General features: G+C 41.0%; 2 protein-coding genes across 6 annotated transcripts in view; one reads left to right on the top strand and one right to left on the bottom strand.

The window, feature by feature from the left end:
• LOC139762009 (organic cation transporter protein-like) overlaps positions 1–25537 on the top strand; it is a 153480-nt gene extending 127943 nt beyond the window's left edge. Inside the window, exons 10-11 of the mRNA XM_071686791.1 lie at positions 21435–21619; positions 22578–25537. Coding sequence (XP_071542892.1) covers positions 21435–21619; positions 22578–22718 — 326 coding nt within the window. The 3' untranslated portion in view covers positions 22719–25537. The remainder of the gene's footprint in view (positions 1–21434; positions 21620–22577) is intronic.
• Positions 25538–34969: 9432 nt separating this feature from the next.
• Positions 34970–62789, bottom strand: LOC139761950 (ubiquinone biosynthesis O-methyltransferase-like). Of its 5 annotated transcripts, XR_011715650.1 has the most exons (7): positions 62683–62789; positions 41501–41629; positions 40934–41143; positions 40527–40653; positions 38623–38755; positions 37824–37947; positions 34970–37389 (listed from the first exon to the last, which is right to left on the bottom strand). XR_011715650.1 is itself a non-coding variant. In XM_071686659.1 (6 exons), the coding sequence occupies exons 3-5, from the start codon at positions 40945–40947 to the stop codon at positions 37870–37872; spliced, it is 261 nt and encodes an 86-aa protein (XP_071542760.1). In that variant the 5' UTR covers positions 40948–41143; positions 41501–41629; positions 62683–62789; the 3' UTR covers positions 34970–37389; positions 37824–37869. The 5 variants fall into 5 exon arrangements, 1 of the variants encoding a protein (XP_071542760.1); XR_011715647.1 differs by lacking the exon at positions 37824–37947; XR_011715649.1 differs by lacking the exon at positions 37824–37947 and having other exon boundaries at positions 62668–62732.
• Between the last annotated feature and the right edge of the window lie 9300 nt (positions 62790–72089).

Genomic DNA, 72089 nt, shown 5'->3' with positions numbered 1-72089 from the left:
GTAAGTGAGCTTGGGAAGGAGACCTGTGTGGGGAAGTACCAGGAGAGACTGTGTACAGAATGGAAAAAGGTGAGAACAATGGAAGTAAGGGGAGTGGGGGAGGAATGGGATGTATTTAGGGAATCAGTGATGGATTGCGCAAAAGATGCTTGTGGCATGAGAAGAGTGGGAGGTGGGCTGTTTAGAAAGGGTAGTGAGTGGTGGGATGAAGAAGTAAGAGTATTAGTGAAAGAGAAGAGAGAGGCATTTGGACGATTTTTGCAGGGAAAAAATGCAATTGAGTGGGAGAAGTATAAAAGAAAGAGACAGGAGGTCAAGAGAAAGGTGCAAGAGGTGAAAAAAAGGGCAAATGAGAGTTGGGGTGAGAGACTATCAGTAAATTTTAGGGAGAATAAAAAGATGTTCTGGAAGGAGGTAAATAGGGTGCGTAAGACAAGGGAGCAAATGGGAACTTCAGTGAAGGGCGTAAATGGGGAGGTGATAACAAGTAGTGGTGATGTGAGAAGGAGATGGAATGAGTATTTTGAAGGTTTGTTGAATGTGTCTGATGACAGAGTGGCAGATATAGGGTGTTTTGGTCGAGGTGGTGTGCAAAGTGAGAGGGTTAGGGAAAATGATTTGGTAAACAGAGAAGAGGTAGTAAAAGCTTTGCGGAAGATGAAAGCCGGCAAGGCAGCAGGATTGGATGGTATTGCAGTGGAATTTATTAAAAAAGGGGGTGACTGTATTGTTGACTGGTTGGTAAGGTTATTTAATGTATGTATGACTCATGGTGAGGTGCCTGAGGATTGGCGGAATGCGTGCATAGTGCCATTGTACAAAGGCAAAGGGGATAAGAGTGAGTGCTCAAATTACAGAGGTATAAGTTTGTTGAGTATTCCTGGTAAATTATATGGGAGGGTATTGATTGAGAGGGTGAAGGCATGTACAGAGCATCAGATTGGGGAAGAGCAGTGCGGTTTCAGAAGTGGTAGAGGATGTGTGGATCAGGTGTTTGCTTTGAAGAATGTATGTGAGAAATACTTAGAAAAGCAAATGGATTTGTATGTAGCATTTATGGATCTGGAGAAGGCATATGATAGAGTTGATAGAGATGCTCTGTGGAAGGTATTAAGAATATATGGTGTGGGAGGCAAGTTGTTAGAAGCAGTGAAAAGTTTTTATCGAGGATGTAAGGCATGTGTACGTGTAGGAAGAGAGGAAAGTGATTGGTTCTCAGTGAATGTAGGTTTGCGGCAGGGGTGTGTGATGTCTCCATGGTTGTTTAATTTGTTTATGGATGGGGTTGTTAGGGAGGTAAATGCAAGAGTCCTGGAAAGAGGGGCAAGTATGAAGTCTGTTGGGGATGAGAGAGCTTGGGAAGTGAGTCAGTTGTTGTTCGCTGATGATACAGCGCTGGTGGCTGATTCATGTGAGAAACTGCAGAAGCTGGTGACTGAGTTTGGTAAAGTGTGTGGAAGAAGAAAGTTAAGAGTAAATGTGAATAAGAGCAAGGTTATTAGGTACAGTAGGGTTGAGGGTCAAGTCAATTGGGAGGTGAGTTTGAATGGAGAAAAACTGGAGGAAGTGAAGTGTTTTAGATATCTGGGAGTGGATCTGTCAGCGGATGGAACCATGGAAGCGGAAGTGGATCATAGGGTGGGGGAGGGGGCGAAAATTTTGGGAGCCTTGAAAAATGTGTGGAAGTCGAGAACATTATCTCGGAAAGCAAAAATGGGTATGTTTGAAGGAATAGTGGTTCCAACAATGCTGTATGGTTGCGAGGCGTGGGCTATGGATAGAGTTGTGCGCAGGAGGATGGATGTGCTGGAAATGAGATGTTTGAGGACAATGTGTGGTGTGAGGTGGTTTGATCGAGTAAGTAACGTAAGGGTAAGAGAGATGTGTGGAAATAAAAAGAGCGTGGTTGAGAGAGCAGAAGAGGGTGTTTTGAAATGGTTTGGGCACATGGAGAGAATGAGTGAGGAAAGATTGACCAAGAGGATATATGTGTCGGAGGTGGAGGGAACGAGGAGAAGAGGGAGACCAAATTGGAGGTGGAAAGATGGAGTGAAAAAGATTTTGTGTGATCGGGGCCTGAACATGCAGGAGGGTGAAAGGAGGGCAAGGAATAGAGTGAATTGGAGCGATGTGGTATACAGGGGTTGACGTGCTGTCAGTGGATTGAATCAAGGCATGTGAAGCGTCTGGGGTAAACCATGGAAAGTTTTGTGGGGCCTAGATGTAAAAAGGGAGCTGTGGTTTTCGGTGCATTAACAAACAGTTAGAGATTGAGCGTGAACGAATGTGGACTTTGTTGTCTTTTCCTAGCGCTACCTCGAGCGCATGCGGGGGGAGGGGATTGTCATTTTATGTGTGGCTGGGGCGCGACGAGAGCGAATAAAGTCACAAGTATGAATTATGTACATGTGTATATATGTATATGTATATATATATATAATATATATATATATATAATATATATAATATATATAATATATATATAATATATATATATACATATATATATCATTTTGCTTTGTCGCTGTCTCCCGCGTTTGCGAGGTAGCGCAAGGAAACAGACGAAAGATTGGCCCAACCCACCCACATACACATGCATAAAACAACAACGTCCACACACGCAAATATACATACCTATACATCTCACCGTATACATATATATACATACACAGACATATACATATATACACATGTACATAATTCATACTGTCTGCCTTTATTCATTCCCATCGCCACCCCACCACACATGAAATAACAGCCCCCTCTCCCCACTCATTGTTTCTCGAGGTAGCCGCTAGGAAAAGACAAGGAAGGCCACATTCGTTCACACTCAGTCTCTAGCTGTCGTGTATAATGCAGTGAAACCACAGCTCCCTTTCCACATCCAGGCCCCACAGAACTTTCCATGGTTTACCCCAGACGCTTCACACGCCCTGGTTTCAATCCATACCAGCACTTCCAACCCGGTATACCACAATCGTTCCAATTCACTCTAACATCGCACAGCCTTTCACCGCATGTTCTGGCCCCGATCACTCAAAATCTTTTTCACTCCATCTTTCCACCTCCAATTTGGTCTCCCACTTCTCCTCGTTCCCTCCACCTATGACACATATATCCTCTAAGTCAATCGTTCCTACTCATTCTCTCCATGTGCCCAAACCATTTCAAAACACCCTCTTCTGCTCTCTCAACCACACTCTTTTTATTTCCACACATCTCTCTTACCCTTACGTTACTTACTCGATCAAACCACCTGACACCAAATACCGTTCTCAAACATCTCATTTCCAGCACATCCACCCTCTCCCACAACCCTATCTATAGCCCACACCTCCCCAACCATAAATATTGTATGGAACTACTATGCCTTCAAACATACCCATTGTTGCTTTCCGAGATAATGTTCTCGACTTCCTCACATTCTTCAACGCTCCTAGAACTTTCGCCCCCTCCCCCACCCTATGATTCACAGTTCCGCTTCCATGGTTCCATTCGCTGCCACGTCCACTCCCAGATATCTAAAACACTTCACTTCCTCCAGTTTTTCTCCATTCAAACTTACCTCCCAGTTGACTTGTCCCTCTACCCTACTGTACCTAATATCCTTGCTTTAATTCACATCTACTCTCAGCTTTCTTCTTTCACACACTTTACTACACTCAGTCACCTATTTTCTGCAGTTTCTTACACGAATCAGCCACCAGCGATGTATCATCAGTGAACAACAACTGACTCACTTCCCAAGCTCTCTCATCCACAACAGACTGCATACTTGCCCCTCTTTCCAAAACTCTTGCATTCACCTCCCTAACAACCCCATCCATAAACAAATTAAACAACCATGGAGACATCACACACCCCGGCCGCAAACCAAAATTCACTGAGAACCAATCACTTTCCTCTCAAGCATTACATCCTCGATAAAAACTTTTCACTGCTTCTAACAACTTGCCTCCCACAACCATTATTCTTAATACCTTCCACAAAGCATCTCTGTCAACTCTATCATATGCCTTCTCCAGATCCATAAATGCTACATACAAATCAATTTGCCCTCTATTTCTCCTCTTGCACCTTTCTCTTCACATCCTGCCTCTTTCTTTTTATAAATCCCCCAGTCATTTGCATTATTTCCCTTCACAACTCGTCCAAATGCCTCTCTCTTCTGCTTCACGAATAATCTTACTTCTTCATCCCACCACTCCACTACCCCTTCTAATCTGCCCACCTTCACACGCTTCTTCATCCACAAACATCTTTTGCGCAAGCCATCACTGCTTACCTATAATAAATCCATTCCTCCCCCATTCTCCTTACGTTATTCCTGTGGATAGGAGAGAAAGAATACTTCCCACGTTTTTCCCTGCGTGTCGTAGAAGGCGACTAAAAGGGAAGGGAGCGAGGGGCTGGAAATCCTCTCCTCTCGTTTTTAGTTTTCCAAAAGAAGGAACAGAGGAGGGGGCCAATAAGGATATTTCACTTAAAGGCTCAGTCCTCTGTTCTTAACGCTACCTCGCTAAAGCAGGAAATGGTGAATAGTATGTATATATATATATATATATATTATATATATATATATATATATATATATATATATATAATATATATATATATTTTTTTTTTTTATACTTTGTCGCTGTCTCCCGCGTTTGCGAGGTAGCGCAAGGAAACAGACGAAAGATTGGCCCAACCCACCCACATACACATGCATAATACTACACGTCCACACACGCAAATATGCATACCTAAACAGCTTTCCATGGTTTACCCCAGACGCTTCACATGCCTTGATACATCCACTGACACACGTCACCCCGTATACACATCGCTCCAATCACATCTATTCCATGCATCCTTTCACCCTCCTGCATGTTCAGGCCCCGATCACACAAAATCTTTTTCACTCCATCTTTCCACCTCCAATTTGGTCTCCCACTTCTCCTCGTTCCCTCCACCTATGACACATATATCCTCTTGGTCAATCTTTCTCACTCATCACTCTCCATGTGCCCAAACCACTGCAAAACACCCTCTTCTGCTCTCTCAACCACGCTCTTTTTATTTCCACACATCTCTCTTACCCTTACGTTACTCACTCGATCAAACCACCTCACACCACACATTGTCCTCAAACATCTCATTTCCAGCACATCCATCCTCCTGCGCACAACTCTATCCATAGCCCACGCCTCTCAATCCATACAACTTGTTTGGAACCACTATTCCTTCAAACATACCCATTTTTGCTTTCCGAGATAATGTTCTCGACTTCCACACATTCTTCAAGGCCCCCAGAATTTTCGCCCCCTCCCCCACCCTATATCCACTTCCGCTTCCATGGTTCCATCCGCTGCCAGATCCACTCCCAGATATCTAAAACACTTCACTTCCTCCATTTTTCTCCATTCAAACTCACCTCCCAATTGACTTGACCCACAACCCTACTGTACCTAATAACCTTGCTCTTATTCACATTTACTCTTAACTTTCTTCCTCCACACACTTTACCAAACTCAGTCACCAGCTTCTGCAGTTTCTACACATGAATCAGCCACCAGCGATGTATCATCAGTGAACAACAACTGACTCACTTCCCAAGCTCTCTCATCCCAACAGATTTCATACTTGCCCCTCTTTCCAAAACTCTTGCATTTACCTCCCTAACAACCCCATCCATAAACAAATTAAACAACCATGGAGACATCACACACCCCTGCCGCAAACCTACATTCACTGAGACCAATCACTTTCCTCTCTTCCTACACGTACACATGCCTTACATCCTCGATAAAAACTTTTCACTGCTTCTAACAACTTTCCTCCCACACCATATATTCTTAATACCTTCCACAAAGCATCTCTGTCAACTCTATCATATGCCTTCTCCAGATCCATAAATGCTACATACAAATCCATTTGCTTTTCTAAGTATTTCTCACATACATTCTTCAAACAAACGCCATGATCCACACAACCTCTACCACTTCTGAAACCACACTGCTCTTCCCCAATCTGATGCTCTGTACATGCCTTCACCCTCTCAATCAATCCCTCCCATATAATTTACCAGGAATACCAACATATATATATATATATAAAAATATTATCCCTGAGGATGGGAGAAAGAATACTTCCCACGTTTTTCCCTGCGTGTCGTAGAAGGCGACTAAAAGGGAAGGGAGCGAGGGGCTGGAAATCCTCCCCTCTCGTTTTCTTTTTTCTTTCTTTTTTAATTTTCCAAAAGAAGGAACAGAGAAGGGGGACAGGTAGGATATTCCTCAAAGGCCCCAGACCACTGTTTCTTAACGCTACCTCGCTATCGCGGGAAATGGCGAATAGTATCGAAAAATATATATATAATATATATATAATATATATATATATATATAATATATATAATATATATATATATATCTTTTGTGTGAATAAATTGTACATTTCCTTTTCCATAGCCATAGTTGAACAATTATGTGACATTCATTTTTTTCATTCATTTTCAAGCTAAAAAGTTAGTTTTTCTAAATTGTTTCTTACATTTTTCATATGTATATATATGTATGTGTGTGTGTTGTGTGCATGTGCGTATGTGTGTGTATGTGTGTGTGTGTGTATATGTATATATATATGTATATTATCCCTGGGGATAGTGGTGAAAGAATACTTCCCACGTATTCCTCGCGTGTCGTAGAAAGCGACTAGAGGGGACGGGAGCGGGGGGCCGGAAATCCTCCTCCTTGTATTAACTTTCTAAAATGGGAAACAGAAGAAGGAGTCACGCGGGGAGTGATCATCCTCCTCTGAAGGCACAGAGTGGGGTGCCTAAATGTTGTGGATAGTAACCAAGATGTGAAAAAAGGAGAGATAGGTAGTATGTTTGAGGAAAGGAACCTGGATGTTTTGGCTCTGAGTGAAACGAAGCTCAAGGGTAAAGGGGAGGAGTGGTTTGGGAATGTTTTGGAAGTAAAGTCAGGGGTTGGTGAGAGGACAAGAGCAAGGGAAGGAGTAGCACTATTCCTGAAACAGGAGTGGTAGGAGTATGTGATAGTGTAAGAAAGTAATCTCTAGACTGATATGGGTAAAACTGAAAGAGGATGGAGAGAGATGGGTGATTATTGATGCATATGCCCCTGGGCATGAGAAGAAAGATCATGAGAGGCAAGTGTTTTGGGAGCAGTTGAGTGAGAGTCTTAGTAGTTTTGATGCACGAGACCAGGTTATAGTGATGGGTGATTTGAATGCAAGGGTGAGTAATGTGGCAGTTGAGGGAATAATTGGTGTAAATGGAGTGTTCAGTGTTGTAAATGGAAATGGTGAAAAGCTTGTAGATTTGTGTGCTGAAAAAGGACTGGTGACTGGGAATACCTGGTTTAAAAAGAGAGATATACATAAGTATACGTATGTAGGTAGGAGAGATGGCCAGAGAGCGTTATTGGATTATGTGTTAATTGATAGGCGTGCGAAAGAGAGACTTTTGGAAGTTAATGTGCTGAAAGGTGCAACTGGAGGGATGTCTGATCATTATCTTGTGGAGGTGAAGGTGAAGATTTGTAGAGGTTTTCAGAAAAGAAGAGAGAATGTTGGGGTGAAGAGAGTGGTGAGAGTAAGTGAGCCTGGGAAGGAGACTTGTGTGGGGAAGTACCAGGAGAGACTGAGTGCAGAATGGAAAAAGGTGAGAGCAAAGGAAGTAAGGGGAGTAGGGGAGAAATGGAATGTATTTAGGGAAGCAGTGATGGCTTGCGCAAAAGATGCTTGTGGCATGAGAAGCGTAGAAGTTGGGCAGATTAGAAAGGGTAGTGAGTGGTGGGATGAAGAATTAAGATTATTAGTGAAAGAGAAGAGAGAGGCATTTGGACGAGTTTTCCAGAGAAATGGTGCAAATGACTGGGAGATGTATAAAAGAAAGAGGTAATAGGGCAAGGGAAAGGTGCAAGAGGTGAAAAAGAGGGCAAATTAGAGTTGGGGTGAGAGAGTATCATTAAATTATAAGGACAATAAAAAGATGTTTTGGAAGAAGGTAAATAAAGTGCATAAGACAAGAGAACAAATGGGAACATTGGTGAAGGGGGCTAATAGGGAGGAGATAACAAGTAGTAGTGATGTGAGAAGGAGATGGAGTGAGTATTTTGAAGGTTTGTTGAATGTGTTTGATGAAACAGTGGTAGATATACGGTGTTTTGGTCCAGGTTTTGTGCGGAGTGAGAGGGCTAGGGAGAATGATTTGGTAAACAGAGAAGAGGTAGTAAAAGCTTTGCGAAAGATGAAAGCTGGCAAGGCACCGGGTTTAAGTGGTATTGCAGTGTAATTCATTAAAAAAGGGGGTGACTGTGATGTTGACTGGTTGCTTAGGATATTTAATGTATGTATGACTCATGGTGAGGTGCTTGAGGATTGGCGGGATGCATGCATAGTGCCACTGTACAAAGGCAAAGGGGATAAAAGTGTGTTCTCAAATTACAGAGTATAAGTTTGTTGAGTATTCCTGGGAAATGATATGGGAGGGTACTGATTGAGAGGGTGAAGGCATATACAGAGCATCAGATTGGGGAAGAGCAGTGTGGTTTCAGAAGTGATAGAGTATGTGTGGATCAGTTGTTTGCTTTGAAGAATGTATGTGAGAAATACTTAGAAAAGCAAATGGATTTGTATGTAGCATATGTAGCCATACGATAGAGTTGATAGAGATGCTCCGTGGAAGGTATTATGAATATATGGTGCGGGAGGCAAGTTTTCAGAAGCAGTGAAAAGTCTTTATTGAGGATGTAAGACATGTGTACGAGTAGGAAGAGAGGAAAGTGATTGGTTCTCAGTGAATGTTGGTTTGCGGCAGGGGTGCGTGATGTCTCCATGGTTCTTTAATAAGTTTATGGATGGGGTTGTTAGGGAAGTGAATGTAAGAGTTTTGGAAAGAGGGGCAAGTATGCAGTCTGTTGTGGATGAGAGAGCTTGGGAAGTGAATCAGTTATTGTTCGCTGATGACACAGCGCTGGTGGCTGATTCGGGTGAGAAACTGCAGAAGCTGGTGACTGAGTTTGGTAAGGTGTGTGAAAGAAGAAAGCTGAGAGTAAATGTGAGTTATAGCAAGGACATTAGGTACAGAATAGGTTGAGGGACAAGTCAATTGGGAGGTAAGTTTGAATGGAGAAAAACTGGAGGAAGTGAAGTGTTTTAGATATCTGGGAGTGGATTTGGCAGCGGATGGAACCATGGAAGCGGAAGTGAGTCACAGGGTGGAGGAGGGGGCGAAAGTTCTAGGAGCGTTGAAGAAAGTGTGGAAGGCTAGAACATTATCTCTGAAAGCAAAAATGGGTATGTTTGAAGGAATAGTGGTTCCAACAATGTTATATGGTTGCGAGGCGTGGGGTATAGATAGAGTTGTGCGGAGGAGGGTGGATGTGTTGGAAATGAGATGTTTGAGGACAATATGTGGTGTGATGTGGTTTGATCGAGTAAGTAGTGAAAGGGTAAGAGAGATGTGTGGTAATAAAAAGAGTGTGGTTGAGAGAGCAGAAGAGGTGTTTTGAAATGGTTTCGTCACATGGAGAGAATGAGTGAGGAAAGATTGACAAAGAGGATATATATGTCACAGGTGAAGGGAACGAGAAGTGGGAGACAAAACTGGAAGTGGAAAGATGGAGTGAAAAAGATTATGAGCGATCGGGCCCTGAACATGCAGGAGGGTGAAAGGCGTGCAAGGAATAGAGTGAATTGGAAGAATGTGGTATACCGGGGTAGACGTGCTGTTAATGGATTGAACCAGGGCATGTGAAGCGTCTGGGGTAAAGCATGGAAAGTTTTGTGGGGCCTAGATGTAAAAAGGGAGCTGTGGTTTCGGTGCATTATACATGACAGTTAGAGATTGAGCGTGAACGAATGTGGACTTTGTTGTCTTTTCCTAGCGCTACCTCGAGCGCATGCGGGGGGAGGGGATTGTCATTTTATGTGTGGCGGGGCGGCGACGAGAGCGAATAAAGTCAGCAAGTATGAATTATGTACATGTGTATATATGTATATGTCTATATATATATATATATATATATATATATATATATATATATATATATATATATATATATATATATATATACATATATATATCATTTTGCTTTGTCGCTGTCTCCCGCGTTAGCGAAGTAGCGCAAGGAAACAGACGAAAGATTGGCCCAACCCACCCACATACACATGCATATACGTACACGTCCACACACGCAAATATACATACCTATACATCTCAACGTATACATATATATACATACACAGACATATACATATATACACATGTACATAATTCATACTGTCTGCCTTTATTCATTCCCATCGCCACCCCACCACACATGAAATAACAGCCCCCTCCCCACTCATGTGCGCGAGGTAGCGCTAGGAAAAGACAAGGAAGGCCACATTCGTTCACACTCAGTCTCTAGCTGTCGTGTATAATGCAGTGAAACCACAGCTCCCTTTCCACATCCAGGCCCCACAGAACTTTCCATGGTTTACCCCAGACGCTTCACACGCCCTGGTTCAATCCATTGACAGCACGTCCACCCCGGTATACCACATCGTTCCAATTCACTCTATTCTTCGCACGCCTTTCACCGCATGTTCTGGCCCCGATCACTCAAAATCTTTTTCACTCCATCTTTCCACCTCCAATTTGGTCTCCCACTTCTCCTCGTTCCCTCCACCTATGACACATATATCCTCTAAGTCAATCGTTCCTCACTCATTCTCTCCATGTGACCAAACCATTTCAAAACACCCTCTTCTGCTCTCTCAACCACACTCTTTTTATTTCCACACATCTCTCTTACCCTTACGTTACTTACTCGATCAAACCACCTGACACCAAATACTGTTCTCAAACATCTCATTTCCAGCACATCCACCCTCTTCCGCACAACCCTATCTATAGCCCACACCTCCCAACCATATAATATTGTTGGAACTACTATGCCTTCAAACATACCCATTGTTGCTTTCCGAGATAATGTTCTCGACTTCCTCACATTCTTCAACGCTCCTAGAACTTTCGCCCCCTCCCCCACCCTATGATTCACTTCCGCTTCCATGGTTCCATCCGCTGCCAAGTCCACTCCCAGATATCTAAAACACTTCACTTCCTCCAGTTTTTCTCCATTCAAACTTACCTCCCAGTTGACTTGTCCCTCTACCCTACTGTACCTAATATCCTTGCTTTAATTCACATCTACTCTCAGCTTTCTTCTTTCACACACTTTACTACACTCAGTCACCATTTTCTGCAGTTTCTTACACGAATCAGCCACCAGCGATGTATCATCAGTGAACAACAACTGACTCACTTCCCAAGCTCTCTCATCCACAACAGACTGCATACTTGCCCCTCTTTCCAAAACTCTTGCATTCACCTCCCTAACAACCCCATCCATAAACAAATTAAACAACCATAGAGACATCACACACCCCGGCCGCAAACCAAAATTCACTGAGAACCAATCACTTTCCTCTCAAGCATTACATCCTCGATAAAAACTTTTCACTGCTTCTAACAACTTGCCTCCCACACCATGTATTCTTAATACCTTCCACAAAGCATCTCTGTCAACTCTATCATATGCCTTCTCCAGATCCATAAATGCTACATACAAATCCATTTGCCCTCTATTTCTCCTCTTGCACCTTTCTCTTCACCTCCTGCCTCTTTCTTTTATACATCCCCCAGTCATTTGCATTATTTCCCTTCAAAACTCGTCCAAATGCCTCTCTCTTCTGCTTCACGAATAATCTTACTTCTTCATCCCACCACTCACTACCCTTTCTAATCTGCCCACCTCACACGCTTCTCATGCCACAAACATCTTTTGCGCAAGCCATCACTGCTTCCCTAAATAAATCCCATTCCTCCCCCATTCTCCTTACGTTATTCCTGTGGATAGGAGAGAAAGAATACTTCCCACGTGTTCCCTGCGTGTCGTAAAAGGCGACTAAAAGGGAAGGGAGCGAGGGGCTGGAAATCCTCTCCTCTCGTTTTTAGTTTTCCAAAAGAAGGAACAGAGGAGGGGGCCAAGTAAGGATATTTCCTTAAAGGCTCAGTCCTCTGTTCTTAACGCTACCTCGCTAAAGCAGGAAATGGTGAATAGTATGTATATATATATATATATATATATATATATATATATATATATATATATATATATATATATATATATATATATTTTTTTTTTTTATACTTTGTCGCTGTCTCCCGCGTTTGCGAGGTAGCGCAAGGAAACAGACAAAAGAAATGGCCCAACCCCCCCCCCCATACACATGAATATACATACGTCCACACACGCAAATATGCATACCTAAACAGCTTTCCATGGTTTACCCCAGACGCTTCACATGCCTTGATTCAATCCACTGACAGCACGTCAACCCCGGTATACCACATCGCTCCAATTCACTCTATTCCTTGCCATCCTTTCACCCTCCTGCATGTTCAGGCCCCGATCACACAAAATCTTTTTCACTCCATCTTTCCACCTCCAATTTGGTCTCCCTCTTCTCCTTGCTCCCTCCACCTCCGACACATATATCCTCTTGGTCAATCTTTCCTCACTCATCCTCTCCATGTGCCCAAACCACTGCAAAACACCCTCTTCTGCTCTCTCAACCACGCTCTTTTTATTTCCACACATCTCTCTTACCCTTACGTTACTCACTCGATCAAACCACCTCACACCACACATTGTCCTCAAACATCTCATTTCCAGCACATCCATCCTCCTGCGCACAACTCTATCCATAGCCCACGCCTCGCAACCATACAACATTGTTGGAACCACTATTCCTTCAAACATACCCATTTTTGCTTTCCGAGATAATGTTCTCGACTTCCACACATTCTTCAAGGCCCCCAGAATTTTCGCCCCCTCCCCCACCCTATGATCCACTTCCGCTTCCATGGTTCCATCCGCTGCCAGATCCACTCCCAGATATCTAAAACACTTCACTTCCTCCAGTTTTTCTCCATTCAAACTCACCTCCCAATTGACTTGACCCTCAACCCTACTGTACCTAATAACCTTGCTCTTATTCACATTTACTCTTAACTTTCTTCTTCCACACACTTTACCAAACTCAGTCACCAGCTTCTGCAGTTTCTCACATGAATCAGCCACCAGCGCTGTATCATCAGCGAACAACAACTGACTCACTTCCCAAGCTCTCTCATCCCCAACAGATTTCATACTTGCCCCTCTTTCCAAAACTCTTGCATTTACCTCCCTAACAACCCCATCCATAAACAAATTAAACAACCATGGAGACATCACACACCCCTGCCGCAAACCTACATTCACTGAGAACCAATCACTTTCCTCTCTTCCTACACGTACACATGCCTTACATCCTCGATAAAAACTTTTCACTGCTTCTAACAACTTTCCTCCCACACCATATATTCTTAATACCTTCCACAGAGCATCTCTATCAACTCTATCATATGCCTTCTCTAGATCCATAAATGCTACATACAAATCCATTTGCTTTTCTAAGTATTTCTCACATACATTCTTCAAAGCAAACACCTGATCCACACATCCTCTACCACTTCTGAAACCACACTGCTCTTCCCCAATCTGATGCTCCGTACATGCCTTCACCCTCTCAATCAATACCCTCCCATATAATTTACCAGGAATACTCAACATATATATATATATATTATCCCTGAGGATAGGGGAGAAAGAATACTTCCCACGTTTTCCCTGCGTGTCGTAGAAGGCGACTAAAAGGGAAGGGAGCGGGGGGCTGGAAATCCTCCCCTCTCGTTTTCTTTTTTCTTTCTTTTTTAATTTTCCAAAAGAAGGAACAGAGAAGGGGGACAGGTGAGGATATTCCCTCAAAGGCCCAGTCCTCTGTTCTTAACGCTACCTCGCTATCGCGGGAAATGGCGAATAGTATGAAAATATATATATATATATATATATATATATATATATATATATATATATATATATATATATATATATATATATATCTTTTGTGTGAATAAATTGTACATTTCCTTTTCCATAGCCAGAGGTTGAACCATTATGTGACATTCATTTTTTTCATTCATTTCAAGCTAAAAGTTTGTTTTCTAAATTGTTTCTTACATTTTTCATATGTATATATATGTATGTGTGTGTGTGTGTGTGCATGTGCGTATGTGTGTGTATGTGTGTGTGTGTGTATATGTATATATATATGTATATTATCCCTGGGGATAGGGGTGAAAGAATACTTCCCACGTATTCCTCGCGTGTCGTAGAAAGCGACTAGAGGGGACGGGAGCGGGGGGCCGGAAATCCTCCCCTCCTTGTATTAACTTTCTAAAATGGGAAACAGAAGAAGGAGTCACGCGGGGAGTGATCATCCTCCTCGAAGGCTCAGAGTGGGGTGCCTAAATGTGTGTGGATGTAACCAAGATGTGAAAAAAGGAGAGATAGGTAGTATGTTTGAGGAAAGGAACCTGGATGTTTTGGCTCTGAGTGAAACGAAGCTCAAGGGTAAAGGGGAAGAGTGGTTTGGAAATGTCTGGGGAGTGAAGTCAGGGGTTAGTGAGAGGACAAGAGCAAGGGAAGGAGTAGCAATACTCCTGAAACAGGAGTTGTGGGAGTATGTGATAGAATGTAAGAAAGTAAATTCTCGATTAATATGGGTAAAACTGAAAGTTGATGGAGAGAGGTGGGTGATTATTGGTGCATATGCACCTGGGCATGAGAAGAAAGATCATGAGAGGCAAGTGTTTTGGGAGCAGCTGAATGAGTGTGTTAGCGGTTTTGATGCACGAGACCGGGTTATAGTGATGGGTGATTTGAATGCAAAGGTGAGTAATGTGGCAGTTGAGGGAATAATTGGTATGCATGGGGTGTTCAGTGTTGTAAATGGAAATGGTGAAGAGCTTGTAGATTTATGTGCTGAAAAAGGACTGATGATTGGGAATACCTGGTTTAAAAAGCGAGATATACATAAGTATACTTATGTAAGTAGGAGAGATGGCCAGAGAGCGTTATTGGATTACGTGTTAATTGACAGGCGTGCGAAAGAGAGACTTTTGGATGTTAATGTGCTGAGAGGTGCAACTGGAGGGATGTCTGATCATTATCTTGTGGAGGCTAAGGTGAAGATTAGTATGGGTTTTCAGAAAAGAGGAGTGAATGTTGGGGTGAAGAAGGTGGTGAGAGTAAGTGAGCTTGGGAAGGAGACCTGTGTGGGGAAGTACCAGGAGAGACTGTGTACAGAATGGAAAAAGGTGAGAACAATGGAAGTAAGGGGAGTGGGGGAGGAATGGGATGTATTTAGGGAATCAGTGATGGATTGCGCAAAAGATGCTTGTGGCATGAGAAGAGTGGGAGGTGGGCTGTTTAGAAAGGGTAGTGAGTGGTGGGATGAAGAAGTAAGAGTATTAGTGAAAGAGAAGACGATTTTTGCAGGGAAAAAATGCAATTGAGTTGGAGAAGTATAAAAGAAAGAGACAGGAGGTCAAGAGAAAGGTGCAAGAGGTGAAAAAAAGGGCAAATGAGAGTTGGGGTGAGAGACTATCAGTAAATTTTAGGGAGAATAAAAAGATGTTCTGGAAGGAGGTAAATAGGGTGCGTAAGACAAGGGAGCAAATGGGAACTTCAGTGAAGGGCGTAAATGGGGAGGTGATAACAAGTAGTGGTGATGTGAGAAGGAGATGGAATGAGTATTTTGAAGGTTTGTTGAATGTGTCTGATGACAGAGTGGCAGATATAGGGTGTTTTGGTCGAGGTGGTGTGCAAAGTGAGAGGGTTAGGGAAAATGATTTGGTAAACAGAGAAGAGGTAGTAAAAGCTTTGCGGAAGATGAAAGCCGGCAAGGCAGCAGGATTGGATGGTATTGCAGTGGAATTTATTAAAAAAGGGGGTGACTGTATTGTTGACTGGTTGGTAAGGTTATTTAATGTATGTATGACTCATGGTGAAGTGCCTGAGGATTGGCGGAATGCGTGCATAGTGCCATTGTACAAAGGCAAAGGGGATAAGAGTGAGTGCTCAAATTACAGAGGTATAAGTTTGTTGAGTATTCCTGGTAAATTATATGGGAGGGTATTGATTGAGAGGGTGAAGGCATGTACAGAGCATCAGATTGGGGAAGAGCAGTGCGGTTTCAGAAGTGGTAGAGGATGTGTGGATCAGGTGTTTGCTTTGAAGAATGTATGTGAGAAATACTTAGAAAAGCAAATGGATTTGTATGTAGCATTTATGGATCTGGAGAAGGCATATGATAGAGTTGATAGAGATGCTCTGTGGAAGGTATTAAGAATATATGGTGTGGGAGGCAAGTTGTTAGAAGCAGTGAAAAGTTTTTATCGAGGATGTAAGGCATGTGTACGTGTAGGAAGAGAGGAAAGTGATTGGTTCTCAGTGAATGTAGGTTTGCGGCAAGGGTGTGTGATGTCTCCATGGTTGTTTAATTTGTTTATGGATGGGGTTGTTAGGGAGGTAAATGCAAGAGTCCTGGAAAGAGGGGCAAGTATGAAGTCTGTTGGGGATGAGAGAGCTTGGGAAGTGAGTCAGTTGTTGTTCGCTGATGATACAGCGCTGGTGGCTGATTCATGTGAGAAACTGCAGAAGCTGGTGACTGAGTTTGGTAAAGTGTGTGGAAGAAGAAAGTTAAGAGTAAATGTGAATAAGAGCAAGGTTATTAGGTACAGTAGGGTTGAGGGTCAAGTCAATTGGAGGTGAGTTTGAATGGAGAAAAACTGGAGGAAGTGAAGTGTTTTAGATATCTGGGAGTGGATCTGTCAGCGGATGGAACCATGGAAGCGGAAGTGGATCATAGGGTGGGGGAGGGGGCGAAAATTTTGGGAGCCTTGAAAAATGTGTGGAAGTCGAGAACATTATCTCGGAAAGCAAAAATGGGTATGTTTGAAGGAATAGTGGTTCCAACAATGCTGTATGGTTGCGAGGCGTGGGCTATGGATAGAGTTGTGCGCAGGAGGATGGATGTGCTGGAAATGAGATGTTTGAGGACAATGTGTGGTGTGAGGTGGTTTGATCGAGTAAGTAACGTAAGGGTAAGAGAGATGTGTGGAAATAAAAAGAGCGTGGTTGAGAGAGCAGAAGAGGGTGTTTTGAAATGGTTTGGGCACATGGAGAGAATGAGTGAGGAAAGATTGACCAAGAGGATATATGTGTCGGAGGTGGAGGGAACGAGGAGAAGAGGGAGACCAAATTGGAGGTGGAAAGATGGAGTGAAAAAGATTTTGTGTGATCGGGGCCTGAACATGCAGGAGGGTGAAAGGAGGGCAAGGAATAGAGTGAATTGGAGCGATGTGGTATACCGGGGTTGACGTGCTGTCAGTGGATTGAATCAAGGCATGTGAAGCGTCTGGGGTAAACCATGGAAAGCTGTGTAGGTATGTATATTTGCGTGTGTGGACGTGTGTATGTACATGTGTATGGGGGGGGGGGTTGGGCCATTTCTTTCGTCTGTTTCCTTGCGCTACCTCGCAAACGTGGGAGACAGCGACAAAGTATAAAAAAAAAAAAATATATATACATATATATATATATATATATATATATATATATATATATATATATATATATATATATATATATAAATTGTAAAGGATTTTGAGTATATTAAAACTTTTGGTTGTGAACGTGAGATACTGTTCGTGGTTATAAACGCCTTGCTAAAAGTTTTCAAAGTGTTGTGCCAAGTGTTGTTTAGGTTGCATCAAGTGCTGTACGAAGAGAAAGTGTTGTTTGTTGTTATAGAAGATGATTTATAAGATTAAGATTCCTAATAAGAGTTAAGGGAGCGACAAAGTTAGAAGGAAAGAAAGTGGGCTTGAGCGGTAGACTGCCATTATCAAAATGCGGGCGACGCCGCGATCATGCCGTCCTTAGCAAGCAAGCTACCAACAGTTGCATTACGTTCGTCATCATATCAAAATCGCTACAGTTGTCGCTCATGTGTGATAATAGCTACCGTGTTCGTAGATCAAGGAGAAAACATGTGTGGGTTCATGTCATAAATAAACTTCGATACCAATATGGAGAATATCATTACCTGATGCCACAACTAAGACTATATGAAGAAAGGTTTAAAGATATTCTCGTATGACCCCATCGACGTCCGACAAACTATTGCAATTACTTCAGAATTCCATCAGCAAACAAACAACAAATTACAGAACACCTATAAGTGCTGAGGAACGACTCACGGTGACTCTGAGGCAAGCGAACATATCTTTTAATGTGTAAAATCTTATTTGAATAACTTTATTGGTAGGCGTAGGAGGCGGTCGAGATAAAGCTTTGGTTAGGTCTACTAGACATTATGATGCTACATCAGAACTGAATCATTTCTTCAAGAACCAAAAAAAAAAATTTATAAAACACTCACAGAGCTTAGAAACATTTAATACTCATGATTATAGAAAACAAAGAAAAAAGTAAAAACCTTTCATTTCAAAGAATCAATATGAATATCCTGTACTGCTCGACTGCCAGGGTCTGAGAGAGCAGGTGAAGGCCAGCGCGTCGCCAAAAAATTCGCGCAAATTATCAAACTCGCGACCATCGCTCTCCACGTCGCCCGCTTGCTCGCCCGTTTTGTTTCGCCCGGCCGCTTTGGTGTGTCCGTATACTAAGTGACGTTTAAGGTTACAGAGGGCGCTGTTTGTGGGCTAAATCTTTTCTTGCCTAGAGCTATAAAACGTCTTTATTTGGGTAATAGGAAATATTGTCTAGGGTTATTATCATTATTGTCATTATCAGTAGTAGTATTATTATCATTATTATTATCATTATCATTATTATTATTATCATTATTATTATTATTATTATCATTATCATTATCATCAATATTATTATTATTGTCATTATTGTTATTATTATCATTACTACTACTATTACTACATAAGTCCACATTAAGGTTTGGCCTTAATGAATGTAGAGAGGATTATGAAACAAAAAGAATAGACAAGCGAAAGTATTTACGAATTTTGTAGGAAAAGAAAGACCTGACTTTTGAAATGTGCCTAGTCTTACTATTGGGAAAACATGAGAAAATAGAGAGTTCCAGAGCTTCGACGCGTAGAGAAAGAAGCAGTTATCAAAGCGGCCCACCCTTGAGTTGTCGATGGCTACACAATAATCATGTGATGCAGGAGCTTGCCAAGTATTGCGTGGTCTAGCTACAGATCCTTGCATTTACCTACCCCACCACCTTTTCATAAATAAATCAAAAAGCTATGGCAGCATCACATTGCCCCGCAGCAGCCCAACGTTACTCACCCTCCTCTTGACCTACCCGTACGCGTGCCTATCACTCTTGAGAAAATCTCATTGCTTCTAAAAGCTTACCTTCTACACCATGTATTCTAATTACTACTATTATTATTATTATCATTATTATTATTATTATTATTATTATTATTATTATTATTATTATCATTATTATTAATTATCATTATTATCAGTATTATTGGTTTTTATTGTTGTCATTATCATTACCAATATTCTTATCATCACCGTTAATATCATCATATTCATTTTCATCTTTAATATCATCATAATCATAATTACTTTTAGAAATAGTGTGACCAGGTGCGAAGCCTCTGCTTTCGTTGTCACTAACATTAAGAAATAGTTATTTTTAGGCTTAGAATGACAGCAAGGACGAAGGGGACGAGGTGAGGTTGTTTGATGACCCCGTCATCCCAAGTCAGCTGGAGTTCTACGCCAGGAACCTTTCCTACCGTAAACGATATTGCTTTCCAGGAGCCACAGTAAAATATATAGCTCACTAGGTAGAGGACGTCTGTGATGCTGCCGACAGTAATACCCTTATTGTTTGTCATGTTGTCACCAACGACATGATCAAGAAGATATCGCAGAAGTTTCCGGAGAAATGTCGTCAGCTTCTCTGCCCTTTAGCAACAGAGCTAACAACCCTTGAGTTTCAGAAGTAATATCAAGAATCGGCACCGGGAACACCTATCATGCTCTCAATGACTGATCAGCTAATCTTTATTTACAGGAGGGATTTAAGTTTGCAAACCTATGGCAAGAACACTATGCTACACATTGAGCCCTCGCAACATATCCTAGATGGATTCAATCAACCACAGCCCCACTCCCGCAAAATATCAGTGACAATACATCCCTACACAAAATATATTTAAAACCGCCTTCCATAATAATGACAAAACGTGTCACTCACAAAACTTAAACACCGCAAAGTGTTCCCTAAAAGGCAGATCTTTAAACTCTCTTCTATCTCTTTCTACACGATCTCCCATTACCTTAAGAAAGCCTCAACATGAAGATCCTCTCATATACAGACAACCTCACTGTCACATCACAACACCTTAATGCCACAATATCAACATCAAACATACAGCATTACATGATATATAACTTGTACAATTGCTCACCAAAAACAGAATGTCTGCGTCTCCAGAAGCTTCAATCACTCTATTAACCGCAGACAGACACGAATCCAGCTCACACCCTCCAGTCACCTTAAATGGACTGTCACTCCCACTGAGTAAAACACCAACCATTCCAGACATCACATATGAGGCACACATGACATCCGATCCCCATACCAGTAATATCAACACAAATGCAACATACAAACTACATTCCTTAAGAACACTAACTGGCACCAGATCTAGACAAGAAAAAGAATCTCTAAACATCCTATACGAATAATTCATTCCTCCACTTTAAACCATGCCTCACCTCCCTGATCTTCCACCTTCTCAAAGGCAAATATAACAAAGCGGCAAACCACACAAAACAGAACAATCAACACCTTCACAATGAAGTATAGATCCTCTCAAGACATTCTTACTTAAGCATCCTCAGCTCTCAGTTCTTTGCAACAACACTAGAACCCATCCCACCTACTTTATCTATACAATCGACCACGGTTAACCGAGATGGTTTAAAAGTATGGAGACTATGTGCGGAAAGAGACTAAGACGATTCATATCTCAGCAGTGTAGGTAGCATGGAGGAAGGAGAGAGAGGGAGGGAAGGAGCAGGATGGGTAGAGTGAAGAAGGCTTGTACGTATTACGGTATGGAGATTCTGGGGGTAGGGCGGCGTGCATGGGATATGATGAACTGGATCTGTGTGGTTTATGGTGGGTAACGCGCTGACATTGAGCAGAACCAGTACATATGATGTACCCAAGGTGAAGCATGAACTTTGTGCGTGGGGCTTGGCTGTGGATTGAGGGTTTCAATTTCAGTTCATTCCACAAAATAAGGAGAGAATGTACGTGTGTAGGCAGATCAATTCATCGTTTGCCTGCTCATGCGGCTGCCTCGCTGGGGCGGTAAATACAATTATGTATAGAATATGATGACATTGTATTTACATCTTGTGATTATGTCCGTAAAAATCTTCTCAATCTGAGATCATCTTGTTTTTGTGTAGACCTGGTGTGGATGAACATAACCCTAGCAACAGTGGGTAAGTTCTTCAACGCAGCCGCCTTCGCTCTGGTCTGTATCTACGTGACCGAGTTGGTGCCGACGGGTGTGAGGAACGCGGCCTTGGGCACCTCCTCCGCCTGTGCCAGGGTCGGGTCTGCTATCGCCCCTTTCATCGTCGATCTCCTGGTGAGCCTTACTATGTACTAGGAATAATACATTTTTTTCAGTTTTCATCATCATGTTCATATTTGTAAGAATTTGTCTTCTTTCAACTTTTACCTTCGTCTTTCGCCACTTTATCTTAAGTCTGATTTCGAGGTCATTACGTTCATCGTAGCAATACTCTGCGTGTCGTCAGACCTTCAACATGTCATGTGCTGTGGTGGTGGTGTTGGCTCAGGAAGGAAGTGTTGACTCCTGTCGTCTGGTGTTGCTAATAAATCTCCCAGGCTGAAGCTGTCTGTCTTCCATCTTATTATTTCTTATTACTTATTTTCATCAGCATCGTCCATATCTCCCTCTCTGTTCCCATTCTCTGTCATTTGCTTTTTTTTCTAAATTTCTCTTCTTTCAACCATGTGCTTCCTTTTTCTCTATATTTCTTTCTACACTCACATCCTTCCACCTTCTTGTTCTCTGTATTCTCTTTTCTCATCCATATTCTTCCGTCTCCTTGCCCTTCTCCAACTTGTCTTCCTTCACCCATGTCCTTCCTTCCCCTCCATGTCCTTCTCCATCTTCTTCCTTCCTCCATCCTTCCAGTTCGTCCTGATACGTTTGTTGGTGATGGCTGACCCTGGAGGGTGTGATGGTAATGTGAGGACCTGAGACTCACTTGTCTTCATTAAGGTGCTGAGTGGCCGACGCCAGTATACATCATCTGGATGTGAGCTCCGTTAGCATAATGTGTGGCTGATTTGTCGGTCAAGAAACGGCTTCTCTGTGACCCACCTGTGGGAACCTTGTTGAAATGTCGGATCATCAGGTCCACAGAGCATTTTGACCTGGGAACAAGTGATTATCCCACACAGCATGGAGAGAGAGAGAGAGAGAGAGAGAGAGAGAGAGAGAGAGAGAGAGAGAGAGAGAGAGAGAGAGAGAGAGAGAGAGAAGCCATCACTAACCATCTGACGTGTTCCTTCAGGGGGAGGTCCACTACACGGTTCCCTCGACGGTCTTCGGACTGCTGTCCCTCGCCGCTGGTCTGCTCGCCCTCCTGCTGCCTGAGACCGGCAAGACCAGACTGCCGGAGACCGTGGAGGAAGTGGAGGCCATGCCCAGGTAGAGGCCAGAGTGGTCTCAACCTCGGCCGATGGAAGATGGTCCAATGATCTGGAGATCTGAATCTTCGACCATCTGGGTGAAAACAATATTTTCCTCTAGACAAAAATGTAGTCTGAGATGATACTAAGGTCTGAAGAGAAATACTGAGGTCTGGGAAAATGAGCTGAGGTCTGGGGAGGGGGAGGGGATAATTCAAGGTCTGAGGAGATAAGGTGAGGTCTGGGGATACAAGTTGAGGTCTGGGGAGATGAGTCAAGATCTGGGGAGATGAGATAACCCATGGAAAGTTGAGGTCTGGGGAGATGAGTTGAGCTCTGGGGAGATGAGTTGAAGCATGGAGAGATAAGATGAAGTCTAGGGAGATAAAGTGAGGTCTGGGGAGATGATAAATGTAAGACTACAAGTTAAGGAAGATGTGGAAGACAAACATAACGTTCAAACAAAACTTGCATCCATGAAACACTATCAGGACCATAGCCTCCACTCTAGCTCTATTATTCGCTTCAGCCTCCGTGGTCCCTTACACTGCAAGGTCTCTAAACCATTCCACTTTTCCAAGGTTCTCCCTATTCAAAATCAAACCGAGAAAGTCTGTCCTGGTCCCCCCACCTGGTGCTCTTCATTAGCATATCACTTCCTCATTTCCTAAATCAGCTACAAACTTTCACGCTCGCCTCCACTATGAAATGATCAGACATCCCACCTGCTGCCCCTCTCAGCACGTAACATCCACCAGTTTATCTTTTGCATGCCTGTCATTTCACAGATAAACCAATAATTCCTATTGACTTCCAAACCCTCTCACCTTATTTGCACTAATATCTAAAAATAAGTATAAGAATCTTAATTACCAATCCTTTTTCGTCACACAGCTCGACAAGCTGTTCTCCATTCTCGTGTACACCGAACCGGTACCCTACGGCCCTCAATTATACCTTTATGTGCCACATTGTCCACTCTTGCATTCAAAACCCCCGCTATGAGAATTCGATCCCTTGCACCAATATTGCTGAAGCACACACTCATCTCAGAAAAATTCCGTCTCCCTCACTCCTCTCACTACCAGGCGTATAAGCACTGATATACTCCCACCACTTGCAGACCACTTTCATTCTCACCCACATCATTCTCGAACCTATTTCCTTACAGCTCCTCCTTCATCACAAGTGCCAGGCCCTCCTTTGTTCACGCTAACCCTAGACGTTACCTTTCAGACATATGCAAAATAAGACCTTCCCTTTTCCGCTCAGCTTTGTTTCACTCGTAGTCAGAACATTCAGGTTCTTTTCTACAAACGTATCGGCCATTTTTCCTTTCTTCTCATCCTGGTTCCATCCACACCTGACCCCCCAGCTCCTACCCCTGTCAACTGTCTCTTACGATACTCAGGAGATACGTTGGTCGTTGTTTTTGCTCATCTGTTCCTTGGGATAAAGGGCTGTTATTTTAGGATAAAGAATCCAGCGAATTACGTGTTGCCAAGCGCTATGTGAAAGTAGCAGAAAATGTCAGTGTCTGTGTTGACAGAATTTCAGAAACCCATGTGTATAGGAAGCAGAGCAGGGAAGACTGATGACACCTAGGCTGGAGAGAGCAGACGTGGCAGAGGCTGCGGAGCTGCTTTCCCGCAGCTTCATCACTCCTCCTCCCGACACTCAGGACGGTAGAGCCTCTCTGGTCGGTGACTGTTCACCACCTGCTACTACTACTACTATCGTTACTACTATTACGATAACTGCTACTGCTTCTGCTACTGCTATTACAATTACTACTGCTATGACAATTACTACTACTGCTGCTGCTACCAAAACTGATTCCAGTACAACTACTGCTACTACCACTACTACGACTATCAATATTATCATTATTATTGTTATTCTTATCATTACTATCATTATTATTATTATTATTATTATTATCATTATTATTATTATTATTATTATTATTATTATTATTATTATTATTATTTCTTAACTACTTCTACCAATACTACTACTACAACTATCACTACTACTACTACTACAACTACTTCTACTACTATCACTACTACTACTACTACAACTACTATTACCACTACTACTACTACTACAATGACCACTACTACTACTACTACTACTACTACTGATACTACTACTCCTGCTACTATTACTACTGCTACCACTACAAGTTCGTTGGAATTAGTTACCATCATCTCTGCTCACTCTGGCTTCATCGTTCATCACCTTAAACTCCTTCGTGTTAGATGTTAATGATCTTAAGTATATTACCATCTAATCACCTCATTACAGGTTAAATCACCACTATATCAATCATGTGATGATAAATGTTGAAAGTCTTTCACGAGACAACGCTTGGTGGTAAGATTTTGATATGACAGGTCAACAGCAGGCGACCAGGATGAGATAAACCTCAGGTTGGATTATAAGAGATGTGAGCTGTAACAACAGAAGGAAAAATCAACATAAGAAATAGATAAACAAAAACAAAGAGATGTATGGAACATAAGATAATCAATATATATTGTCCTCCTGACATGGTGATATAGAGGAAGGACATGGGGGGTAGGCTAATAACCGTAGTTAAGGTGTTAATGTTAGAATGGAAACATCTGTAGGCTTAACTAATATCTAGGTAGTAACCTACTTAGATGTGTCATTCTGTGGGCAATGGATTAATATCTTTTGATAATAATAATTACTACAACTTTCATTAATTGCTGTCAAGATACCATGGTTATCTCAGAATATTGTCTTTACTGCAATTTTAGTATGAATAAATCTGTCTTTTGTATCACTGTTAATTAAACAAGTTCTTACGAGATATTTTTCTATTCATTATTTCCTTCAATTTTCATTACCTCAGTGTTACCGGACTCCACCTACTCGAAATAATATCGCAGTATCATTAAGAGTACAGTCTCCTCAAAGAGCTTATCACTCCAAGGAAGTCTTCAATTCCCTGCTGTTGGATGTGGCGCCCCCTTGCAGCTTCTCCAGTTTCTCACCCAAATCAGCCACCACCGCTGTATCATCAGCGAACAACAACTGGCTAACTTCCCAAGCCCTCTCATCCACAACAGACTGCATACTTGCCCCTCTTTCCAAAACTCTTACATTCACCTCCCTAACAACCCCATCCATAAACAAATTAAACAACCATGGAGATATCACGCACCCCTGCCGCAAACCAACATTTGCTGAGAACCAATCACTTTTCTCTCTTCCTATTCATACACATGCTTTACATCCTCAATAAAAAATTTTCACTGCTTCTAGCAACTTGCCTCCCACACCATATATTTTTAATACCTTCCACAGAGCATCTCTATCAACTCTATCATATGCCTTCTCCAGATCCATAAATGCTACACACAAATCCATTTGCTTTTCTAAGTATTTCTCACATACATTCTTCAAAGCAAACACCAGATCCACACATCCTCCACCACTTCTGAAACCACACTGCTTTTCCCTAGTCTGATGCTCTGTACATGCTTTCACCTTCTCAATCAATACCCTCCCATTTAATTTCCCAGGAATACACAACAAACTTATACCTCTGTAATTTGAGCACTCATCTTTATCCCCTTTGCCTTTGTACAATGGCACTATGCATGCATTCTGCCAATCCTCAGGCACCTTACCATAAGTCATACATACATCAAATATCCCTCCCAACCAGTCAACAACACAGTCACCCCCTTTTTTAATAAATTCCACTGCAATACCATCGAAACTCACTGCATTGCTGGCTTTCATCTTCCGCAAAGCTTTTACTACCTCTTCTCTGTTTATCAAATCATTCTCCCTAACCCTCTCACTTCGCACACCACCTCGACCAAAACACCCTATATCTACCACTCTATCATCTAACACATTCAACAAACCTTCAAAATACTCACTCCATCTCCTTCTCACATCACCACTACTTGTTATTACCTCCCCATTAGCCCCCTTCACCGACATTTCCATTTGTTCTCTTGTCTTACGCAATTTATTTACCTCCTTCCAAAACATCTTTTTATTCTCCCTAAAATTGAATGAAACTTTCTCACCCCAACCCTTATTTGCCTTCTTTTTTACCTCTTGCATCTTTCTGTCTTGACCTCCTACCTCTTTCTTTTAAACATCTCCCAGTCATTTGCACTATTTCCCTGCAAAAGTCATCCAAATGCCTCTCTCTTCTCTTTCACTAACAACTTACTTCAAAAAATTCCATATAAAGATTACTTAGTACAGGTGAAAGAGTGTTATCCACTGCCATACCAAATTTTTTAGCATAATAATCTCCATTGAATTGAAATACACAGTCTTTTATACACATCAGTTCAATAAAAACAGACTTTGAAACAGGTAAATGAAAATCATTCAAAACATCAAATAAACATTCTAAAAGGTCATCAACTGGAACTTTTGTGAAAAGTGAGGAAACATCAAAGCTAACAAGTTTGAAATCAAAATTACCATTGATGTTGTTAAGCTTATTAACTAAATCTACATTGTTCATGATATTTAGAATTTGATATCTTACCCACTAAAGGGCTAATAAATTAACCATTTTGAGAACCTATATGTGATGCAGCCTACTGAACCCACTATAGGTCTCACTGGAAAATTTTTTTTAGGTCTTGCTGGAAATTTTTTTTCATGTGTTTTGATAAGTCCATACATATATGGCAATGAAGGGGACAAAGATGACAAACGTTTGATAAGAGAACCATTACCTTTCAACAACAACTTCAGTTGTTTATAGAAATGGGTATTAATTGCTTCTAGGGGATTCTTACTGAGTTTAAAATATGTCATCATTTAAAAAATCATTCATTTTAGATAAATAATTACATTTGTCCATAATCACAACAGTGTTAGCCATATCTGCTTTAGTAATAAGTACATCACTGTCTTTTTTTAAGGTGATAATAGCTCTTATAAATCTTATAGGGCAATTAGGTTCCACTGGTTTTGACAAATTGGCATACACTAAACCCTTACACATGTACATATTCATACTTGCTGCCTTCATCCATTCCTGTCGCCACCCTGCCACACATGAAATGGCACACCCCTTCCCCCACGTGCGTGCAAGGCAGTGCTAGGAAAAGACAACAAAGGCCACATTCATTCACACTCAGTCTCTAGCTGTCATGTGTAATGCATAGAAACCACAGCTCCCTTTCCACATCCAGGCCCAAAAAAAACTTTCCATGGTTTACCCCAAACGCTTCACATGCCCTGGTTCAATCCACTGACAGCACATCAACCCCAGTATACCACATAGTTCCAATTTACTATATTCCCTGCACGCCTTTCACCCTCCTGTATCTTCAGGCCCCAATCGCTTAAACTCTTTTTCACTCCATCCCACCTCCAATTTGGTCTCCCATTTCTCTTCATTCCCTCCACCTCTGACACGCATATATTCTTTGTCAATCTTTCCTCACTCACTCTCTCCATGTGACCAAACCATTTCAACACACCCTCTTCTGCTCTCTCAACCACACTCTTTTTATTACCAAACATCTCTCTTACCCTTTCGTCATTTACTCGATCAAACCATCTCATACCACATATTGTCCTCAAACATTTCATTTCCAATACATCCACCCTCCTCCGTTCAACCCCATCTACATCTCATATCTTGCAATAGTATAACATTGTTGGAGCCACTAATCCTTCAAACATACCCATTTTTTCTCTCCGAGATAACGTTCTCGCCTTCCACACATTCTTCAGCACTACCAGAACCTTCACCCCCTCCCCTACCCTATGACTCACTTCCGCTTCCATGGTTCCATCCGCTGCTAAGTCCACTCCCAGATATCTAAAACACTTCACTTCCTCCAGTACTTCAAGTACTCATCTCACTGACCAACCCCTAGGGGTGGATGGACAGCTGGGTTGACTGTGGACTGACCGCTGCAACCAGGATTTGAACCCATGCGCTCAACCCTAGGCAGCCCGTGAATGAGTTACGGTCACAAACACTAACTGCTATATTGACTTCTCCTTACTATTGACCATGTTTCTCCTGGCCCAAGTGAGAGGTATGCTGTTCTGAACTAACTGTATTGGCAACTCAAAACATCCTGGTCACTTGGCTGGAAAAGTTTGGGGAACTGTAACTTGTTCCAACTAGAATAGGGAGTTCAAGTCCCCTGCTTATGTTTTCAGAACCAGAGGGACTGCCTGTAAAAGTACTGTATTGCCAGCTATAAGCTGAACAGCCTTCCGGACCTTCCTTTATACCTTCTGCGACACATATAACCCATCCAATTGTAGGTTTTTCCAGTTCATCAGCTGGATAGTCCATCACAGAAATGGACGTTTTTTCATAAAGGGAACCGAACTGGTAACTACTGATGTAAGCGTCCTGCTACCCACTCAATGGGGTGGGTGAGTTGGGGCCATGACACCATAGCAATAAACTGCAGCTTATGTAACAGGCAAGTATGATCACAGACAGATTACTGGTCATTCAAAATATTCATGCAAGCATGATGATGAAAACTGCTGCCTAGGGACGCAATAATCCCATATGGAAAAAAGGCATTCTGTTATCCACCTACTGGGGAAGGAGGGAGTGCAGACACTGTCCATATATTTATGCTGGCATAAATTTGATGCAGCATTATTGATGAACTTTAAAAATTCAACAGACCTTCACTTTTGGTCTATCATACCTACTTTTGAGTCTGCAGGAATGTGTTATGTTTAATGTACATGCTAACCTTTCCTCTGCATTACCTGCCTAAGTTCAGCATGCCCATTCCCTCCCCACAACTCACACAATCATTCATAATGGTGATCAAAAAACTTACTTCACAATGCTGATGTTGGTACAAGATTTCCTTTCCGAGGTATAAAATATCATAAAGCAACCATTCATGAACAATTTTAAGTTGACTAAACAATGTATCAAGGGACAAAGTAACACAAAGGTTCACTATGCAATGCTTCATTCCACTCATTTATATCTATGAGGCTTGTTCCCAACTGGAATTCCCTCAAGATGGTGGCAACGGAAATAGAGTTTCCATAACTAGTGAACTCCAGTGCTTCTTCTTAGCCTTTAGTGCCTCACCCTTAACAGGCCACTGGCAGAAGGCAACTGTACTGCAGTGTTTGCAGAGGATCCTAGCTAATGCTCAAACTGACTACTACTACCTAATGCTCCCGTCTTTTGTTCCTACCTACTACTTCTACCAATGTGTCTAACTAATGCTCCTGCCTTAAGGTTCGTACCAACTACTTCCATCTATTATTCCTACCATTTTGCTAATAGGCAGGGGTAATGTATAGTGGTCACCACAAGGAAATCTAAAGTTATGAAGAATGAGTTGTGCGAGTTAAGTGTTGTCATGAGTTATGTACTACAGGGAGAGATTGTATGTTTGTGGACAGAATGGCAGTAGTCCACATATGGGTGAGGCAGAAAGAAATGATGCTATGTTTCAGTCCAACCAGAAATCAGTATCCATGACTATTTCCATTGACACACAAATCATGTTGCCCTACAGTGAATGGAACAGATAAGGAAACATTCACATCATGGCACGGATTACCTCTAATCATGAGGTACCCAACTAGCACTAGCCAGTGCAATCTAGTATGTGTAAGAATGTGCTTCTGCTCCACTGCATATATACATGCCACCTGGGAAGAGGGAGACTCATTTCAGCTGAATCATTCTCCTGAACCCTACCTCCACATGTGAAAATGTGCAGCAGTAGCAGTTTTTACTATGCTCATTAATGCCTCAGGGTCTTAAGTGATAATATGATTGCCAAGCAACCTACAAGTTCTTCCACCAATGGCACACATAGTGAAGCAAAGCACTATTGCTTCATTAAACCTCTTGTTATGATGCTTGACTCAAGCCAAGGTACATATCACTGCAGCCTAATGAAATTTGACAGCATATACAAATTTTTTGAACATTCTTCTCTGTTGGCTGACACTTCCCTGATCAGAGAATTGCCTCTGGAACCCACACTGTCTTTAAACCTCCTAGATACTCTGTTAACCACCCTATTTTGATCTAATTATTTATTTATTCTCTATCTACTTTAAAACAGCATTTTAGATAAAGTGAGACATTACAAAGATGCCACTAACACCCAGCAGATGTTCATATCTACCTCTGCCAAGTTCAAAGTTTTAGCCAAAAGAATGACTCTTGCATTAGCTGATGCCACCCCAACCACCTTCTCAGTAATTCATTCATTGTTTATTCTTGTTTTCCATATGTTTTCACCATAATTTAGATAAGTTATAGATGATAGAATATCAATACATGCTGTCTCTGAAAATTTGGTGTTTTTCCAGCAGTGACAAAAAATTTCTCTTATGCAAGACAAAATGTTATGTAATTACAGTAAAACAACCAAAAAATAAGTGGTATAAGCGAAATAAATGAACTTCAAGTGAGATCATATTACTAAGCAGCAAGAGTTACTCTGTCTAAAGTTGCTGTGCCTCACCAGGTGGCACTTCACTTTATATAAGCACCAACCTACCTGCTACTGATGCCTTATATATAAATAACCTTAGTTGACATATCTCCACCGTTTTTCAAGATATGTATATATTTTCCTAATGATACTTATCATTAGATCTCAGGTGGTACTTAATAGATATCTGTTAGTATTCAATAACAGTCATTGATTAGGAAGATCCAATCTATATCAGGAAAGCTAGAGAAATATGATGTGGAGCATTGTTTATAATCAAACAAGAAGAGATAATGACTGTGGGAGGAGTCCCTACTGGGAGGAGTCCCTACATGGAATGGGTATCAGAGATTTAGACAGAAAGACAGAGTAAATGAAACAATTCTAGAAATCAATATAATCAATGAAGTATGACCTAACTTCCTATAAGAACCAAATGTACAGGATTTTCGATATTACAAGAAAATATGAATGCTAAAATGTTATGAGAATTCCTTTCCTTAGCTGCATGTGTCAATTTGATAGAAGGAAGACCATGGCGAGGTCTGAGCTATATGTCTCAGTCTTACGGAAAAGAGAAGTTTTTATTCGTTTTCTTAACTTCTATAAGACTTACTTTTGTCAAAATTCCCCTAATCAAAACAAGTCCTTCCATCAGTTTTCGCTAGGGAAATTTAAGCTTTTTCCATGGTGCCACTAAAATGATATTTTCCCCAATCAATTGGTGAAGTGACTGCATACTGAACTGTTCTGGGTATTGCAGGTAGCTCCCCTGCCCATGTTATTTACAGTGAAAACTTCAAACAAAATAATCGCAGAGCTTTGTTTTCCTCTTTCCTAAACAAAACATTTTCTCACCATCATTTGAAGACTTTTAAGGTCCATGGATGGTAACCCATACTAAGCATTGCCATCCCATACATGCAGCTCCATAATGCCTTAAGTGATGGATCATTCATTAGTCTCGTGAAGACCTGGTCAGTAAAAACAAGTTCTCGAGGGAAGCAGCTCACACTAATAACAAGTTACGTAGTAGATCCTACCTTAACTCTTTGAGACAATTTGATGTAAAGCCAAAAGCTTTTAAAGATTTAGAACTCCCATTTATATTTTCATTTTAAACGTTTAATATAAATAAGTTAATGATACATTTTTGCAAGCAGAATACATGAAAATCAATTGTATGTAAGTTTTATTTAAGTTGGGAGAAAATAGCTGAAAGGCAGACGACATACATATCCTTCCCCTACAACAAAAAAAGACAATAAAGGTGGATAAAACTGTGACGATACTATAGTAACGATTAATTATGCCACTAATGATAATGATAAAAACAATAGTAATAATAATAATAATAATAATAATAATAATAATAATAATAATAATATTGATTGAGAGGGTGAAGGCATGTACAGAGCATCAGATTGGAGAAGAGCAGTGTGGTTTCAGAAGTGGTAGAGGATGTGTGGATCAGGTGTTTGCTTTGAAGAATGTATGTGAGAAATACTTAGAAAAGCAAATGGATTTGTATGTAGCATTTATGGATCTGGAGAAGGCATATGATACAGTTGATAGAGATGCTCTGTGGAAGGTATTAAGAATATTTGGTGTGGGAGGCAAGTTGTTAGAAGCAGTGAAAAGTTTTTATCGAGGATGTAAGGCATGTGTACGTGTAGGTAGAGAGGAAAGTGATTGGTTCTCAGTGAATGTAGGTTTGCAGCAGGGTGTGTGATGTCTCCATGGTTGTTTAATTTGTTTATGGATGGGGTTGTTCGGGAGGTGAATGCAAGAGTTTTGGAAAGAGGGGCAAGTATGCAGTCTGTTGTGGATGAGAGAGCTTGGGAAGTGAGTCAGTTGTTGTTCGCTGATGATACAGCGCTGGTGGCTGATTCATGTGAGAAACTGCAGAAGCTGGTGACTGAGTTTGGTAAAGTGTGTGAAAGAAGAAAGTTGAAAGTAAATGTGAATAAGAGCAAGGTTATTAGGTACAGTAGGGTTGAGGGTCCAGTCAATTGGGAGGTGAGTTTGAATGGAGAAAAACTGGAGGAAGTGAAGTGTTTTAGATATCTGGGAGTGGATTTGGCAGTGGATGGAACCATGGAAGCGGAAGTGAATCATACAGTGGGGGAGGGGGTGAAAATTCTGGGAGCCTTCAAGAATGTGTGGAAGTTGAGAACATTATCTCGGAAAGCAAAAATGGGTATGTTTGAAGGAACAGTAGTTCCAACAATGTTGTATGGTTGCGAGGAGTGGGCTATGGATAGAGTTGTGCGCAGGAGGGTGGATGTGCTGGAAATGAGATGTTTGAGGACAATATGTGGTGTGAGGTGGTTTGATCGAGTAAGTAATGTAAGGGTAAGAGAGATGTGTGGTAATAAAAAGAGTGTGGTTGAGAGAGCAGAAGAGGGTGTTTTGCAATGGTTTGGGCACATGGAGAGAATGAGTGAGGAAAGATTGACCAAGAGGATATATGTGTCAGAGGTGGAGGGAACAAGGAGAAGTGGGAGACCAAATTGGAGGTGGAAAGATGGAGTGAAAAAGATTTTGAGTGATTGGGGCCTGAACATGCAGGAGGGTGAAAGGCGTGCAAAGAATAGAGTGAATTGGAACGATGTGGTATACCGGGGTCAATGTGCTGTCAATGGATTGAACCAGGGCATGTGAAGCATCTGGGGTAAACCATGGAAAGTTCTGTGGGGCCTGGATGTGGAAAGGGAGCTGTGGTTTCGGTGCATTATTACATGACAGATAGAGACTGAGTGTGAACGAATGGGGCCTTTGTTGTGTTTTCCTAGCGCTACCTCGCACACATGAAGGGGGAGGGGGTTGTTATGTGTGGCGGGGTGGTGATGGGAATGAATAAAGGCAGACAGTAAGAATTATGTACATGTGTATATATGTATATGTCTGTGTGTGTATATATATATATGTATACGTTGGGATGTATAGGTATGTATATTTGCGTGTGTGGACGAGTATGTATATACATGTGAATGTGGGTGGGTTGGGCCATTCTTTCGTCTGTTTCCTTGCGCTACCTCACTAATGCGGGAGACAGCGACAAAGCAAAATAAATAAAATATAAATAATAATAACAATAATAATAATAATGAAAGTAATATTTTCTATTAATCATGATAATGATAATAGTCTCCCTTTCAGATGTTGATTAAGTATCCAGGTCATACATAATTTTTAAGAATTAGAAATACAGCCATGAATTTCTGGGTTTTCGTATGCCACTGTATGATCATTATGAAAACAAGCAGAGAGAGAGAGAGAGAGAGAGAGAGAGAGAGAGAGAGAGAGAGAGAGAGAGAGAGAGAGAGAGAGAGAGAGAGAATTAAGTCACGTAGCAACCACGGTAATCTGGGTAAGCAGCAAATCAAATTAGTGAAAAAAGAGCACAAATTACAATTATGGTATCTTTTATCTGCTGGCAATGATGGTCAGCATGAAAATTGAGAAAAAATCCCAGATTTTATACTTATCTTAATGATCTTTGCACTGCTCACATCAAAGATGGGATAGTGGGATAATATGGTCCACAAAAATGATGTGGACGTAGCTTAACCAAACTCTAGTGAGATATTCAAAATATGAGGAACACGATACACCAGCACTTGACAAACAGTCATTTTCCAACCAAAATGACAGATCAGAGAAATAAAGAACTGTCTTTTGCTTAAGGAAATTGCACACAAGTAACTTAAGAGTAAGCAAGGGAGTATCAGGAGTAAGAGGGCGGCGAATAGAAGACTTTGCCTCTCACCCCTTTGAGGAATAGTATAAAATGAACTTGATCTTAATTATGGTTTACAATATATTTACAAGTATTCTAATCCTTACAGTCTCTCGAAAGGAAATATAAGTGCATCTTAGTGACATGAGTTACCAATGGAACAAACATGTTTCACCACTTCCGTACAAGCTCCATGAAGGCCATGGCAATAGAGTTTCCCTTTAAGGGCTAAAGCAGGGTAAAGTACCATCAAAGAAAAATATCTTCTGATAATGAAATATTGTTCGCCAGCCTACTGTTCAGTCTGTTAGTTGAAGAAAAGAAATACTTGTAAACTTCTATTGTACATTTTGGATAGCATGGTAATTGTAATTTCCATTGAGCAAATCTCCTGTCTCCCAAGATTTCCAGCTGAAGTTTTTCGAATTATGTGAGAAATACTTAGAAAAGCAAATGGATTTGTATGTAGCATTTATGGATCTGGAGAAGGCAGAGTTGACAGAGATGCTCTGTGGAAGGTACTAAGAATATATGGTGTGGGAGGCGAGTTGTCAGAAGCAGTGAAAAGTTTTTATCGAGGATGTAAGGCATGTGTACGTGTAGGAAGAGAGGAAAGTCATTGGTTCTCAGTGAATGTAAGTTTGCGGCAGGGGTGTGTGATGTCTCCATGGTTGTTTAATTTGTTTATGGATGGGGTTGTTAGGGAGGTGAATGCAAGAGTTTTGGAAAGAGGGGCAAGTATGAAGTCTGTTGTGGATGAGAGAGCTTGGGAAGTGAGTCAGTTGTTGTTCGCTGATGATACAGCGCTGGTGGCTGATTCATGTGAGAAACTGCAGAAGCTGGTGACTGAGTTTGGTAAAGTGTGTGAAAGAAGAAAGTTAAGAGTAAATGTGAATAAGAGCAAGGTTATTAGGTACAGTAGGGTTGTGGGTCAAGTCAATTGGGAGGTAAGTTTGAATGGAGAAAAACTGGAGGAAGTAAAGTGTTTTAGATATCTGGGAGTGGATCTGGCAGCGGATGGAACCATGGAAGCGGAAGTGAATCATAGGGTGGGGGAGGGGGCGAAAATCCTGGGAGCCTTGAAGAATGTGTGGAAGTCGAGAACATTATCTCGGAAAGCAAAAATGGGTATGTTTGAAGGAATAGTGGTTCCAACAATGTTGTATGGTTGCGAGGCGTGGGCTATGGATAGAGTTGTGCGCAGGAGGGTGGATGTGCTGGAAATGAGATGTTTGAGGACAATATGTGGTGTGAGGTGGTTTGATCGAGTAAGTAATGTAAGGGTAAGAGAGTTGGGTGGAAATAAAAAGAGCGTGGTTGAGAGAGCAGAAGAGGGTGTTTTGAAATGGTTTGGGCACATGGAGAGAATGAGTGAGGAAAGATTGACCAAGAGGATATATGAGTGATTGGGGCCTGAACATGCAGGATGGTGAAAGGCGGGCAAGGAATAGAGTGAATTGGATCGATGTGGTATACCGGGGTCGACGTGCTGTTAATGGATTGAATCAGGGCATGTGAAGCGTCTGGAGTAAACCATGGAAAGTTCTGTGGGGCCTGGATGTGGAAAGGGAGCTGTGGTTTCGGGCATTATAGCATGACAGCTAGAGACTGAGTGTGAACGAATGGGGCCTTTGTTGTGTTTTCCTAGCACTACCTTACACACATGAGGGGGAGGGGGATGTTATTCCATGTGTAGTGAGGTGGCGATGGGAATGAATAAAGGCAGACAGTGTGAATTGTGTGCATGTGTATATATGTATGTGTCTGTGTGTGTATATATACGTGTACATTGAGATGTATGGGTATGTATATTTGCGTGTGTGGACATATATGTATATACATGTGTATGGGGGTGGGTTGGGCCATTTCATTCGTCTGTTTCCTTGTGCTACCCCGCAAATGCGGGAGACAGCGACAAAGCAAAATAAATAATAAATAAATATTTCCCTGATGACAGAAATCAATGGTTTCACAGTTTGTGGGAATTCCTTGTTCCAAGAATTGAGTTCTGTATATCAAACTGTTATGGATAATCATGGCTCAAAGGGTGATACTCTTAAATATTTTCAACCAGAAAAATCATTTGATTTTATTTTTTTCATTCTATCATTACACACAGGATTATAAAAGAAAAAATTCACATGAAACAAAAACAATACAAGATCCTGTAAAGCATTATCAATACTGCATTTTACAACAGCCAATGACTAAGTGAAAAACATTATTCACGAATTTTGAATTTGAATTTCACTTTATTTACCCTTAAACATTTCTTATTCACCACACACAAAATACTAAAATTGGAGGTGTCCAAGAATACTGTCAGTTCCTTTTGCTGTACCATAACATTACACATCACCTGCCGTTCTTCTTGACTGCATGTATAGCATAATCTATTGATGTATTTGATATCCATCCAAAACCATTTATTTACCAGAGCATTGCATGACATCCCATGTACCATTCGAGTTACAAGTCCACCTATAAAAATGAAGTAACAAATTAGTTTTCATTATCAACAATGTTTTCCTTTTCAACCTGCAAAATGAGAAAAAGCATGGTGCTCTTACTAGAATAGGACCTAGCACTTAGAATATAAGATAACGATATTATATTTCTTTTATGGACATTTGTCTTAAGTAAGGCAACCAGAACTGATGACCCCAAATATAAGAAAAAAGGTTTTATATGTTCACAAAAATACTCCAGTTACACATAGAATAACATAATTTCTAGCTCTCCAACAAAGATTCAATTCAAGTGCTAACTGGGTGAAGAAGTTAATGAAAAAATACAATTCACAAATGTATTTTCCTCACTATGTAAGTGGACACAAATAGGGTTTAACCAACTAAAATATTGCTATCAGCTAAATCACTTCATTCAATAATGAAAAACAAACTTATTGTGCTAACTTTTCTTAAGCATAAAAAGAAGTTCTTGACGAGGGATAAACTTGTTTCAGTCATGGGTTCCAGGTGGAAGCAGGCACAGGGCATACTCAGCAATGGCAATAGCTCCCACCCATGAAAAGGTAGTCTTGTTGATAGTTGTTATGAAAAAAGAACCACCTGGCTATGAGAGATAACTCAGCTGATAACTATCATGCTGCATTTCTGCAAGCAAGTCGGATCAAGTACAGGAAAGCACATTTCAAAGACAGTTTATAAAATCATTCATGCAAGCAAGTCAGATCAAATACAGTAAAGCATATTTCAAAGAAAATTTAGAAAATCATTTAAAGTACATAATTTTACTCAGCTCAAATTATCTCTCACTTCTTAAGAATCTTAGGATTACTTTACCATTCAAATTTTCCCTTACATCTGGCAATATACTGCTGATTCACATAATTCTACCTCTTAAGGTAACCTTAATTGTGCTCATTCCAACTTCATTACTTTTATCAATCAAAAATCTTTCTTAACTCTTTCAGTGCTATATGTAGTGTGCTGCCCCAAGCCAGATTTTTAGCTTAAACTACATGGTAAATTATGATGTGCTTCTGAACAAACAAATAAATTGTTGGCATGAACTATGAATAATTATCTGTAACAAAATACTAGAAAAGAATGAACAAGTAAGGAAGACTGAAACTACATACACTAACTTACTTTGAATGTGGGAAAAGGCAAAACGATAAAGATAAACAAATAGATAGATCATATTTTGAGCTAAATATGAGGAAAATATCAGCACTATTTGTTCACTAACCTTTATAATATTTGCACAGGTGTTAATAAAGAGATCAATGGCATCAACATGTTCCAGGACCTCTGACACAATCACTGCATCATACTTTTCATCAATTATCTCTGCATGGTCTTCTATTGTGCCATACACATACCTGTGAGCCATAAAAGAACAAGAAGAAAAATAAGAAAACAAAATAAACTTCTTAAATAATTAAACCCTTTACAATGGCAACATATGCAGGTAGACCAAACAATCCTCTGAAAAACTGGATAAATATCCACAGTAGTCACTGATGAGCAACTGAGACCTTCAGGCAGCTCCAATAATAACTCATACTTTTTTGGGTTGTCACCAGTGGCCCACTTGCAGCACGTGCAAAATTCAACTTAGGCAGGAAATCATGTGCCTTAACTGAGGACAGTTTATCCTAATACACTTTTCTCCATGAAGAACAATAGTATCATCTTACACTTGTCTCAATCAAGGGCAATAGCAATGAAAAGTTAAAAAAAAGACGAATACATGAGCGAGTGGGGATGGAGTCAATGGAAGTTAAAGCACAATGTGCTAAGTGACAGAGATGCATAATGGAGGTAGTTGAATATGAATGTGTTACGAGGATGCATAACATTGTACTAAGGAAATGAGCACAAAAGTTGATAACGTATTTAGGTAAACAGAAAACATGCATTAAAGAATGGTGGAAAAGTGGCCTGTATGTAGGGATACCAGAATAGGGCAACTGGAGTAAATGAAATGTGGGAAGAGGAAGGCATTTAAGGATGAAGTGTGAGTGAGTGTTGCTCATTCTGACAAATGGGTAGTAAGGAAGCAATGACACACAAGCTGCTAATGAGGATTTCATCCTCAGCTTTTCAACGGTTGTCTTTCTCAGTAAAGTATTCTCCCGAGGAAGACAACTGAGGAAAACTGATAATTAAATCCTGATTAGCAGCTCATGCCCAATTGCTTCCATACTACCAGTGTGAATGAGGTGTATGTGATGTGAAAAGTGGAAAGGGGATAATGAAAAAGAATAATGAGTAATATGTGGAAGTTAAATAACTGGAGGAGAAAAGATAAATGTATGGACAGTATCTGGAAGAAGGAGTACAAGCGATATAGAGGAGTAAAAGAGAAATATTTGGGTCAAGAAAAATTTCCAAGGGCTAGAAAAGAGTGCAGGTGAGAAGGGGGGGGGTTAACACTTCCATACCTTCAGCAAAGACCTTTACACATCACACCAGAAGTAACTGCCATTCCAACTAGTCAAAAATTGTATCTCACAGATATACAATAAACCTTCACAAAGTGCTATACTTGAATGGGAATTGTTGGAAGAAAGATGATAGTGAAATATTACACTCATTATATTCAACTCACTATACATTTTGTTGAACTCTTGGGTAGTGATCAGCATGCATGATGGCAACAGAGATGTTTTTTTCAGCAGCATCTAAGCCAACCACTTTTGTTCCTAATCTGGCTAATGGCAGCAAATAAACGTCACAGAAAGACACATGTGGCAGAATTGACAGTGTATTCATTACAAACAGCTGGCAGTTCAATATCCAATAACTTATGAAATCATTTAAAATATCTTCATTGTAAATATTATCAATCTTATAAACTATCAACCAAAGTAGAGAATTCTTCTTCTAACAGGATCTACTACTGGTAACATCCTACATACTTATAAAGGTTCTCTACCCAACCTCCTCTTATAGCTTTCATAGCTATTTCAGAACACACATAGCATTTTATCCTGTGCTTCTCTCAAACTTCATGTATCCCACCATCCTTCCCTACAGCAGTACTTAACTTCTTTCACTGTTTATCACCTGACCCCAGTCATTTCTCCATAACATCTCCCTTTGCCCCCAAAACTGTTTCTTCTGTCCGTTTATCAAAAGTTACCTTACCTCACATAGTACCCCTTCGCCACACCCTACATCAAGAATCTTCAATCCTGTCAGTGACTGGGGGCCATCTATGTACTGAGGCTTAGCTGAGTGAGACTGAATCAAACCTTCTCGAATCATAGATACTCTGAAATGTGAAATGCATTATCATGCAGAGTTGAAGCAATCTTTGAGAAGCAAACTTTAGGAAAAACTGATACATCAAAATTACAGAAATGTAAAACAACAGTAAAAATATAAATTTCATTATCCAGATGTCTTACATAAAATATCTTCAAATATATGCACTGTACTACAGTGCATTAATCTTGGTAATTTACTTCTACAGTACAGCTTACAAATACTTCAATCTGTACCGTAATCTATTAAGAGAATGTAAGGGTTTACAGTCCCCATGTAGATCTCACCATGAGTCTGCCATTGCTCAAAACTTTGCCACTTCCTCCTCAATGTATGTAGATCCTATGTCATTACTAGTGCTGCCAGAACTACCTGGTTCTGAGCTTCTTGAATCACTACTTTCATCTTGAGCATTATCAGAGGCAAAATTTGCAGAATTCCTGATTGGTGCATTTGTAATGTTGGCATCAATGGGAGGCCTTCCCTCAACAGCAGTGCTGCAAGTAGTTAACATCAGATGACCCTTGGCATTGTAGCAGATTAATAATACATTACAGTAATCTTTATAATACTACTTATACTGTACAACAAGCAAAAAATTTCTATACTACCAATTATCTCCAAAAATTACATATAATGGCAAGAACATATTTCTTTTAAAGTGCACACATAGCAGGTACTTGTAAAAAATTCAACTGAAATGCAAAGGTTCTTATTTCAACTTATCAACTAAATAAAATATAAAAATTTCATCAGGTATAATACATTTCAAAAAGCCAACAATATTGTATTCAATTTCATAACAATATCCTGAGTCACTATTCTCAAAATTTCACACAATATATGAAACTCACTTATATGGGGACATAGATTTAGAAAAGGTGACAGCAGCCAGCATCTTATGTAGGCCCCTCATAGTGCTAAAAGTACATACTTGTCTCAGCATCATCACTAACCCCAAGGCAGGTATCAAAATAGATTATCTGAAAAATGTAGCAAAGCTTATTTCCCATAACAATGTACAATGTTTATATTGCAGTGTACTGAATTTTTAAGTAAAATTATCACATGTCTGTATTCATTATATGGATAAATTCCAACCACACAGCTCAAAATCTAAAAGAATAACAATGCTAGGCAATTAATGCAGTACCTTAGCACTCACTGATACACACACAAACAAACACAAAGCTAAAAGTTCACCTTATACAATGTTAAAACTAGCTGCCACCATAATAAAAAGGGATATATTTTGTGGTTTCAGAATCAGAGGTAATCAGTCACTCAGTAATGAGCATACACAATAAAATTATTACTGTTGTGATTAGGTCTATTCAACCATCAAACACAAAAGGCTACCAATAATCCTGATACTGTACATTCAAACAACTGATATTCTATCTATTTATCTAGATCTGTGACACATGTTTCTAACAAGAACTCCTTTAAGGGGGTGGCCACAGCAACAGTCTCCATAACTAGTGAACTCCAGTGTCACTTTCTAGCCTTTAGTGCCTCATATTGATGCAGTGTTTTCAGAGGCTCCTATATAATGTTCCTACCTACTACCATTACCTAATGTCTCTACCTAATGCTCCTGCCTAAATGTTCCTATCTACTGCTCCTACCATTTTGCTGAGGCAAGACTCGCACATGGAGCTCATTGCAGGAAAATCTAGTTATGAAGAATGGGCTGAGTTAAGTGTATTCACATGTTATATATAATAAGAAAAGATTGTATGTTTGTGGGTAGAATGCCAGTAGTCCACATGTGGGTGAGGCAGAAAGACAGCTACCTGGGTCAGAGGAGTGCAACGTGACAACCACTGAAGCTTTGGCTCACTATGCAGCCATCACTAACCCTCTCAATACCCAGATGGGTAGTACAGGTAATATACTTCTCTGGTCACTGGCTGCCTACCAACTATTACCTACTCCAACAGATAATAATTTCTTAGATTTAGAACTTCTTTATGCTGAGCCCAAGAAAATAAATCTTTGGGCTGAAAATACATGCTGATTATTACGGCCTAAATGAATGGGATAATACATATTCTTGTTCATATTTGATCCCTGTTTCCTGAGTTGGTGAAGTGCCAGCAAACAGACAAAGAAAGAAATATTCACCCGCATACACATATATACACATACATGCACATATACATATATATGTATACATAATCATACTTGCTCACCTTCATCCATTCCCTTTGCCACTCCATCAAACAGGAAAGAGAAAAAATGCACAAAGGAAAAAAAGAAAAGATAACATATACATTGTCTTTTCCTCCCCTACTCTCTATCATCACCCTTGTATCAGTGAGGTTGCATCAGGAAACTGATGAAGAAAGGCCACATCTGCTCTTACTCATTCTCTAGCCATCAAGTATAATGCTCCAAAACCACAGCTCCCTATGCATATCCATATCCACAAATTTTTCCATGGTTTACCCCGGACATTTCACATGCTCTGGTTCAGTCCTATCCTACTTCCAATCTAAAGAAAAACATTTATTAGTAAAAGCAAATGAATAAATGGTGAACATAGCAAAATAAATACAAATCTGATTTTGTATTGAAAAATTATCACATACAATTCCATGTTCCGTGCTATTTTCATTTTTTCATTTCATACACCTCAGAAGAAAGAAAGAAGAAAGCTAAGAGTAAATGTGAATAAGAGCAAGGTTATTAGGTTCATTAGGGTTGAGGGACAAGTTAACTGGTAGGTAAGTTTGAATGGAGAAAAACTGGAGGACGTGAAGTGTTTTAGACATCTGAGAGTGGACTTAGCAGCGGATGGAACCATGGAAGCGGAAGTGAGTCACAGGGTGGGAGAGGGGGTAAAGGTTCTGGGAGCGATGAAGAATGTGTGGAAGGCAAGAACATTATCTCGGAAAGCAAAAATGGGTATGTTTGAAGGAATAGTGGTTCCAACAATGTTATATGGTTGTAAGGCGTGGGCTACAGACAGGGTTGTGCGGAGGAGAGTGGATGTGGTGGACATGAGATGTTTGAGGACAATATGTAGTGTGAGTTGGTTTAATTGAGGAAATAATGAAAGGGTAAGAGAGATGTGTGTTTATAAAAAGAGTGTGGTTGAGAGAGCAGAAGAGGGTGTGTTGAAATGGTCTGGTCACATGGAGAGAATGAGTGAGGAAAGATTGACAAACAGATATATGTGTCGGAGGTGGAGGGAACGAGGAGAAGTGGGAGACCAAGTTGGAGGTGGAAGGATGGAGTGAAAAAGATTCTGAGTGATCGGGGCCTGAACATGCAGGAGGGTGAAAGGCATGCAAAGAATAGAGTGAATTAGAATGAAGTGGTATACCAGGGTCGACGTACTGTCAATGGATTGAACCAGGGCATGTGAAGTGTCTGGGGTAAACCATGGAAAGTTTTGTGGGGCCTGAATGTGGAAAGGGAGCTGTGGTTTCGGTGCATTATACATGATAGCAAGAGACTGAGAGTGAACGAATGTGGCTTTTGTTGTTTTTTCCTAGCGCCACCTCGAGCGCATGTGGGGGAGGGGGTTGTCATTTCATGTGTGGTAGGGTGACGATGGGAATGAATAAAGGTAGCAAGTATGAATTAGGAACATGTGTATGTATGTATATGTCTATGTATATATATATATATATATATATATATATATATATATATATATATATATATATATATATATATATATATATATATATTAGTGAAAGAGAAGAGAGAGGCATTTGGACGATTTTTGCAGGGAAAAAATGCAATTGAGTGGGAGATGTATAAAAGAAAGAGACAGGAGGTCAAGAGAAAGGTGCAAGAGGTGAAAAAAAGGGCAAATGAGAGTTGGGGTGAGAGAGTATCATTAAATTTTAGGGAGAATAAAAAGATGTTCTGGAAGGAGGTAAATAAAGTGCGTAAGACAAGGGAGCAAATGGGAACTTCAGTGAAGGGCGCAAATGGGGAGGTGATAACAAGTAGTGGTGATGTGAGAAGGAGATGGAGTGAGTATTTTGAAGGTTTGTTGAATGTGTTTGATGATAGAGTGGCAGACATAGGGTGTTTTGGTCGAGGTGGTGTGCAAAGTGAGAGGGTTAGGGAAAATGATTTGGTAAACAGAGAAGAGGTAGTGAAAGCTTTGCGGAAGATGAAAGCCGGCAAGGCAGCAGGTTTGGATGGTATTGCAGTGGAATTTATTAAAAAAGGGGGTGACTGTATTGTTGACTGGTTGGTAAGGTTATTTAATGTATGTATGACTCATGGTGAGGTGCCTGAGGATTGGCGGAATGCGTGCATAGTGCCACTGTACAAAGGCAAAGGGGATAAGAGTGAGTGCTCAAATTACAGAGGTATAAGTTTGTTGAGTATTCCTGGTAAATTATATGGGAGGGTACTGATTGAGAGGGTGAAGGCATGTACAGAGCATCAGATTGGGGATGAGCAGTGTGGTTTCAGAAGTGGTAGAGGATGTGTGGATCAGGTGTTTGCTTTGAAGAATGTATGTGAGAAATACTTAGAAAAGCAAATGGATTTGTATGTAGCATTTATGGATCTGGAGAAGGCATACGATAGAGTTGATAGAGATGCTCTGTGGAAGGTATTAAGAATATATGGGGTGGAAGGAAAGTTGTTAGAAGCAGTGAAAAGTTTTTATCGAGGATGTAAGGCATGTGTACGTGTAGGAAGAGAGGAAAGTGATTGGTTCTCAGTGAATGTAGGTTTGCGGCAGGGGTGTGTGATGTCTCCATGGTTGTTTAATTTGTTTATGGATGGGGTTGTTAGGGAGTTAATGCAAGAGTTTTGGAAAGAGGGGCAAGTATGAAGTCTGTTGGGGATGAGAGAGCTTGGGAAGTGAGTCAGTTGTTGTTCGCTGATGATACAGTGCTGGTGGCTGATTCATGTGAGAAACTGCAGAAGCTGGTGACTGAGTTTGGTAAAGTGTGTGGAAGAAGAAAGTTAAGAGTAAATGTGAATAAGAGCAAGGTTATTAGGTATAGTAGGGTTGAGGGTCAAGTCAATTGGGAGGTGAGTTTGAAAGGAGAAAAACTGGAGGAAATGAAGTGTTTTAGATATCTGGGAGTGGATCTGGCAGCGGATGGAACCATGGAAGCGGAAGTGGATCATAGGGTGGGGGAGGGGGCGAAAATTCTGGGGGCCTTGAAGAATGTGTGGAAGTCGAGAACATTATCTTGGAAAGCAAAAATGGGTATGTTTGAAGAAATAGTGGTTCCAACAATGTTGTATGGTTGCGAGGCGTGGACTATGGATAGAGTTGTGCGCAGGAGGATGGATGTGCTGGAAATGAGATGTTTGAGGACAATGTGTGGTGTGAGGTGGTTTGATCGAGTGAGTAACGTGAGGGTAAGAGAGATGTGTGGAAATAAAAAGAGCGTGGTTGAGAGAGCAGAAGAGGGTGTTTTGAAGTGGTTTGGGCACATGAAGAGGATGAGTGAGGAAAGATTGACCAAGAGGATATATGTGTCGGAGGTGGAGGGAGCAAGGAGAAGAGGGAGACCAAATTGGAGGTGGAAAGATGGAGTGAAAAAGATTTTGTGTGATCGGGGCCTGAACATGCAGGAGGGTGAAAGGAGGGCAAGGAATAGAGTGAATTGGAGCGATGTGGTATACCGGGGTTGACGTGCTGTCAGTGGATTGAATCAAGGCATGTGAAGCGTCTGGGGTAAACCATGGAAAGCTGTGTAGGTATGTATATTTGCGTGTGTGGACGTATGTATATACATGTGTATGGGGGGGGGGGTTGGGCCATTTCTTTCGTCTGTTTCCTTGCGCTACCTCGCAAACGCGGGAGACAGCGCCAAAGTATAAAAAAAAAAAAAAAAAATATATATATATATATATATATAGCTGCTCCCAAAACACTTGCCTCTCATGATCTTTCTTCTCATGCCCAGGTGCATATGCACCAATAATCACCCATCTCTCTCCATCAACTTTCAGTTTTACCCATATTAATCGAGAATTTACTTTCTTACATTCTATCACATACTCCCACAACTCCTGTTTCAGGGGTAATGCTACTCCTTCCCTTGCTCTTGTCCTCTCACTAACCCCTGACTTTACTCCCAAGACATTCCCAAACTACTCTTCCCCTCTACCCTTTTATATAAAAGGTTAAAGGGGAAGGTAAAGGGTAAAGAGGAAGAGTGTTTTGGGAATGTCTTGGGGGTAAAGTCAGTGGTTAGTGAGAGGACAAGAGCAAGGGAAGGAGTAGCAGTACTCCTGAAACAGGAGTTGTGGGAGTATGTGATAGAGTGTAAGAAAGTAAATTCTAGATTGATATGGGTAAAACTGAAAGTTGATGGAAAGAGATGGGTGATTATTGGTGCATATGCACCTGGGAATGAGAAGAAAGATCATGAGAGGCAAGTGTTTTGGGAGCAGCTGAATGAGTGTGTTAGTGGTTTTGATGAACAAGACCGGGTTATAGTGATGGGTGATTTCAATGCAAAGGTGAGTAATGTGGCAGTTGAGGGAATAATTGGTATACATGGAGTGTTCAGTGTTGTAAATGGAAATGGTGAAGAGCTTGTAGATTTGTGTGCTTAAAAAGGACTGGTGATTGGGAATACCTGGTTTAAAAAGCGAGATATACATAAGTATAAGTATGTAAATAGGAGAGACGGCAAGAAGGCGTTATTGGATTACGTGTTAATTGATAGACGCACGAAAGAGAGACTTTTGGATGTTAATGTGCTGAGAGGTGCAGCTGGAGGGATGTCTGATCATTATCTTGTGGAGGCAAAGGTGAAGATTTGTGGGGGTTTTCAGAAAAGAAGAGAATGTTAGGGTGAAGAGAGTGGTGAGAGTAAGTGAGCTTGGGAAGGAGACTTGTGTGAGGAAGAACCAGGAGAGACTGAATACAGAATGGAAAAAGGTGAGAACAAAGGAGGTAAGGGGAGTGGGGGAGGAATGGGATGTATTTAGGGAAGCAGTGATGGCTTGTGCAAAAGATGCTTGTGGCATGAGAAGCGTGGGAGGTGGGTTGATTTGAAAAGGTAGTGAGTGATGGGATGAAGATGTAAGATTATTAGTGAAAGAGAAGAGAGAGGCATTTGGACGATTTTTGCAGGGAAAAAATGCAAATGAGTGGGAGATGTATGAAAGAAAGACGCAGGAGGTCAAGAAAAAGGTGCAAGAGGTGAAAAAGAGAGCAAATGAGAGTTGGGGTGAGAGAGTATCATTAAATTTCAGGGAGAATAAAAAGATGTTTTGGAAGGGGGTAAATAAAGTGCGTAAGACAAGAGGGCAAATGGGAACTTCAGTGAAGGGGGCTAATGGGGAGGTGATAACAAGTAGTGGTGATGTGAGAAGGAGATGGAGTGAGTATTTTGAAGGTTTGTTGAATGTGTTTGATGATAGAGTGGCAGATATAGGGTGTTTTGGTCGAGGTGGTGTGCAAAGTGAGAGGGTTAGGGAAAATGATTTGGTAAATAGAGAAGAGGTAGTAAAAGCTTTACGGAAGATGAAAGCCAGCAAGGCAGCAAGTTTGGATGGTACTGCAGTGGAATTTATTAAAAAAGGGGGTGACTTTATTGTTGACTGGTTGGTAAGGTTATTTAATGTATGTATGAGTCATGGTGAGGTGCCTGAGGATTGGCGGAATGCGTGCATAGTGCCATTGTACAAAGGCAAAGGGGATAAGAGTGAGTGCTCAAATTACAGAGGTATAAGTTTGTTGAGTATTCCTGGTAAATTATATGGGAGGGTATTGATTGAGAGGGTGAAGGCATGTACAGAGCACTAGATTGGGGAAGAGCAGTGTGGTTTTAGAAGTGGTAGAGGATGTGTGGATCAGGTGTTTGCTTTGAAGAATGTATGTGAGAAATACTTAGAAAAACAAATGGATTTGTATGTAGCATTTATGGATCTGGAGAAGGCATATGATAGAGTTGATAGAGATGCTCTGTGGAAGGTTTTAAGAATATATGGTGTGGGAGACAAGTTGTTAGAAGCAGTGAAAAGTTCTTATCGAGGATGTAAGGCATGTGTACGTGTAGGAAGAGAGGAAAGTGATTGGTTGTCAGTGAACGTAAGTTTGCGGCAGGGGTGTGTGATGTGTCCAGGGTTGTTTAATTTGTTTATGGATGGGGTTGTTAGGGAGGTGAATGCAAGAGTTTTGGAAAGAGGGGCAAGTATGCAGTCTGGTGTGGATGAGAGAGCTTGGGAAGTGAGTCAGTTGTTGTTCGCTGATGATACAGCGCTGGTGGCTGATTCATGTAAGAAACTGCAGAAGCTGGTGACTGAGTTTGGTAAAGTGTGTGAAAGAAGAAAGTTAAGAGTAAATGTGAATAAGAGCAAGGTGATTAAGTACAGTAGGGTTGAGGGTCAAGTCAATTGGGAGGTAAGTTTGACTGGAGAAAAACTGGAGGAAGTAAAGTGTTTTAGATATCTGGGAGTGGATCTGGCAGCGGATGGAACCATGGAAGCTGAAGTGAATCATAGGGTAGGGGAGGGGGTGAAAATTCTGGGAGCCTTGAAAAATGTTTGGAAGTCGAGAACATTATCTCGGAAAGCAAATATGGGTATGTTTGAAGGAATAGTGGTTCCAACAATGTTGTATGGTTTCAAGGCGTGGGCTATGGATAGAGTTGTGCGCAGGAGGGTGGATGTGCTGGAAATGAGATGTTTGAGGACAATGTGTGGTGTGAGGTGGTTTGATCGAGTAAGTAATGTAAGGGTAAGAGAGAAGTGTGGAAATAAAAAGAGTGTGGATGAGAGAGCAGAAGAGGGTGTGTTGAATGGTTTGGTCACATGGAGAGAATGAGTGAGGAAAAATTGACCAAGAGGATATATGTGTCAGAGGTGGAGGGAATGAGGAGAAGTGGGAGACCAAAGTGGAGGTGGAAAGATGGAGGGAAAAAGATTTTGAGTGATCGGGGCCTGAACATGAAGGAGGGTGAGAGGCAGGAAAGGAATAGAGTGAATTGGAACGATGTGGTATACCGGGGTCGACGTGCTGTCAGTGGATTGAACCAGGGCATGTGAAGCGTCTGGGGTAAACCATGGAAAGTGTGTGGGGCCTGGATGTGGAAAGGGAGCTGTGGTTTTGGTGCATTATTTACATGACAGCTAGAGACTGAGTGTGAATGAATGGGGCCTTTGGTGTCTTTTCCTAGCGCTACCTCGCACACATGAGAGGGGAGGGGGTTGTTAATCCATGTGTGGCGAGGTGGCGATGGGAACAAATAAAGGCAGACAGTATGTATTATGTACATGTGTATATATGTATATGTCTGTGTGTGTATATATATATGTGTACATTGAGATGTATAGGTATGTATATTTGCCTGTGTGGACGTGTATGTATATACATGTGAATGTGGGAGGGTTGGGCCATTCTTTCGTCTGTTTCCTTGCACTACCTCGCTAACGCTGGAGACAGCGACAAAGAAAAATAAATAAATATAAATAAAATAAATATGTATATATATATATATATATATATATATATATATATATATATATATATATATATATATATATATATACTTAGAAAAGCAAATGGATTTGTATGTAGCATTTATGGATCTGGAGAAGGCATATGATAGAGTTGATAGAGATGCTCTATGGAAGGTATTAAGAATATATGGTGTGGGAGGCAAGTTGTTAGAAGCAGTGAAAAGTTTTTATCGAGGATGTAAGGCATGTGTACATGTAGGAAGAGAGGAAAGTGATTGGTTCTCAGTGAATGTAGGTTTGCGGCAGGGGTGTGTGATGTCTTCATGGTTGTTTAATTTGTTTATGGATGGGGTTGTTAGGGAGGTGAATGCAAGAGTTTTGGAAAGAGGGGCAAGTATGATGTCTGTTGGGGATGAGAGAGCTTGGCAAGTGAGTCAGTTGTTGTTTGCTGATGATACAGCGCTGGTGGCTGATTCATGTGAGAAACTGCAGAAGCTGGTGACTGAATTTGGTAAAGTGTGTGAAAGAAGAAAGTTAAGAGTAAATGTGAATAAGAGCAAGGTTATTAGGTACAGTAGGGTTGAGGGTCAAGTCAACTGGGAGGTAAGTTTGAATGGAGAAAAACTGGAGGAAGTAAAATGTTTTAGATATCTGGGAGTGGATCTGGCAGCGGATGGAACCATGGAAGCGGAAGTGGATCATAGGGTGGGGGAGGGGGCGAAAATTCTGGGAGCCTTGAAGAATGTGTGGAAGTCGAGAACATAATCTCGGAAGCAAAAATGGGTATGTTTGAAGGAATAGTGGTTCCAACAATGTTGTATGGTTGGAAGGCGTGGGCTATGGATAGAGTTGTGCGCAAGAGGATGGATGTGCTGGAAATGAGATATTTGAGGATAATGTGTGATGTGAGGTGGTTTGATCGAGTAAGTAACGTAAGGGTAAGAGAGATGTGTGGAAATAAAAAGAGCGTGGTTGAGAGAGCAGAAGAGGGTGTTTTGAAATGGTTTGGGCACATGGAGAGTATGAGTGAGGAAAGATTGACCAAGAGGATATATGTGTTGGAGGTGGAGGGAACGAGGAGAAGTGGGAGACCAAATTGGAGGTGGAAAGATGGAGTGAAAAAGATTTTGTGTGATCAGGGCCTGAACATGCAGGAGGGTGAAAAGAGGGCAAGGAATAGAGTGAATTGGATCGATGTGGTATACCTGGGTTGACGTGCTGTCAGTAGATTGAATCAGGGCATGTGAAGTGTCTGGGGTAAACCATGGAAAGCTGTGTAGGTATGTATATTTGCGTGTGTGGACGTATGTATATACATGCGTATGGGGGTGGGTTGGGCCATTTCTTTCGTCTGTTTCCTTGCGCTACCTCGCAAACGCGGGAGACAGCAGAAAAAAAAAAAAAAATTATATATATATATATATATATATATATATATATATATATATATATATATATATATATCTATATATATATATATATATATATATATATACACACACTCATATATATATATATATATATATATATATATATATATATATATATATATATATATATATATATATATATATATATTTTTTTTTTTTTTTCTTTTTATACTTTGTCGCTGTCTCCCGCGTTTGCGAGGTAGCGCAAGGAAACAGACGAAAGAAATGGCCCAACCCCCCCATACACATGTATATACATACGTCCACACACGCAAATATACATACCTACACAGCTTTCTATGGTTTACCCCAGACGCTTCACATGCCTTGATTCAATCCACTGACAGCACGTCAACCCCGGTATACCACATCGCTCCAATTCACTCTATTCCTTGCCCTCCTTTCACCCTCCTGCATGTTCAAGCCCCGATCACACGAAATCTTTTTCACTCCATCTTTCCACCTCCAATTTGGTCTCCGTCTTCTCCTTGCTCCCTCCACCTCCGACACATATATCCTCTTGGTCAATCTTTCCTCACTCATCCTCTCCATGTGCCCAAACCACTTCAAAACACCCTCTTCTGCTCTCTCAACCACGCTCTTTTTATTTCCACACATCTCTCTTACCCTTACGTTACTCACTCGATCAAACCACCTCACACCACACATTGTCCTCAAACATCTCATTTCCAGCACATCCATCCTCCTGCGCACAACTCTATCCATAGCCCACGACTCGCAACCATACAACATTGTTGGAACCACTATTCCTTCAAACATACCCATTTTTGCTTTCCGAGATAATGTTCTCGACTTCCACACATTCTTCAAGGCCCCCAGAATTTTCGCCCCCTCCCCCACCCTATGATCCACTTCCGCTTCCATGGTTCCATCCGCTGCCAGATCCACTCCCAGATATCTAAAACACTTCACTTCCTCCAGTTTTTCTCCATTCAAACTCACCTCCCAATTGACTTGACCCTCAACCCTACTGTACCTAATAACCTTGCTCTTATTCACATTTACTATTAACTTTCTTCTTCCACACACTTTACCAAACTCAGTCACCAGTTTCTGCAGTTTCTCACATGAATCAGCCACCAGTGCTGTATCATCAGCGAACAACAACTGACTCACTTCCCAAGCTCTCTCATCCCCAACAGACTTCATACTTGCCCCTCTTTCCAAAACTCTTGCATTTACCTCCCTAACAACCCCATCCATAAACAAATTAAACAACTATGGAGACATCACACACCCCTGCCGCAACCCTACATTCACTGAGAACCAATCACTTTCCTCTCTTCCTACACGTACATATGCCTTACATCCTCGATAAAAACTTTTCACTGCTTCTAACAACTTTCCTCCCACACCATATATTCTTAACACCTTCCACAGAGCATCTCTATCAACTCTATCATATGCCTTCTCCAGATCCATAAATGCTACATACAAATCCATTTGCTTTTCTAAGTATTTCTCACATACATTCTTCAAAGCAAACACCTGATCGACACATCCTCTACAACTTCTGAAACCACACTGCTCTTCCCCAATCTGATGCTCTGTACATGCCTTCACCCTCTCAATCAATACCCTCCCATATAATTTACCCGGAATACTCAACAAACTTATACCTCTGTAATTTGAGTACTCACTCTTATCCCCTTTGCCTTTGTACAATGGCACTATGCACGCATTCCGCCAATCCTCAGGCACCTCACCATGAGTCATACATACATTAAATAACCTCACCAACCAGTCAACAATACAGTCACCCCCTTTTTTAATAAATTCCACTGCAAAAAATATATATATATATATATATATATATATATATATTTTTTTTTTCTTTTTTATACTTTGTCGCTGTCTCACGCGTTTGCGAGGTAGCGCAAGGAAACAGACGAAAGAAATGGCCCAACCCCCCCCCATACACATATATATACATACGTCCACACACGCAAATATACATACCTACACAGCTTTCCATAGTTTACCCGAGACGCTTCACATGCCCTGATCCAACCCACTGACAGCACGTCAACCCCGGTATAACACATCGATCCAATTCACTCTATTCCTTGCCCTCCTTTCACCCTCCTGCATGTTCAGGCCCCGATCACACAAAATCTTTTTCACTCCATCTTTCCACCTCCAGTTTGGTCTCCCACTTCTCCTCGTTCCCTCCACCTCCGACAATCTTTCCTCACTTATTCTCTCCATGTGCCCAAACCATTTCAAAACACCCTCTTCTGCTCTCTCAACCACGCTCTTGTTATTTCCACACATCTCTCTTACCCTTAGGTTACTTACTCGATCAAACCACCTCACACCACACACTGTCCTCAACCATCTCATTTCCAGCACATCCATCCTCCTTCGCACAAAACTATCCATAGCCCACGCCTCGCAACCATACAACATTGTTGGAACCACTATTCCTTCAAACAACCATTTTTGCTTTCCGAGATAATGTTCTCAACTTCCACACATTCTTCAAGGCTCCCAGAATTTTATATATATATATATATATATATATATATATATATATATATATATATATATATTTTTTAATTTTCCAAAAGAAGGAACAGAGAAGGGGGCCAGGTGAGGATATTCCCTGAAAGGCCCACTCCTCTGTTCTTAACGCTACCTCGCTATCGCGGGAAATGGCGAATTGTATGAAAATATATATATATATATATATATATATATATATATATATATATATATATATATATATATATATATTTATATATATATATATATATATATATATATATATATATATATATATACATTATCTCGGAAAGCAAAAATGGGTATGTTTGAAGGAATAGTGGTTCCAACAATGTTGTATGGTTGCGAGGCGTGGGCTATGGATAGAGATGTGCGCAGGAGGATGGATGTGCTGGAAATGAGATGTTTGAGGACAATGTGTGGTGTGAGGTGGTTTGAGCGAGTGAGTAACGTAAGGGTAAGAGAGATGTGTGGAAATAAAAAGAGCGTGGTTGAGAGAGCAGAAGAGGGTGTTTTGAAATGGTTTGGGCACATGGAGAGAATGAGTGAGGAAAGATTGACCAAGAGGATATATGTGTCGGAGGTGGAGGGAACGAGGAGAAGAGGGAGACCAAATTGGAGGTGGAAAGATGGAGTGAAAAAGATTTTGTGTGATCGGGGCCTGAACATGCAGGAGGGTGGAAGGAGGGCAAGGAATAGAGTGAATTGGAGCAATGTGGTATACCGGGGCTGATGTGCTGTCAGTGGATTGAATCAAGGCATGTGAAGCGTCTGGGGTAAACCATGGAAAGCTGTGTAGGTATGTATATTTGCATGTGTGGACGTATGTATATACATGTGTATGGGGGTGGGTTGGGCCATTTCTTTCGTCTGTTTCCTTGCGCTACCTCGCAAATGCGGGAAACAGCGACAAAGCAAAAAAAAAAAAATCAATTATAATAATAATAATAATAATAATAATAATAATAATAATAATAACAATAATAATAACAATAATATAACATTAACATTATAACATGGTATATGGTTGCGAGGCATTGGCTATAGATAGAGTGGTGCGAAGGAGGGTGGATGTGTTGGAAATGAGATGTTTGAGGACAATATGTGGTGTGAGATGGTTTGATCGAGTAAGTAATGAAAGGGTAAGAGAGATGTGTGGAAATAAAAAGAGTGTGGTTGAGAGAGCAGAAGAGGGTGTTTTGAAATGGTTTGGTCACATGGAGAGAATGAGTGAGGAAAGATTGACCAAGAGGATATATGTGTCAGAGGTGGATGGAACGAGGAGAAGTGGAAGACCAAATTGGAGGTGGAATGATGGAGTGAAAAAGATTTTGAGTGATCGGGGCCTGAACATGAAGGAGGGTGAAAGGCGTGCAAGTAATAGAGTGAATTGAAAAGATGTGGTATACCAGGGTCGACATGCTGTCAATGGATTGAGCCAGGGCATGTGAAGTGTCTGGGGTACACCATGGAAAGTTTTGTGGGGCCTGGATGTGGAAAGGGAGCTGTGATTTTGGTGGATTATACATGACAGCTAGAGGGTGAGTGTGAACAACTACAACTATGGCCTTTGTTGTCTTTTCCTAGTGATACCTTGTGCGCATGCGGTGGGAGGGGGTTGTCTTTTCATGTGTGGAAGGGTGGTGATGAGAATGACTAAAGGCAGCAAGCATTAATTATGTACATGTGGATATATGTATATGTCTGTGTATGTATGTATACACATGTGCTGAAATGTATAGGTATGAATATGTGCGTGTGTGGATGTGTATGTATATAGATGTGTTTGTGGGTAGGTTGGGCCATTCTTTCGTCTGTTTCCTTGCACTACCTCGCTAACGCGGGAGACTGCAACAAGTATGACAAATATAAAATAATAAATAACAATAATCATAATAATAATAATAATAATTGAGGGTTGAGGGTCAAGTCAATTGGGAGGTGAGTTTGAATGGAGAAAAACTGGAGGAAGTGAAGTGTTTTAGATATCTGGGAGTGGATCTGGCAGCGGATGGAACCATGGAAGCGGAAGTGGATCATAGGGTGGGGGAGGGGGCGAAAATTCTGGGAGCCTTGAAGAATGTGTGGAAGTCAAGAACATTATCTCGGAAAGCAAAAATGGGTATGTTTGAAGGAATAGTGGTTCCAACAATGTTGTATGGTTGCGAGGCGTGGGCTATGGATAGAGTTGTGCGCAGGAGGATGGATGTGCTGGAAATGAGATGTTTGAGGACAATGTGTGGTGTGAGGTGGTTTGATCGAGTAAGTAACGTAAGGGTAAGAGAGATGTGTGGAAATAAAAAGAGCGTGGTTGAGAGAGCAGAAGAGGGTGTTTTGAAATGGTTTGGTTACATGGAGAGAATGAGTGAGGAAAGATTGACCAAGAGGATATATGTGTCGGAGGTGGAGGGAACGAGGAGAAGAGGGAGACCAAATTGGAGGTGGAAAGATGGAGTGAAAAAGATTTTGTGTGATCGGGGCCTGAACATGCAGGAGGGTGAAAGGAGGGCAAGGAATAGAGTGAATTGGAGCGATGTGGTATACCGGGGCTGACGTGCTGTCAGTGGATTGAATCAAGGCATGTGAAGCGTCTGGGGTAAACCATGGAAAGCTGTGTAGGTATGTATATTTGCATGTGTGGACATATGTATATACATGTGTATGGGGGTGGGTTGGGCCATTTCTTTCGTCTGTTTCCTTGCGCTACCTCGCAAATGCGGGAGACAGCGACAAAGCAAAAAAAAAAAAAAAAAACAATTATAATAATAATAATAATAATAATAATAATAATAATAACAATAATAATAACAATAATATAACATTAACATTATAACATGGTATATGGTTGCGAGGCATGGGCTATAGATAGAGTGGTGCGAAGGAGGGTGGATGTGTTGGAAATGAGATGTTTGAGGACAATATGTGGTGTGAGATGGTTTGATCGAGTAAGTAATGAAAGGGTAAGAGAGATGTGTGGAAATAAAAAGAGTGTGGTTGAGAGAGCAGAAGAGGGTGTTTTGAAATGGTTTGGTTACATGGAGAGAATGAGTGAGGAAAGATTGACCAAGAGGATATATGTGTCAGAGATGGATGGAACGAGGAGAAGTGGAAGACCAAATTGGAGGTGGAATGATGGAGTGAAAAAGATTTTGAGTGATCGGGGCCTGAACATGAAGGAGGGTGAAAGGCGTGCAAGTAATAGAGTGAATTGAAAAGATGTGGTATACCAGGGTCGACATGCTGTCAATGGATTGAGCCAGGGCATGTGAAGTGTCTGGGGTACACCATGGAAAGTTTTGTGGGGCCTGGATGTGGAAAGGGAGCTGTGATTTCGGTGGATTATACATGACAGCTAGAGGGTGAGTGTGAACAACTACAACTATGGCCTTTGTTGTCTTTTCCTAGTGATACCTTGAGCGCATGCGGTGGGAGGGGGTTGTCTTTTCATGTGTGGAAGGGTGGTGATGAGAATGACTAAAGGCAGCAAGCATTAATTATGTACATGTGGATATATGTATATGTCTGTGTATGTATGTATACGTATGCGCTGAAATGTATAGGTATGAATATGTGCGTGTGTGGATGTGTATGTATATAGATGTGTTTGTGGGTAGGTTGGGCCATTCTTTCGTCTGTTTCCTTGCGCTACCTCGCTAACGCGGGAGACTGCAACAAGTATGACAAATATGAAATAATAAATAACAATAATCATAATAATAATAATAATAATAATAATTGAGGGTTGAGGGTCAAGTCAATTGGGAGGTGAGTTTGAATGGAGAAAAACTGGAGGAAGTGAAGTGTTTTAGATATCTGGGAGTGGATCTGGCAGCGGATGGAACCATGGAAGCGGAAGTGGATCATAGGGTGGGGGAGGGGGCGAAAATTCTGGGAGCCTTGAAGAATGTGTGGAAGTCGAGAACATTATCTCGGAAAGCAAAAATGGGTATATTTGAAGGAATAGTGGTTCCAACAATGTTGTATGGTTGCGAGGCATGGGCTATGGATAGAGTTGTGCGCAGGAGGATGGATGTGCTGGAAATGAGATGTTTGAGGACAATGTGTGGTGTGAGGTGGTTTGATCGAGTAAGTAACGTAAGGGTAAGAGAGATGTGTGGAAATAAAAAGAGCGTGGTTGAGAGAGCAGAAGAGGGTGTTTTGAAATGGTTTGGGCACATGGAGAGAATGAGTGAGGAAAGATTGACCAAGAGGATATATGTGTCGGAGGTGGAGGGAACGAGGAGAAGAGGGAGACCAAATAGGAGGTGGAAAGATGGAGTGAAAAAGATTTTGTGTGATCGGGGCCTGAACATGCAGGAGGGTGAAAGGAGGGCAAGGAATAGAGTGAATTGGAGCGATGTGGTATACCGGGGCTGACGTGCTGTCAGTGGATTGAATCAAGGCATGTGAAGCGTCTGGGGTAAACCATGGAAAGCTGTGTAGGTATGTATATTTGCATGTGTGGACATATGTATATACATGTGTATGGGGGTGGGTTGGGCCATTTCTTTCGTCTGTTTCCTTGCGCTACCTCGCAAATGCGGGAGACAGCGACAAAGCAAAAAAAAAAAAAAAAAACAATTATAATAATAATAATAATAATAATAATAATAATAATAACAATAATAATAACAATAATATAACATTAACATTATAACATGGTATATGGTTGCGAGGCATGGGCTATAGATAGAGTGGTGCGAAGGAGGGTGGATGTGTTGGAAATGAGATGTTTGAGGACAATATGTGGTGTGAGATGGTTTGATCGAGTAAGTAATGAAAGGGTAAGAGAGATGTGTGGAAATAAAAAGAGTGTGGTTGAGAGAGCAGAAGAGGGTGTTTTGAAATGGTTTGGTCACATGGAGAGAATGAGTGAGGAAAGATTGACCAAGAGGATATATGTGTCAGAGATGGATGGAACGAGGAGAAGTGGAAGACCAAATTGGAGGTGGAATGATGGAGTGAAAAAGATTTTGAGTGATCGGGGCCTGAACATGAAGGAGGGTGAAAGGCGTGCAAGTAATAGAGTGAATTGAAAAGATGTGGTATACCAGGGTCGACATGCTGTCAATGGATTGAGCCAGGGCATGTGAAGTGTCTGGGGTACACCATGGAAAGTTTTGTGGGGCCTGGATGTGGAAAGGGAGCTGTGATTTCGGTGGATTATACATGACAGCTAGAGGGTGAGTGTGAACAACTACAACTATGGCCTTTGTTGCCTTTTCCTAGTGATACCTTGAGCGCATGCGGTGGGAGGGGGTTGTCTTTTCATGTGTGGAAGGGTGGTGATGAGAATGACTAAAGGCAGCAAGCATTAATTATGTACATGTGGATATATGTATATGTCTGTGTATGTATGTATACGTATGTGCTGAAATGTATAGGTATGAATATGTGCGTGTGTGGATGTGTATGTATATAGATGTGTTTGTGGGTAGGTTGGGCCATTCTTTCGTCTGTTTCCTTGCGCTACCTCGCTAACGCGGGAGACTGCAACAAGTATGACAAATATGAAATAATAAATAACAATAATCATAATAATAATAATAATAATAATTGAGGGTTGAGGGTCAAGTCAATTGGGAGGTGAGTTTGAATGGAGAAAAACTGGAGGAAGTGAAGTGTTTTAGATATCTGGGAGTGGATCTGGCAGCGGATGGAACCATGGAAGCGGAAGTGGATCATAGGGTGGGGGAGGGGGCGAAAATTCTGGGAGCCTTGAAGAATGTGTGGAAGTCGAGAACATTATCTCGGAAAGCAAAAATGGGTATATTTGAAGGAATAGTGGTTCCAACAATGTTGTATGGTTGCGAGGCATGGGCTATGGATAGAGTTGTGCGCAGGAGGATGGATGTGCTGGAAATGAGATGTTTGAGGACAATGTGTGGTGTGAGGTGGTTTGATCGAGTAAGTAACGTAAGGGTAAGAGAGATGTGTGGAAATAAAAAGAGCGTGGTTGAGAGAGCAGAAGAGGGTGTTTTGAAATGGTTTGGGCACATGGAGAGAATGAGTGAGGAAAGATTGACCAAGAGGATATATGTGTCGGAGGTGGAGGGAACGAGGAGAAGAGGGAGACCAAATAGGAGGTGGAAAGATGGAGTGAAAAAGATTTTGTGTGATCGGGGCCTGAACATGCAGGAGGGTGAAAGGAGGGCAAGGAATAGAGTGAATTGGAGCGATATGGTATACCGGGGTTGACGTGCTGTCAGTGGATTGAATCGGGGCATGTGAAGCGCCTGGGGTAAACCATGGAAAGCTGTGTAGGTATGTATATTTGCGTGTGTGGACGTATGTATATACATATGTATGGGGGTGGGTTGGGCCATTTCTTTCGTCTGTTTCCTAGCGCTACCTCGCAAACGTGGGAGACAGCGGCAAAAAAAAAAAAAAAAAAATAATAATAATAATAAAAACCAGCAGAAGCTGGTGACGGAGTTTGGTAAAGTGTGTGGAAGAAGAAAGTTAAGAGTAAATGTCAATAAGAGCAAGGTTATTAGGTACAGTAGGGTTGAGGGTCAAGTCAATTGGGAGGTGAGTTTGAATGGTGAGAGGCTGGAGGAAGTGAAGTGTTTTAGATATCTGGGAGTGGATCTGTCAGCGGATGGAACCATGGAAGCGGAAGTGGATCATAGGGTGGGGGAGGGGGCGAAAATTTTGGGAGCCTTGAAAAATGTGTGGAAGTCGAGAACATTATCCCGGAAAGCAAAAATGGGTATGTTTGAAGGAATAGTAGTTCCAACAATGTTGTATGGTTGCGAGGCGTGGGCTATGGATAGAGTTGTGCGTAGGAGGATGGATGTGCTGGAAATGAGATGTTTGAGGACAATGTGTGGTGTGAGGTGGTTTGATCGAGTAAGTAACGTAAGGGTAAGAGAGATGTGTGGAAATAAAAAGAGCGTGGTTGAGAGAGCAGAAGAGGGTGTTTTGAAGTGGTTTGGGCACATGGAGAGAATGAGTGAGGAAAGATTGACCAAGAGGATATATGTGTCGGAGGTGGAGGGAACGAGGAGAAGAGGGAGACCAAATTGGAGGTGGAAAGATGGAGTGAAAAGGATTTTGTGTGATCGGGGCCTGAACATGCAGGAGGGTGAAAGGAGGGCAAGGAATAGAGTGAATTGGAGCGATGTGGTATACAGGGGTTGACGTGCTGTCAGTGGATTGAATCAAGGCATGTGAAGCGTCTGGGGTAAACCATGGAAAGCTGTGTAGGTATGTATATTTGCGTGTGTGGACGTGTGTATGTACATGTGTATGGGGGGGGTTGGGCCATTTCTTTCGTCTGTTTCCTTGCGCTACCTCGCAAACGCGGGAGACAGCGACAAAGTATAAAAAAAAAAAAAAAAAAAAAAAAAAAAAAAAATAAAAACCTTTATATCTATGGCACCACACACACAAATATTGTGGTAAAACAAAATAATTTACATCTCTGGAGCATAAGAAATTTGACTAAATACACTTAAAGTTCATAAACAATAAAAATATACATTGTTTTCATTCACAAGTTAGCTTTAATTCAAAGCCTTGTACCATATATCATACCAGGATCTACTGGATTATGTAAATGAAAGAATTCATGAAAAACACAAAATTTACAGCCTCACTGATTAGATTTTACAAAACAGATGTTTGCATGTTTTATTACTTCATACATATAGAAAAAGGAAATTTCATTTTTGTAACCCGACACTTCCTTAAAATCATATCCATACTCTTTATCATATACTTGGTACTATACTCAACCCATGCCATAACCATAGCCTTCCTCAACATTTCTCAGAGGGGGTGCTTGGGAGCTAAATTAATAAATTAGTTAGCAAAATGACCAATACATTAGTTACCATCCTTCTTCTTCCAAAATCTGCTTGCATGTGGTTACACTACAAAATACATGCAGAAAACAGCAATAAGATGGGAAACAGGAACCTTTGCAATGGGAGCAAAGATTTTGGAGAGGCACATTAAGTATCTGCAATCTACAATAAAGGAAAATAAAAAATATTCAGCCTGACAGAATTCTACAAGAAAGATGAGAAGAAAAGATAAAAGGCTAACAGGAATAGAATACTGTCTTTGAGAGGCTGAAGTAGGGTACAGCAATCTAAATAAATATGACAAGGCAGGATATAGATATAAAAGTAAAGGAGTGGGAAACCAGAAAACGGATAAAGAAAAAGAAAATCTAGGTAACCCTGGAAATTTATAAAAAAAAAAAGCCAAAGAAAAAAATGTACCACAAAGGAACATCCTTAACGATGTTCCTATGTATAAAAGAATATAACCTGCCTCTTAACTGTCTGTACAGGTCAGGAGGAATAGATTCTCAGGGGGAGTTATAACCTGCTTCTTTCGTAAAGCTGAAGTGGATGTTCCACTTGCCTGCCCCAAGTATAATAAAGTACCCAAGTTTAACTGAAATAGTATTTTTTGAGAATCTTCTCCCCCGGCAGCATGGATGGTATGGAACACTTTGGAAAGGAATTCATAATTTTCCTGCTCCTGACGCGAGTACAGCACCAATGTGACAGGAGAGCCATAAATGGAGCACAGTATTAGGGAAGGAATGAACAGGTACTATTTCCGTCTGATTCCATGCAAAAAATAAAGAGACAGCAATAAACTGAAATTCTTCCCTTACTAGTACATTATAAACGCTTTACCTAATATAAAATTACCATATTCTCCTTTTTCATAAACACAAAAGTTAGCGCCTCTGCCTGTTGTTTGTTTACATAAGTTGTCCATTTTTTGTCTTTCATATGCAGGTGTAACAACACTAATAGTCCCACATGCTAGAACTGGCTTTATTATTATTATTATTATTATTATTATTATTATTATTATTATTATTATTATTATCATTATTATTATTATTATCATTATTATTATCATTATTATCATTATTATTATTATTATTATTATTATTATTATTATTATTATTATTATCATTATTATTATTACGTTGAAGGCTTCAGCCATCGACAAAAGTCCAGATCAAGGTTTGGACTTAATTGAAATAGAAAGAGGATTATGGAAGGGGAAAAGAGACAAGATAGAGTATCTAAAATTCTAGAAGCATAAACCTGTATTTTAAGATGTGCCAGTTCATAGTTACAGGGAAAGACGTGAGGGGGTAGACAATTCCAACGCTTTGGCGTGTAGGGAAAGAAGCAGTTATCAAAACGACCCACCCCTGAGTTGACAAAAGCCACACGGTAGTCATATGACGCAGTCGCGTCCCGGGTCTTGCCAGTGGTGGGGTATACAAGCACCCAGCTATCAGAAGCGTAAACTAAGATAACACCCATAGAAGACGGCAAATGAACCCCATTGCGGCGTATGGCATGTGGTTTAAGTTTTGAAATTAGCCTGGAAAGATTTTAAGTTGGGCTGCTTTCGACTCAACTTTGTCAAGTAAGGATGCAGAGCTAAAACCATCCCAGATGTGAGAACAGTACTCCAAACAAGGACGGATCAATCCTTTGTATAAACGGTACAATTGTTCGGAAAAGAATTTTGACATCTAAAAAGGACTCCCAGTTTCTCAGAGGCAGGTTTAGCTAGAATCATATATGAGACTGTGATCAGATGAACCAATTGGAGGCGAGATTGCTAAGTTACAGCGAGATGGATTTGATATGAAAAACAGATCCAGAATATTAGGAGAGTGGTCACAGCGGTTAGGTATATGGGTAGGGTGGGAGATAATTTTCTGTAAATCATTGAGAATGGAGAACGTGAGGGCTTCAACCCCTCCACACTCCGCATGGGAGGAATTCAACTACTCGCTAGGGTGAGCATTGAAATCCCTTAAATAGAGGATCTCGGCTTTCAGGTGAGAAGATGCCACAGTCTCATGGCAAGAGTTTAGATAGTCGAAGTGAGATATAAACTTTGTAGAATAAATATGGTAATTGGGAGACAGACCTTGAGCCACATAACATCCTTGAGGCGTGGGATATGTAGATATAGCCTTTGAGCCGGTATCATGAAAGGAGTTTATGGTTAGCTATGAGAATGGAGCTCAACAGAAGAGAGGTTACTAGAAAGACCACGAATGTTGGTATAGCGAAGAGAAAAAGAGGGAGTTCTATCAGAGAGGGATTATGTTGCCAACCATTGAATGAAGTGTAATTCAGAATAACTGACATTGACCTGTAACCTACACAAGGCATCTGTTCATCACAGCATGGTAAAATGCAGAATAAGGACGCACATTCTCTAGACGACAGAATGTGTAGAGTTAATAGTGTGGGATTTTAAGTGTAGCAACTTCACCTGCATCAATCTTGAAATTCTCATAAAGTGGTCAAGGTTTAGAAGTAGAGGGAAATCGTGTAAGAAAAACACTCAGTATGAATAGTTAAGAGAACAGCACCACATTCCTAACTCTTGGTGTTTGCTTTGAAGATTGTATGTGAGAAATACTTAGAAAATCAGATGGATATAGCATATTATAGCATTTATGGATTAGGAGAAGGAATATGATAGGGTTGATAGAGATGCTTTATGGATCGATCTTATAATTCATTAAATGATAAAAATGTGTGTTGGACTATTGTTAGCCTCTGAGGATTACGTTTCCCTCAGAGTTACCAGACCCTGCCTCGTGGAGGCCACAGTCTTAGTGTCCATTTGCCCATATCTCAAATGAATATCAGATTTTTGTTGAAAGATTAATTTCTAGAAGCATGGTTTATGGAAAAAATACCTGAGCCTTCGAGGAGGATGAGCACTCCATGCATGACTCCTTTTTTTGTTTCCCCTTTTAGAAAATTAAGATACAAGGAGGGGAGGGTATGAAGCCCCGCTCCCGTTGCCCTCTACGACACGCAGGGAATGAGTGGGAAGTATTCATTCTCCCTTATCCATAGGAATATATATATATATATATATATATATATATATATATATATATATATATATATATATTTCATTCTTTATTATGCTTTGTTGCTGTCTCCCGCGTTAGCAAGGTAGCGCAAGGAAACAAACGAAAGAATGGCCCAACCCACCCACATACACATGAATATACATACACGTCCACACACGCACATATACATACCTATACATCTCAATGTATATATATATATATATATATATATATATATATATATATATATGTATATATATATATATATATATATATATATATATATATATATATATATATATATATATTCATAATTATTTTGCTTTGTCGCTGTCTCCCGTTTTTGCGAGGTAGCGCATGGAAAGAGACGAAAGAAATGGCCTAAACCACCCCCATACACATGTATATACATACACGTCCACACACGCAAATATACATACCTATACATCTCAATGTACACATATATATATACACACACAGACATATACATATATACACGTGCACATAATTCATAGTCTGCCTTTATTTATTCCCATCGCCACCTCACCACACATGGAATGACATCCCCCTCCCCCCTCATGTGTGCGAGGTAGCGCTAGGAAAAGACAACAAAAGCCCCATTCGTTCACACTCAGTCTCTAGCTGTCATGTAATAATGCCCGAAACCACCTCTCCCTTTCCCACATCCAGGCCCCACAGAACTTTCCATGGTTTACCCCAGACGCTTCACATGCCCTGATTCAATCCATTGACAGCACGTCGACCCCGGTATACCACATCGATCCAATTCACTCTATTCCTTGCCTGCCTTTCACCCTCCTGCATGTTCAGGCCCCGATCACACAAAATCTTTTTCACTCCATCTTTCCACCTCCAATTTGGTCTCCCTCTTCTCCTCGTTCCCTCCACCTCCGACACATATATCCTCTTGGTCAATCTTTCCTCACTCATTCTCTCCATGTGCCCAAACCATTTCAAAACACCCTCTTCTGCTCTCTCAACCACGCTCTTTTTATTTCCACACATCTCTCTTACCCTTACGTTACTTACTCGATCAAACCACCTCACACCACACATTGTCCTCAAACATCTCATTTCCAGCACATCCATCCTCCTGCGCACAACTCTATCCATAGCCCACGCCTCGCAACCATACAACATTGTTGGAACCACTATTCCTTCAAACATACCCATTTTTGCTTTCCGAGATAATGTTCTCGACTTCCACACATTCTTCAAGGCTCCCAGAATTTTCGCCCCCTCCCCCACCCTATGATCCACTTCCGCTTCCATGGTTCCATCCGCTGCCAGATCCACTCCCAGATATCTAAAACACTTCACTTCCTCCAGTTTTTCTCCATTCAAACTCACCTCCCAATTGACTTGACCCTCAACCCTACTGTACCTAATAACCTTGCTCTTATTCACATTTACTCTTAACTTTCTTCTTTCACACACTTTACCAAACTCAGTCACCAGCTTCTGCAGTTTCTCACATGAATCAGCCACCAGCGCTGTATCATCAGCGAACAACAACTGACTCACTTCCCAAGCTCTCTCATCCCCAACAGACTTCATACTTGCCCCTCTTTCCAAAACTCTTGCATTCACCTCCCTAACAACCCCATCCATAAACAAATTAAACAACCATGGAGACATCACACACCCCTGCCGCAAACCTACATTCACTGAGAACCAATCACTTTCCTCTCTTCCTACACGTACACATGCCTTACATCCTCGATAAAAACTTTTCACTGCTTCTAAGAACTTGCCTCCCACACCATATATTCTTAATACCTTCCACAGAGCATCTCTATCAACTCTATCATATGCCTTCTCCAGATCCATAAATGCTACATACAAATCCATTTGCTTTTCTAAGTATTTCTCACATACATTCTTCAAAGCAAACACCTGATCCACACATCCTCTACCACTTCTGAAACCACACTGCTCTTCCCCAATCTGATGCTCTGTACATGCCTTCACCCTCTCAATCAATACCCTCCCATATAATTTACCAGGAATACTCAACAAACTTATACCTCTGTAATTTGAGCACTCACTCTTATCCCCTTTGCCTTTGTACAATGGCACTATGCACGCATTCCGCCAATCCTCAGGCACCTCACCATGAGTCATACATACATTAAATAACCTTACCAACCAGTCAACAATACAGTCACCCCCTTTTTTAATAAATTCCACTGCAATACCATCCAAACCTGCTGCCTTGCCGGCTTTCATCTTCCGCAAAGCTTTTACTACCTCTTCTCTGTTTACCAAATCATTTTCCCTAACCCTCTCACTTTGCACACCACCTCGACCAAAACACCCTATATCTGCCACTCTATCATCAAACACATTCAACAAACCTTCAAAATACTCACTCCATCTCCTTCTCACATCACCACTACTTGTTATCACCTCCCCATTAGCCCCCTTCACTGAAGTTCCCATTTGCTCCCTTGTCTTACGCACTTTATTTACCTCCTTCCAGAACATCTTTTTATTCTCCCTAAAATTTAATGATACTCTCTCACCCCAACTCTCATTTGCCCTTTTTTTCACCTCTTGCACCTTTCTCTTGACCTCCTGTCTCTTTCTTTTATACATCTCCCACTCAATTGCATTTTTTCCCTGCAAAAATCGTCCAAATGCCTCTCTCTTCTCTTTCACTAATACTCTTACTTCTTCATCCCACCACTCACTACCCTTTCTAATCAACCCACCTCCCACTCTTCTCATGCCACAAGCATCTTTTGTGCACAAGCCATCACTGCTTCCCTAAATACATCCCATTCCTCCCCCACTCCCCTTACTTCCATTGTTCTCACCTTTTTCCATTCTGTACTCAGTCTCTCCTGGTACTTCCTCACACAAGTCTCCTTCCCAAGCTCACTTACTCTCACCACCCTCTTCACCCCAACATTCACTCTTTTTTGCTGAATATATATATATATATATATATATATATATATATATATATATATATATATATATATATATCCTAGTCTATGCTAGGGTAGGATGAACAGCTGGATTGACTGTGGACTGACTGCCTTAACCAGAATTCGAATATATGCGCTCGACTCCGGGCGGCCCGTAAATTGATGCAATATTTACTAATTAGTCTGAATTCATATAATCTTTTCCTTTGAATTTGAATACATTTTCATATCCTTTGAAAACGTCTCCAATTTGACTCCTCATCATGCCTTTCATTTAGCCTCTGATAAACACTCTCAGGTAAAGTATTATGGCTTGCCTTATTGGCCATTTACGAATCGCTTAAAACGGATTTCACAAGACCGGGTGAGTTGACCGTATAACATTTATATTCAACTTTCCTTTTACAACTTCCTCATCAGCGTCCCATGAACCCCAGCCATTTGAGAATGATGGCCAAAGGATATTTCCTAGTATTTTCACATAACCTTTCATGACCCTAATGATAACTTAAGATCTCATGCAATGTCTCATTATCTTTTGCAGCCGTCACTCGTAAGTATAATGACCTTTGGTTATCTCCTTACAGCACTTTAAGCTCTCAAATATCCTTTCATGACCTAAGTTAACCTCTCATGACGCCTTGACCCCAACCTCGACATGATTTTTCTTAACATCTTAATCACCCTGTGATCTCTTAACGACCTCCAGTAATGTCCTTAATCATATTCGGGTGATGTCTCATGATCCTCACTACAGGCCTGGCCTCTCCACTGCTTATATAACTTTTCTCATATATCCTCACATAACAACTCTTGACTTCTTCTAACCACCTCTCTCATGAGCTGTGTCATGACCCTGTGGTACTCCCCGAGCAGCTGATCTCTGGGTGAACCAACATATATGAGCTGGGTGTGTGGCACATAAGGTCTCCATGACCCTCACTGGCACCTGGTGGATGACCTTTCATGGCACCTGGTGGATGACCTTTCATGGCACCTGGTGGATGACCTTTCATGGCACCTGGTGGATGATGACCTCTCATGGCACCTGGTAGATGACCTTTAATGCCACCTGATGGATGATGACCTTTCATGACACCTAGTAGATGACCTTTCATGGCACCTGATGGATGATGACCTTTCATGACACCTGGTAGATGACCTTTCATGACCCCTGATGGATGATGACCTTTCATAAGGTTAGAGGTTAACTCTGCTCACGGCTTCCCCTGGGTGATGACAACGTGTATAGGGCGGGCGGTTCGCTAACCTGCTGTCAGAGTTTCTGCCCCGGTGTATGTAAGTGTTCCTCACGAAGGAGAAGCACGATGTGGTGGGAGGCACCGAATTCGACGTCATGTAAACTGAGGTTTGAATGATGAGTTTCGTGCTGAGTGGACGACGTCTGTACTGCTTCCTGAACACATGGATGTGTGTGTGTAGTCTTACTGGAGCAGCTCTTTCTCCATCATCTGCTGGGGGTTGTTTTTTAGTGTGTTTGTGTTCAGCACATGTGGACGTATTCTAGTTTGTGTGTGTGTGTGTGTGTGTGTGTGTGTGTGTGTGTGTGTGTGTGTGTGTACCATCTCCCTGACCATACCGTCCAGCGTAGCACAATAAATCCGACAATATATTTACGACATCCATTACGACCGACCAGACGGAAGAATGTCAGTATTCTTCTCCCCGTACGTACGACTAGAAAGCTGAGAGTCCGTCACCTTCCTTACCCCAGACGTTCCATCGTAGGTGACTTTGTCCTTCAGGCCTCCCTAGGGGAGGTCCACTGGAATGGGAAGGTCTGTTCATGTGTCCATTAATAGGGCGTCTTCCCCTCACGTGCCACAAGAGACCTGTCTGATAACTAGTTACCCATTAAGTGTTTAGGGATTGTTAGCCTCTACTTCAAATTGTAATTAGGCCTTAATCACTCGTTGACAGTGATCCAGCATGTTGTTGCTAACGTGGAGGAGAGGGCTTTGTCTCGTGGTGTCCTGCGGGCATCTGGTTGTTTCCCTTAATAACTGCATCTATTACATATCTATTACATATCTGTTACATATCTATCTACCTACCTATCGATTTTCAGCAAAGCAGTTTCTAAAACTAACATAAATTACGTATTTGTCATACGTTGACATGGACCACATGGTTATGTTTTGATTTTACATATATGTATATATATATATATATATATATATATATATATATATATATATATATATATATATATATATATATATATATATATATATATATATATTTTTTTTTTTTTTTTTTTTTTTTTTTGCCGCTGTCTCCCGCGTTTGCGAGGTAGCGCAAGGAAACAGACGAAAGAAATGGCCCAACTCACCCCCATACACATGTATATACATACGTCCACACACGCAAATATACATACCTACACAGCTTTCCATGGTTTACCCCAGACGCTTCACATGCCTTGATTCAATCCACTGCCAGCACGTCAACCCCGGTATACCACATTGCTCCAATTCACTCTATTCCTTGCCCTCCTTTCACCCTCCTGCATGCTCAGGCCCCGATCACACAAAATCTTTTTCACTCCATCTTTCCACCTCCAATTTGGTCTCCCTCTTCTCCTCGTTCCCTCCACCTCAGACACATATATTCTCTTGGTCAATCTTTCCTCACTCATTCTCTCCATGTGCCCGAACCATTTCAAAACACCCTCTTCTGCTCTCTCAACCACGCTCTTTTTATTTCCACACATCTCTCTTACCCTTACGTTACTTACTCGATCAAACCACCTCACACCACACATTGTCCTCAAACATCTCATTTCCAGCACATCCATCCTCCTGCGCACAACTCTATCCATAGCCCACGCCTCGCAACCATATATATATATATATATATATATATATATATATATATATATATATATATTTGATTATTTTGAATGAATCGCCCTTCTAGCTGTCTGGCAGTGAAATTTATTCCTTGACACTTTATTCATGTATATATTTTTTAAGAAGATGAAAAAGAAGAGGAAAAGGTCATTGCAGTTCTCGTACAGAATGATGGAGTAAAGGAGGAGGTGGAGGATATGGAGGAGGATGGAGGAGATGAGGAGCGACCTGAGATTAAAGCCATCACTGAGGAGGAGCAGAGGGCCCTCGCCAAAAACTTAGACAAACTGGGAAAAGACAAATGGAAACTTCTCTTCAAAAAGCTTGGATTCAAAAATGATGAGATTGATTTTATTGAGAAAGATAAAGCAGAGAAGGAGGATAGCGTGGAGAGCCAAGTTGCATTTCTCCTGAAGCTTTGGGTGGAAAATGAGGGTGACGAGGCCAATAAGGAATATCTGCTGTACACACTTGGAGGGCTCAAAATGACAGCAGCTGCTGATGGAGTATTCACTTGATATTCTAAAGTAAATTTTTTTTACAAAGTATCTTAAAAGGCATCATATTTTTATGTACACATTTGTATTGTATATGAAAGATTCATGTTTCATTTTTTCATTCATTTCAAGCTAGAAGTTTCAGTTTTCTAAATTGTTTCTTACATTTTTCATATGTATATATATGTATGTGTGTGTGTGTATATATGTGCGTATGTATGTGTATGTGTGTGTATGTGTATATGTATATATATATGTATATTATCCCTGGGGATAGGGGTGAAAGAATACTTCCCACGTATTCCTCGCGTGTCGTAGAAAGCGACTAGAGGGGACGGGAGCGGGGAACCAGAAATCCTCCCCTCCTTGTACTGACTTTCTAAAATGGGAAACAGAAGAAGGAGTCACGCGGGGAGTGCTCATCCTCCTCGAAGGCTCAGAGTGGGGTGCCTAAATGTGTGTGGATGTAACCAAGATGTGAAAAAAGGAGAGATAGGTAGTATGTTTGAGGAAAGGAACCTGGATGTTTTGGCTCTGAGTGAAACGAAGCTCAAGGGTAAAGGGGAAGAGTGGTTTGGGAATGTCTGGGGAGTAAAGTCAGGGGTTAGTGAGAGGACAAGAGCAAGGGAAGGAGTAGCAATACTCCTGAAACAGGAGTTGTGGGAGTATGTGATAGAATGTAAGAAAGTAAATTCTCGATTAATATGGGTAAAACTGAAAGTTGATGGAGAGAGGTGGGTGATTATTGGTGCATATGCACCCGGGCATGAGAAGAAAGATCATGAGAGGCAAGTGTTTTGGGAGCAGCTGAATGAGTGTTAGTGGTTTTGATGCACGAGACCGGGTTATAGTGATGGGTGATTTGAATGCAAAGGTGAGTAATGT

This window comes from Panulirus ornatus, chromosome 42 (genome assembly GCF_036320965.1).
Source record: "Panulirus ornatus isolate Po-2019 chromosome 42, ASM3632096v1, whole genome shotgun sequence".
Taxonomy (NCBI): domain Eukaryota; kingdom Metazoa; phylum Arthropoda; class Malacostraca; order Decapoda; family Palinuridae; genus Panulirus; species Panulirus ornatus.
The sequence above is the reverse complement of the archived record's forward strand: the minus strand, read 5'-3'. Positions and strand labels throughout refer to the sequence as shown.

Coding starts and splice junctions, on each gene's coding strand:
- LOC139761950 (XM_071686659.1), bottom strand. Junction 37,984..38,622: donor CCTGTGCAAATATTATAAAG/GTTAGTGAACAA, acceptor TATCTCTCATAG/CCAGGTGGTTCTTTTTTCAT.